This window comes from Bidens hawaiensis, unplaced genomic scaffold (genome assembly GCF_021521415.1).
Source record: "Bidens hawaiensis isolate Kalapana, Puna unplaced genomic scaffold, B.hawaiensis_p1.1 tig00021495_1, whole genome shotgun sequence".
NCBI lineage: Eukaryota > Viridiplantae > Streptophyta > Magnoliopsida > Asterales > Asteraceae > Bidens > Bidens hawaiensis.
Window position 1 is genome coordinate 234,413 of NW_027493332.1, and position 72,089 is coordinate 306,501.

Sequence of the window (72,089 nt, forward strand, 5' to 3'; positions counted from 1 at the left end):
CCATTTAGTAATCAGCGCTTGATTATTAACCTCTAAACGAGCGATACCTAAACCCCCTTCTTTTATAGGTTTGGTGACTACCTCCCAAGCCACTCATGACATCTTCCTCACTTCATCCGAACCACCCCATAAGAACCTTCTCGTCAAAGCTTCTGAATCATTGATAACCGCTGACTGTCCGTGGTGGTGTAACTCTGGTTTTCCGGTCTTCGTTGGATGATGCTTATCGTCTCTTTCTTTGCTGCTTGCCTTCGTTTGTATAACTTTAAGTAACTTTGTTTGAAGAGGTTTCGTTATTTAATGAATGGATTCTTTGTTGAGTCAGGCGAAAGACTAATCGGCGCAACACAGCCACCGTCGCCGGATTTAGGGTTTATTAAGGGCGCGGTAGTGGTGGGATTCCATGATGAAGGCGGCGGATTTACACCTCAATCTTCCAATTCTATGCTTTGATGGTAATGCTTTCTTGCACACCATCTGTTTGTAGCTAGCATTGTCTTTCACTACATACTGTGAAATTTTGCAACATATGTTTTAAGTAATATTGTTTTTGTTTAATATGATTCAATTCTATTGTTATAAAAATATTGCTACTGCAATCCACAAATATAGCACGATTTTTCATAATTAACCTCCTTTCGCAAGAGATAATCTATTATGATGCTTCCATCTATTTCTATCCCAGTTCGTTCGATTTTCTCCAACAGCTTATCTTAAATTATTTGTTTCTTTTTTCAATCTATGTTAGGGTTTAAGGGGATATATTTGTGGCAGGTCACAGAAGAATCACTTGAGAAGGAAGCTCAGGCTAACAAAAACTCAAGGTTAGTCAATGTCGGATTCAATTGACCAGTTTCATGATAGTATTCAATTTTAAATCAACGAACAAACTTTTAGAAACAACTAATCTAATCTTTAATACTAAATTTATACCGTAGAGTGGTTGAAGAAGACAAGGAGGAAGACCCTATTAGCTTCTTTAGAGATGATAACAGAAGATTAGTCCCAATATTGATTGTTTATGATTGCAAAATTTCATTTTATTATTTATAATTACTTTAGTTGTGTTAATATAACAAAAGTTGCTTTAGGTTGAGTTAAAAGGTTAATCAAATGTCTAAAATACCTACAAGATAATGTAATATTGGTTTTAAGATAACGACCATCGAGTTTGATTGGAAACAAATCAAACTACAAATCCGGGACACTTCTGGTCAAGAGTGATTCAGAACAACCACAACTGGTAAGTGTTTTAAGAAAATATTTTTCTACTATAAATGGTTTGTTTAATGCTCATTGTAAATGATGCCAAATTCTTTTTAAGTGTGTAGTTTCTAAAATGGGCTCTATCTAATGACTTACATCACTCTTTATGCCGTGGAGAGAATCATCCACCACCGGAGTAAGTGCTACATATAGCCTTTGCATGACTACATCTTTGTGTTCATTCTTTCCTTATTTTGATTATTATGGGCCGGGTACTGTTATGTGATTTAGGATGTGGGTGTTGCAGTACATAGTGATTCGCTAAGAGTGTTTTATACCTAAATAAATGAATGCGGTTCGTCTATATTCCGTTTATTATAGATAATGAGTTCATCATGATTTGTGTGTTACAAGAATTCTGCATTGTCGTGATGAATTGAGGCAACAAATACTGATTTGGTTAGTATTATGTAGTATGTACTAATTTCGGTCTAACCTTTTACGTTATTTTTGTTTCTTCATTTGCATTCAGTTTCGGTTTGCATGTGCTTACAGGATTAGGTTTCATTCATTGTATGTTTATGATTGCATTTGACCAATAAAAATATAATTCTGAACTCTGTTTAATTTGTAGGTTGTACGTTTATATTTATTTGCCTTCGGTGACATCAATGGTTTCAAGGTGAGGCATTTCTAGGTTAGTTCGTTGTGGTTTTGTGGGTCTATTAAATTATGAGATTTCTTTTCTAATCTTGCTGAATTCAATTTGCAGGTTCGATCTATTTCAATGAAGATTTGAGGGCAACTGAACATTTTTTTCTTGACGTCATTCTGAACAAAAGCATCTTCTCTGGACGGCCTTGAAACCGTTATCTCACTCTTCATCAGATCGATGAACAGCAAACAACCATCATCAAGGACCAAATCACGAGATGAAGATCTGAAAACCCATGAATTTTAACCCGTCACGTTTACTAGTTATGTTTATTTTATATTGGGTCAAGACTTATTTTTTGTTTTGTATGTGTTATGAGCCAAACTTGTTTATTAGCCCAGCTTGTCAAATTATGTAAACAAAACGTTTGATTAGGTTTAGTTTTTACAGTCGCGTCTCTTGGAAGAACGGTTATAGAAGTGGTTGTAACCGTATCTACAGGTATTTAAAGTGTCGATGTAAATCAGTTTGAACAGCAGATCATTCTTATGATCATTCATTAGTATTACGTCAGTTTATTGTCAATCCTTTATTCATTCACATTCAATTGTGTTATAGTGTTATTTCTGTGTTTGATTATTGTTTATCATGAAGCCCTACCAAAAACAATTAGTACAGTTCAGATATGGGTCGGACGGTTGTTTTGACAAGAAGATTTTAAAGTTTGATCGGGTATGATCGGAACAATTATGTAGATACTCATTGGACGATCATTCTAACCAATAATTTTTTATGTATGGTAAAGGATTTGTTGTCCTCTCTAATGGTAAAACATATATACAAATATCATCTGTTTATGTGGTGGTTCATAATACTTTGAAATGGTTAGTACTATAACACTACAAAACTTAATTGTGAAAGTATAAACTATACATGTAACAGTGTAACACACAACTAATGAACTTTGAAGAATTGAAGACAATACAGTTACTTCGTATAACGTCTTTATATAGTATAAAAAGAATGATCTTAACTTACTAATGACAAATGATTTTAGCAAGATATACTATTCGAACCATAACTGATAGCGCACAAGCTTGAATCAGATAAATTCGTCATCCATAGTTGTGGACCGCCGGATTCTCCTTCAACGTTATAAGCATACGAAGGCCATCTAACGTTGTTTCCACATTGAAGAAACACTAATCGACCCCGGGCAGATTACGGATAATCTGGGGGTTAAGTAGATGTTTCCCACGAGGGGTTAGATCCGGCAAAGATGGTTCTTCTGATAACCTGCAAAACAGACACCGTGGGCTCGTCACTGAGAAGGGGGGGGGGGGGTACCTCCTTGTGACCACCCTCCGGCGTGAGAATCAGACTAGATTGCTCTTGAATATAAGTGTATATTAAGAGAATGACTAGAGCAGATATCAGGTAATATATCAAGATATGAGATATGAGATAAGATGATACCATTCCAAGGTGTTGGAGTATTTATAGCCGAAGGTAGGTTTCCAAGCAGGTACAGCCGGCTGAATAGTGTTCCTGTTCTGCCAACTGTGGGCTACGCACATGCCATGCTGGTGGTTGGTGGATAGGCAGCGGCTGATAGTGACCAGGCCGGCTGTGTACTATTCCTGTTCCACCAACTGCAGGCCATGCCATGTACGTCCTCCGACAGGTTGGTGAGTAGGCAGCGGCTAATAGTGACATACAGTACAAGAGCGTGCTGCTCGTCATACTGTTGTCAGTGAGCTGTCGTATCCTTGGTCAGATCTTTTGTCCATACCTCGTCAGGTACAGTACAAAAGATCCTCCAGTATCATACGGACTGGCTCATTTGGGCGGGAGTTCTCCCGGCTTTGTGCGGGAGTGTTCCCGGCTTGCTCACTCCTTCTTCAGGTGACATTACTGAATTATTTAAGAGTTAAGTGCCTTGTGCGTGTAGCTTTGCTGCGCAGGTAGCCTTCCCTGATGGCTTGTATCCGCAGCTGCGGGAACAGGCAGAGTACTTCACCATTGGGAGGCTTTTCCTGCGGGAACAGCTTGCGTACTGCGCGTAAGGACGTCACGTCTCTGAGCATGGTGGGTCCTGCGGACCCAGTTGGTTTCTGCGCAGACGTCCCTCTTAAAGGTGAGTCTTGCGGGTCCAACTGGGCTCTGCTGGGACCTACCTCTTCAAGTCCCCCCAGTCCAATGTTCTTCTCATGAATTTAATAAGTGAGGTGAACTTTTGGACTTAAGCAAAGGGTTTTGAAAAGGGTTTAGTTTTAAGGTTTTCCATGGGGATTCTTCCCGCGGAAGTCCTAATGTCACGTGCAGAAATTCCCGACTTTTCTGCTTGATCTTTGGGTATGATGCGGGTAGGTCTGTAACCTCCTCGCAAGTCAGGAGCGTTGAGTACCTCTTGTGTAGATTCTCCATGAGGTTTTGGTAGTTTTGAACATAGTGATCAATTATGTTAAACAACCAATTCCATCTTGGAGCTTCAAACAATCTAGTTCTCGACGTTCCCGCTATGCGGGGATGTCATTCCCGTTTCCGCAAGCATGGCCTAGAAGATCCTTCTTGGTTTCAATTCCCTGCGGAGTGCTAGGTATGTGAAGGGTTTTGCCTTGACACTGTACCCGCACTCGTCTTATAGTTACTTTACTTCCAAGGTATTCCTGGCTTCAATTCCCTGCGGGTGCTTAGTATGTGAAGGGTTTTGCCTTGACACTGTACTCGCACCCGTCTTATGGTTACTTGGTTGCCGAGGTATTCTTGGCTTTAATTCCCTGCAGGTGCTAAGCATGTGAAGGGTTTTGCCTTAACACTGTACTCGCACCTGTCTTATAGTTACTTGGTTGCCAAGGTAAGGGGTATATTCCCGCTTACTTTTGAATCTTTTTGAATCTTTTTGAAATTCGAAGAGTTGGTGAAAGGATAAGAACAGTCCAAACTGTTGAAACGTCGTCCGACGGTTTCTTCTGACAGTGTCAGGACGTGCAGGAAGTTATGGCGACGTGACAGTACATGGTCATTCCAGACGCTTTTTCAGGCGCGTGGGCGCGATTTTTTGGGCGCGTGGGTGCGGATTTTACGGCGCGCGTCCCATCAACAGCTGTTGCCAGCTTGCTTTTTCCACGTGTCATAGTTTCATTGCACCAGCTCTTTTCTCTCTCCTCCGCATTAAATTCATCGCATTCATTGCGATGAGTATATAAAGGGGGAGAGGGTCCTTTGTAATCCACACCTTCACTTCTATCTTCTCCTTCTAAGCGATTTCCGGCGAATATTCTTTCTGAAATCGTTGCCTTTCATCCTTCCATAATGTCTTCTTCCCATGATGTTCAGGCTACTGCCGAGGAGTCTGACGTGTACGCCGAGAATCCGTCGTCCACGTCGGACAAGGATGACAAGAGTACTGCTGGCGAGTGCCAGTGTGCTCTTCCGGCCGACCTCTATCAGTACGTCGTCCGGAAGTTCATGCTCGAGCCGTTCGAGCCTGAGTTTCCGGAACCACACCAGACGGTGTACGATGCCCCCAAGGGCAAAATAGGGGTGTATGCTGCATTTTTCGTTTATGGGAATCTCATGTTCCCATTGACGAAGTTTGTATACCGTGTCTTGGAGAGGCACGGTGTGCATCTGACGGAGGTACACCCGATGGCGATCGCCAAGATCCGCCACTTTGAGTGGGTGTGCCTCATTCTGGGCGTGGAGCCCCACGTTGATCGGTTGATGACCTTCTACTCCTGGAGGTGCATCCAAGGGTGGTACACCTTGGTCAATCGGATCAAGGGTTTGAAGATCTGCGCTACCGAGCGCAGTCTTCGGTCGTGGAAGCGGGAGTTTTTTTATATCTCCGCTCGCGTCATCCTCCTTGCGATGACATTTAAGAATGGGAGAGCACTACCCGCCCTTCACGCCCTCAACTACCAGGAGGCGGAATGGTTCGCCAAGATCTCCCGGATCCAGACTCCGGTGTACCGCTTTGCGGAGTCCGGTATGGTGATGCTCGGGATGAGCCGGGTGTGGAAGGAGGCGTCACAGATTCCCATCGTCCTCGAATACGGTTTGAACATTGTCCCTTACGGTATGCTCTGTCTTCTTTGTTGATATAGGTTTTTCTTCTAACTGTTTCTTTTTTTTTTTTTATTTCAGAGGGGAATGACTTGGAGTCGCTCCTGCATCCGCGGGAGGCTGATGGTCCCGCTCGGATGGGTACTCGTGCTCTTGATGAGAACGAGTTGCCCATCCTGGAGCAAACGAGGGATCGGTTTGTGGAGGTCTACCCGCCAGGCCACCCGATTCTGAGCGCCACGCGGCCAGGTAAGTGTAACACCCCGACCAAAGGCGGATTATACATCGGGGAGCCACATATTGTTTCATTACTCGTGACACTATTGGGTGTCAATATTTAATAAATACATTCATTCGCGCACGCGCAGAGTAAACACAAGATAACATAAATCATCATAAATCAATATATTATAAATCATAATATTCGAACAGCAGAAACTTGTCTTGATACATTTTAATCTAGGTCCAAAATAAAGAAAACTTCCTATGTGTCCACAAGCTCCAAAACAGCTACTGCAAACCTGAACATGTGTTAAAATAAACGTCAAACACTTGCGTGTTGGTGAGAAATCAAGTTTAATACAATACATAGATAACAATAAATCTGCGCGCAACACGTGTATGTCTGGTGTTTAACAAGGGTGCAATCAGATTGTGATCAAGCCTAGATAGATCATAGCTCATAGTTCATAGTTCAATCCGTGCTCCCAATTGAGCACAAAAACGAGGAAACATCTGTGCAAGTGTAAACAAAGAAAACCGTAAACGATAGGTCTCCCGTGTTCATCTAATGGATCCATGAAAACTTCGGAATAGGCCGAACAAAGCGGTTAATGATACACACATACAAATAAACAGCCAAGTAAACGTCCTCAACACATGGGATACTGCGCGACTAAAGTTCATAAACAAGTTTAAGACTCAAGTTTGTACGAACACATGAACATCCCAAAACATTAAAAATAAAAAGGGATTAGGTACGAGATTACTCACTTTGATAAACGATGCGGTGTAAGATAAAGCAAGAACCAACTTTAAACAAGCACAAGTTAACCTATAATTAAAGATTATTGTTTTAACGATCTGTTTTACGTCTTGATATAAGTTAGCATAATTAAATTATTATATATAATATATATATTACCGGAAAAGCAGGACAGAACAGGGAGGAAGACGGAGGCAGAGAGGGAGGCGGCAGAGAGCAAGGAAAACAGGAGAGATTAAGTGTTTGTGTGTGTAGTGTTAGGAAAAATAATACTATTATTTATAGAGAAACCCTAGGAGACATGAATCCAGAAAAAGGGGAAAAGATTCCAAGACAAACAGAACAAGACAAAACAAAAGATAGCAAAAGATATCCAAAAGCAAGTAAAAGATATCAAAAGATATGGCAGCAGGGAAAAAGAGAAAAAGGCTGACAGGGAACAGTAAAAAGGCATGGGCGGTTCAGAAAAAGGTACTGGTCAAGCATGGCAAAAGCAGATCTCAAAAGATTATGTCAGTCATTTTTTCTGCCAACCAATGGGGTTGGTGCGCATGCTGCGCCGAAAGTAACTTTTCAGACAAAGCAGATTAGGTCAACAGCACAAAAGATAAGACAACACAAAAGCAAACGGCTAGATTAAACAGAAGAAAACTCAAAGGGTTTAGCGCGAGAAGGCTCGAGCGCGAAGGCAGACACAGAAGGTCAAGAGAGCGCGAGCGCGAAGGCAGACAGAACCAACCTTAACGCGTCGCGGAAAGAACTACATTTCTAAGCGCGCCGCGGGAAGAATCACATTTCTTAGCGCGCCGCGGGAGGAACTAAAATTCCTAGCGCGCCGCGGGAAGAACTATAATTCTTCGCGCGTCGAGGGATGAACTACGATTCTTAGCGCGCTGCGAGAAGAACTACAAATCCTTAGCGCGTCGCGGGAAGAACTACCGTTCTTAGCGCGCTGCGAGAAGAATTACAATTTTTAGCGCGCTGCGAGAAGAGTTCGTCTCGCGTATCGCTGTAACAGGTGGTCTTCACGCAGGATTCCTTGTAAGGGGTCTGGCGCGTGGAGCTGCGCAGACAACCTTAGGCGGGAAGGAACAAAGGACAAGCAAAGAGTTAGAAGAAAAAGAGGGAAACAAGGCGTAAGGGCGGGACGGCGACAAGAGGGAAAAGAAGGCGGAAAGAGAGAAGGAGAGGGACGGGACGGCGGAAAGAAAGAGAGAGAAAGAGGCGGGAAGGAAAATATATTATTATTATTAAAAGTAAAATATAAGTATAAATATTAAATCATAAAAGAAAGAGATCGGGTCAGAGAAACGGGTACCTGGGTCGGGTCGGATCGGGGCAGATGTCACAGTCTCCCCTACTTTAAGAAATTTCGTCCCGAAATTTATCTCGAAGTAGGTTGCGCAGAGAACAGGTGCGGGTACTTGATCTTCATCTGATCTTCCCTTTCCCATGTAAACTCGGCTCCGCGCTTGGACTCCCAGCGAACTTTCACGATAGGGATGCGACTGCGCTTGGTTTGCTTAACCTCGCGATCCAAAATCTCAACAGGCTTCTCAACGAAATGCATAGTTTCATCAACTTGAACTTCATCAAGTGGAATGTGAAGGTTCTCGTCAGCTAAACACTTCTTGAGATTGGATACATGGAACGTTGGATGCACATTACTGAGCGCGGGCGGTAGGTCAAGTCTGTAGGCAACTTTTCCCACACGCGCAAGAATCTTGAATGGCCCAACATAACGAGGAGCAAGCTTACCTTTCTTCCCAAAGCGGACAACACCTTTCCAGGGCGACACTTTGAGGAGAACAAGATCACCAACTTGAAATTCGAGAGGCTTCCGCCTACGATCTGCGTAACTCTTCTGTCGGCTTCTGGCAGTCAGCAGATGATCACGGATCTTGGCGATTTTATCGGTTGTCTCTTGAACAAGTTCGGGTCCTGTGATTTGAGCTTCACCCACTTCGCTCCAACAAATCGGGGAGCGGCATTTACGACCGTAAAGTGCTTCAAATGGGGCCATACCGATACTGGAATGATAGCTGTTATTATAAGAGAACTCGATCAAAGGCAGGTGCGAATCCCAATTACCTCCAAAATCAAGAACACAAGATCGGAGCATATCCTCAAGAGTTTGAATAGTTCGCTCAGACTGACCGTCAGTCTGAGGATGATATGCCGTACTCATGTCCAAGCGAGTTCCTAGCGCAGATTGGAGAGATTTCCAAAAGCGAGATATAAAACGGCCATCGCGATCGGATATGATGCTCAAAGGAGTACCATGGCGGCAGACAATTTCCTTGACATAAAGCTGCGCGAGTTGCTCAACACGGTAGTTTTCACGAATGGGCAGAAAGTGAGCAGACTTAGTCAAACGATCCACTATTACCCAAATGCTATCATGTTTGCTTGCTGTCAAAGGTAACTTGGTAATAAAGTCCATCGCTACACATTCCCATTTCCACGTAGGAATTTCTGGTTGTTCGAGCAAACCAGATGGGCGTTGGTGTTCAGCTTTTACCTTAGAACAAGTCAGGCATCTAGCTACGAACACAGCAATATCCTTCTTCATACCGGGCCACCAATAAGTTATGCGCAAATCCTTGTACATCTTATCAGCGCCGGGATGAATAGAATACCGAGATTTATGCGCTTCACTCAGGATATCGGCGCGAAGATTCTCATCAAAGGGAACCCAGATGCGATTAAGATAACAGAGAATTCCACTCAGATTGGGCACAAAATGCGCTTCCGCGCCACACGCTAACTCGGCGCGAAGGTTACCATTACTGATGGATGCGCGCTGCGCATCACGAATACGCGATTCAAGGTTGCTTTGGATCGGCGCAAAGTGAAGATGCGTGCGCGGCAAGATACAGTTAAGCTGGCAGGGTTTTCGGCTGAGCGCATCGGCTACCACATTAGCCTTACCAGGATGATACCGGATCTCACAATCGTAATCGCTGATGAGTTCGTTCCATCGGCGTTGCCTCATGTTAAGTTCCTTCTGATCAAAGATATGCTGAAGGCTTTTATGGTCTGTGTAGAGGATACACTTAGTGCCATAAAGGTAGTGTCTCCAGATCTTCAAGGCAAATACGACTGCACCAAGTTCGAGGTCGTGAGTTGTATAATTCTTTTCATGAACCTTAAGTTGCCTTGATGCGTAAGCGATAACCTTGCCTCGTTGCATAAGAACACAACCGAGACCTTGGTTGGAGGCATCGCAGTACACGACAAAATCTTCATTACCCTCAGGTAACGCAAGGACAGGAGCTTCACACAACAAACGCTTGAGCGTTAGAAAGGCTTCTTCTTGCTTCGAGCCCCAAATATACGGTTTACCTTTGTGCGTTAGAGCTGTTAAAGGCAAAGCGATTTTCGAGAAGTTCGAAATGAAGCGCCGGTAATAACCAGCTAAGCCCAGAAAGGAACGGATCTCGGAAGGAGAGGATGGCGTAATCCAGTTCTTGATTGCCTCAATTTTGGATGGGTCGACATGGATACCCATCTTGTTGACAACATGGCCAAGAAACTGTACTTCATCGGACCAGAATTCACACTTGGAAAGCTTGGCAAAGAGCTGCTCGGCTCTAAGCTTTTGCAACACCAATCGGAGATGTTGCTCATGCTCGGCCTTGGTCTTAGAATACACCAGAACATCATCGATAAACACGATCACGAATTTATCCAGGAAGGGCCTACACACCCGATTCATTAGATCCATGAAAACGGCGGGTGCGTTGGTTAAACCGAAGGACATGACCAAGAATTCAAAATGGCCATAACGAGTTCGAAAAGCAGTCTTCGGAACATCTTCATCGCGGATGCGCAACTGGTGATAGCCAGAGCGGAGATCGATCTTCGAGAAACAAGAGGCACCTTGGAGTTGATCAAAGAGGTCGTCAATACGCGGTAAGGGATACCGGTTTTTAATGGTGAGTTTGTTCAACTCGCGGTAATCAATACACATGCGAAACGATCCATCTTTCTTTTTAACGAACAACACCGGAGCACCCCAGGGCGAAGAGCTAGGGCGAATGAATCCTTTAGCAGTCAACTCTTGAAGTTGGCTTGCCAATTCTTGCATCTCAGCGGGTGCAAGACGATAAGGAGATTTAGCTACGGGGGAAGCACCAGGGACAAGATCAATACGGAACTCGACTTCACGAGCGGGAGGGATACCAGGAAGATCATCAGGAAAAACTTCAGGAAAATCACGCACAACAGGGATATCGCGAAGCTTCTTCTCTTCAGCAGGTTTAACCACATGGGCTAGAAATGCAATACACCTTTTCCTCATGAGTCTTTGGGCTTCGGCGCAGGACATAAGTTTAAGACCGCGGGAGGGTTTTTCGCCGTAGATATGAAGATCACCATTTTCTCGAGGTATGCGAATCATCTTCTTGGCGCAAATAACTTCGGCGCGATTATGCGTAAGCCAGTCCATACCAATAATAACATCAAAGCTTCCAAGAGGCATGGGGATGAGGTCGATCAGAAAATCGTTTTCGTTAAGGTTAAGCGTGCAATCTTTAATCACTGAGTTAATTAAAACAGTTTCGCCATTAGCCAATTCAACTGAAAAATTTTCTTTTAAATCGTTGCGCGGTCGCGCAAGCTTCTGCTCAAACGCGCGAGAAATAAAACTTCGATCGGCGCCAGTATCAAAAAGTACAGAAGCATAAAATCCGTTAAGCAAAAATGTACCATTAACTACGTCATTATTCGCTTGCGCTTGGTGCGCGGTTATGTTAAAAGCTCGTCCGCGTGTCACTTGGTTCGAAATCTGGTTCACCGGATTCGCTTGTGTAATCTGAACTTGTAGCCTTGGGCACGCGTTCCGGAAATGACTGGGATCACCGCAGTTATAGCACGACCTGGGTCGTGGATTTTGGTAGGTTGGTTGTGGGTTCTGCGGGTAGACTGGTGGTGTTGGCGCAATTGAATTGGCGGGAAGGATTCTACAGAACTCAGCAGAGTGACCAACGCGGCCACATCGGTTACATTGACGACACGGGGTTTGGGTTGGGTGGTGAAGTCTACAGGTTGGGCAAAAGGGTTGATTTCCTGTATAAGGTTTCTTAGGTGGCAGGGCAGGGAGTGCTGGATTGGTTAAGGCATAGTTGTGGACTATAGGAGGTGTTGGGTAGGTGGACAGTGGGTTAGGCGCATAAACTGGAGGTTGATAAATGGGTTGCTGGACAATGGGCGGGTTGGTAAGCGCATAGGCCTTGCGCCTGCGCTTGAGGTTGTTACGGTTTGAGGGTTCAGGTTTGGTTTCTATTGGTTCAGGGGCAGTCTTGGTGAGTTTGGTCTTCTCAGCTCCCCGCAGGAACAGGGTTCCTGCTCTGACATGGTTGTCGCTGAGCACAGCGGCCAACTCAATGGCGTCAGAGAGGGTTACTGGGTTTCTGGCCCATACAGAATCTTGAATTTCCATGGGGAGACCCCCAAGGAATTTCTCGATTGCTCGGCGTGAAGGGGTAACAAGGTGAGGGACCAGTAAGCTTAGCTCGTGGAAGCGCATCGCGTACTCGCGCGCTTCTCCACTGTATTGCTTCAGGTTCCAAAATTCTTCCTCCAGGCGCTTTACTTCGTTGGGAGGGCAGAATTCTCGCGTCAAGAGATCCTTAAATTCCTCCCAGAGTATGCTGGAAGCAGCTTCTGCGCCACGCGCATGGGCTACTCCATTCCACCATGTAAGCGCTCTGGATTCCAGGACACTGGAGGCATATAGGGTTCGTCTGTCATGAGGGCATTGGGTATGGAGGAAAGTGTTTTCAATCTTTTCGAGCCATTGGAGCATCACGGTGGCTCCTTCAAGACCTGTGAACTTTGGAGGGTTACCCGCGTTAAAGGACTTAATGTTATAACTGGAGGTATTGTTTTGGCTCAAGGCTTGGGCTATCGCGGCGGCCATTTCCTGGGAACGTTGCTGTCTACGCATGCGCGAGGCTTCTCTTCTCTGAAATCGGCGAGATAGCGGAGGCATTCTATAAAAGTTTTAATTTTAGTTAATATCTTGGTTTTATCGCAAAGTATAACTTTATAAAGCTTGGTTTCACGGAGTCAGTTACTGTCCAAAGTTAAAGTAAAATAAATGACCCTAAATGCAGACTTAATAAAGGTAACAAATTCCGAATCAAGAATCGACAATTCATGTATCACCATGACTTTCCGAATTCCCAATTTAAAATATACGAGCAAACAAGTATTGGAGATTGACGATTCATGTATCACCATGACTTTTCAATCTTCAATATAAAATATACAAGAAAATGAGTATTGGAGGTTGACAATTCATGTATCACCATGACTTTTCAAGTCTCCAACCTCAGAACATAATCGTAAATGGAAATTGAAAATCAACAATTCATGTATCACCATGACTTTTCGGATTTTCAAACCCAACAAACGAATATGTAAGAAAAATCAATAAAAATCGAAATTCAACAAAAATCGAAATATCGCGGAATAAAACATAAAATCATATACTGCGCAAGCGCGAGCATATTCATAAATAACGAGTAATTAACAATAAGCGCGCAAACATGAGATTTCTCTCATGCGCGAGAAGGGACTCTTAGGTATTCTAGGCCGTTACGTCTAACCACCTATCCTAAAGTCAACGAGCTCTGATACCAATCTGTAACACCCCGACCAAAGGCGGATTATACATCGGGGCGCCACATATTGTTTCATTACTCGTGACACTATTGGGTGTCAATATTTAATAAATACATTCATTCGCGCACGCGCAGAGTAAACACAAGATAACATAAATCATCATAAATCAATATATTATAAATCATAATATTCGAACAGCAGAAACTTGTCTTGATACATTTTAATCTAGGTCCAAAATAAAGAAAACTTCCTATGTGTCCACAAGCTCCAAAACAGCTACTGCAAACCTGAACATGTGTTAAAATAAACGTCAAACACTTGCGTGTTGGTGAGAAATCAAGTTTAATACAATACATAGATAACAATAAATCTGCGCGCAACACGTGTATGTCTGGTGTTTAACAAGGGTGCAATCAGATTGTGATCAAGCCTAGATAGATCATAGCTCATAGTTCATAGTTCAATCCGTGCTCCCAATTGAGCACAAAAACGAGGAAACATCTGTGCAAGTGTAAACAAAGAAAACCGTAAACGATAGGTCTCCCGTGTTCATCTAATGGATCCATGAAAACTTCGGAATAGGCCGAACAAAGCGGTTAATGATACACACATACAAATAAACAGCCAAGTAAACGTCCTCAACACATGGGATACTGCGCGACTAAAGTTCATAAACAAGTTTAAGACTCAAGTTTGTACGAACACATGAACATCCCAAAACATTAAAAATAAAAAGGGATTAGGTACGAGATTACTCACTTTGATAAACGATGCGGTGTAAGATAAAGCAAGAACCAACTTTAAACAAGCACAAGTTAACCTATAATTAAAGATTATTGTTTTAACGATCTGTTTTAAGTCTTGATATAAGTTAGCATAATTAAATTATTATATATAATATATATATTACCGGAAAAGCAGGACAGAACAGGGAGGAAGACGGAGGCAGAGAGGGAGGCGGCAGAGAGCAAGGAAAACAGGAGAGATTACGTGTTTGTGTGTGTAGTGTTAGGAAAAATAATACTATTATTTATAGAGAAACCCTAGGAGACATGAATCCAGAAAAAGGGGAAAAGATTCCAAGACAAACAGAACAAGACAAAACAAAAGATAGCAAAAGATATCCAAAAGCAAGTAAAAGATATCAAAAGATATGGCAGTAGGGAAAAAGAGAAAAAGGCTGACAGGGAACAGTAAAAAGGCATGGGAGGTTCAGAAAAAGGTACTGGTCAAGCATGGCAAAAGCAGATCTCAAAAGATTATGTCAGTCACTTTTTCTGCCAACCAATGGGGTTGGTGCGCATGCTGCGCCGAAAGTAACTTTTCAGACAAAGCAGATTAGGTCAACAGCACAAAAGATAAGACAACACAAAAGCAAACGGCTAGATTAAACAGAAGAAAACTCAAAGGGTTTAGCGCGAGAAGGCTCGAGCGCGAAGGCAGACACAGAAGGTCAAGAGAGCGCGAGCGCGAAGGCAGACAGAACCAACCTTAACGCGTCACGGAAAGAACTACATTTCTAAGCGCGCCGCGGGAAGAATCACATTTCTTAGCGCGCCGCGGGAGGAACTAAAATTCCTAGCGCGCCGCGGGAAGAACTATAATTCTTCGCGCGTCGAGGGATGAACTACGATTCTTAGCGCGCTGCGAGAAGAACTACAAATCCTTAGCGCGTCGCGGGAAGAACTACCGTTCTTAGCGCGCTGCGAGAAGAATTACAATTCTTAGCGCGCTGCGAGAAGAGTTCGTCTCGCGTATCGCTGTAACAGGTGGTCTTCACGCAGGATTCCTTGTAAGGGGTCTGGCGCGTGGAGCTGCGCAGACAACCTTAGGCGGGAAGGAACAAAGGACAAGCAAAGAGTTAGAAGAAAAAGAGGGAAACAAGGCGTAAGGGCGGGACGGCGACAAGAGGGAAAAGAAGGCGGAAAGAGAGAAGGAAGAGGGACGGGACGGCGGAAAGAAAGAGAGAGAAAGAGGCGGGAAGGAAAATATATATTATTATTAAAAGTAAAGTATAAGTATAAATATTAAATCATAAAAGAAAGAGATCGGATCGGAGAAACGGGTACCTGGGTCGGGTCGGATCGGGGCAGATGTCACAGTAAGGAGTTATTTAACCCTCGACCTCTCAATGCTGAAACCTCTGCTGGAATTCCTCTAATTCTGTCATCTTCTGATGAGGAATCCGCAGACGGTCCTTTCTTCACGCGGAAGAAGAAGGCTGCTGGCGGAAAGGGCAAGGCGAAGGTTGCCTCCACCGCCGATCAGGGGAATCGGTCAAACTCGGAGACCGAGAGCGAGGGGGCGGCGGGGAACCCAGGTGGTGTTGAGACCACTGCTCCGGAGGCTGAGACGACTGTCACCTCCGAGCCGCCCAGGACGACGACGGTGACCGGTATGAAGAGGCCGGCTCCATCGGGTTCGTCCCCGCCTGTTCGCACCTTTAGGCTCAAGAAAACCCGTAAGTATAATCTTCCTTTACTTTTACTGCATAGCTTTCCACCATTATACTTATATTTTCTTTGTGCAAGCGTGGATGCTACCGCATTCCAGGGTGGAGCGGGAGGTAGCAGTTCTGGACCCATGAAGGTAGGTTTGGTCAACCTACCTGAGGCGATGACCCAGGCGACTGCGCCTGCTTTAGTTGGTTCAGTTGCTCACCCGGTTGAGCCAACTGTTCCAACTGTGACGACGTCCCCGCCGGCTGTCAGTGTCATATTTACTGATTCATTCACTGAGCCGGCGGTGAGTGTTTCTGTGGATTCTTCCGCAGCCGCGGCCGCGGTTGTGAGTTCACCTCCGGTGAGTTCACCTCCGCTGGTTTCTACCGCGGCGGCCTCCGCTATGCCTCCTCCGGCGCCGGCGACTACGGCCGGTCCTTCAGGTATGTCCGGGGTTGGGGCGTCAAGCCAATCTCTGCCTCCTTCCCATCTGCCTGACCTCTTGGATGGATATCCGTTAGGTTCGGGTGATGGGTTTGGCGGCTACAGGCCTGTCGTCGACCCTATAGGTGCGTAGGGTTATTTTGGCCTTTATTTTATATATATATATATTTTTTTTATCATCTTTTCCTAACTGCTTTTTGCTTTTGCAGTGTCGGATTCCAATGAAGTGTATGTTCCACGATGGAACATCCGCCGAGGAACAACCCTTCGGACGCCTGTAGAATGCGTCGAATGGGCGCGCCACGCCGCTCCCGCCGGTGCGCTGGGGGAAGCCATGTCCAGCTACCAGGAGGGTAGGCTGTCGAATGAACTGCGGATTCTCCTTACCCGGATTCAGCTGCGCGTCGAGTTACTTTGTCGTGAAAACGACAAGTTAAAGACGGCGCGTAGCCTGGAAGTGGCTCAGGCGCGGGCCATCCGGGAGGAGAACAAGAGGCTTACCGCAGTGGCTGCGGAAAAGGAGAAGGCCTTCCAGGCCCTTGAAGTTGAAGTTCAGGACCGTCTTGAGGCCCGTTCCAAGGCTGCCCAAGCTGTTAACGAACAGCTTCGGCTGGCTAAGGAAACTGCACGGAACGCAACTGAGAGGGCCACCAAGGCTGAAGCTGTTGCTGAGCCTCTACGCATTGAGAATGAGGAGCTTAAAGCCAAGCTAGAGAGGCTCCAGCAGGCTCATGATGCCTTGGCTATGGAAGACGCCAAGAAGCTCCAAGAGATCTTGGACCAGAGGGGCGTGCTTGACCATACTGAGCGGAAGCTAAAGGGCGTTGAAGAGGCTGCTGCTAAGGAAGTGTTGCTCGCCAACCTTAACAAAAGTGAAGCCGAACGCGCCCGTAACCAAGCTCAAGCTGCCCTCCAGGAGGCTCTGTTTGCCAAGGAATGGCTTCTTCTAGAAGCGTTGTCTCAGGTATGCGTAATTTCATAATATCTTTACGCTTTTCTTTGTACATAGAAAAGGTTTTGATACTTGTATTTTTTCTTGTAGGTTGTGCATCGAGTCTTCACGGACACATCATACGACGATGCCATGAGCGCAGCCCTCAACGCTTCTCATGAGGATGGGGAAAAGGCTGGCTTCCTGCTTGGTCTAGGGTTCGTTGAGAAGGGCATCCCGCCTTCCAACTTCCCTTTATATGATGTGGATACTGAAGCTGTATATGACCAAGCAGTGAACCAGTATGCCGCCTTCCCGCATCCGGTGGTGGAGAAGGTGAACGAAGTTGCTGCTGCTGATGATGGGCTAACCATTCTTAAGACCTTCCTTGAACCGCCACAGCCAACTGATGGTGCGGGTACAAGTGGGTTTGGAGGGAGTGGTCCTGAAGCTTGAACCTTTAGATCCCTTCCCACTGTTAGGATAGGTTTACATTGTATAGATTTATATTCTTGTAGGCGGGTAGTTACCCGGCCATTCTTGTAATACTTGAATTATTATGGAATACAAATCTTTGTGCGGGTAGGACCGCTACTTTCAGTGGATGACTTGCTTTATAAACGTTATATGACGTGCTCATGCATACTATAGTTTAATTTGGCACTTGTTTTGCCGCATAAACAATGTATGATTCGCTTGTGCATACTGTAGTTTACCTTAGCAATTTCTTAAGTATTTTGAATAAGTTAACCTATCAACGTGGCAGATAATAGGTTAAAGTTTTGCTTCCTCTTTCGTGATTGTGCGGGTAAGACCGTCACTTGCACTTAGTAGGATGGCTAAACTTTACCTATATCTGACCTGCGTTGAGGTTTTCCTCATTTTTTCCTTAGAAATTTTCTAAGTGTTTAGAATAAGTTAACCTTTGAACGTGGTAGATAATAGGTTGAAGTTTTGCTTTCTCCTTCGTGATTGTGTGGGTAAGACCGTCACTTGCACTTAATAGGATGGCTAAACTTTACCTATATCTCACCTGCGTGGAGGTTTTCTTCATCTTTTCGTTAGAAATTTTCTAAGTGTTTTATAAGTTAACCGTTCGACGCGCGGTTGTCAATAGGTTAGTTCGGTTTCCTCTATCATGATTTGTGCGGTTAGGACCGGCACTTTCATTTAGTGGGATCACCAAACTTTACCTATAACTGACCTGCGTGAAGGTTGTCTTCATCTGTTTTTTGTGCTTACGCGGGTTTTGCCGCCGCCCACACGCAACGATTTCTTTACACATTTATGCGGTGAAAACCGGCATCAGTGTTTTGAATAAATTGACCGTTCGACGCGCGGTTATCAATAGGTTAGTTCGGTTTCCTCTATCATGATTTGTGCGGCTAAGACCGGCACTTTCATTTAGTGGGATGACCGAACTTTACCTATGACTGACCTGCATGAAGGTTTGCCGTTTTTTGTGTTTATGCGGGTTTTGCCGCCTTCCACACGCAACGACTTCTTTCCCCACTTATGTATGCGGTGAAGACCGGCATATCAGTGTGGAAAGTTCATAAGTATAAATGTAAGACCATCAGCGTCAATGTGATAAGGAGAATCATTTCCATTAGAAGTGGCTCTGGGCCTTTTCTTTTACAAGTTTGGAATTGATCTACATGCAGATTGTGTAATTGAGCTCCCTTCCATGTTCTTGGGAGTGTCATCGAGCCTTTCGAGCCGATATGCACTTGGTTCGGAATCTCGTTGTTTATGCAGTATGTAGTCTCCAACATTGAAGCTGCAGTTTTATTCGTGTTTTCCCCAACTGGGGTTCTACACGCATCAGCCTGCTCAGCGTTCGTTACGCCACGAGGTGCGTGAGCGTCCCATCTCTGACAAATGCTTCGACGATGTCCTTCACGTCTGTGCATTCTTCAGTGTTGTGGCCTTTTGTCCTGTGAAAGTCACAGTATTTGTTCCGATCAGCATTGTGACGATGTCGGATTATTGGAGCCTTTGGCCATGGGAGCTTCTCAGTGGCGAATATCTCGGTGACGCTTTTGGTGAGTGGCGTCCATCTGGAGTTCTGGTTCGACTGTACGTTATCCCTTTCGCCTAACCGATGTTGCAAGCCGGATGAGGTGTCAAAGTTTACCCTTGACTGCCAAATGCCTAGCTTCCGCTTTTTGTTTAGTCGGGCGGTAAGGACGTTATCTTCTCTTGTTTTCTGGTTGTAGAGGTTTGTGCTTTGGGGGAGATCTCTACCCAGTTGCTTCTCCGTTTCCGCAAAGCGTTTAGATGCTGTCATGATGGCATCCCATGTGGACGGCATGCCATCTTTACCCGTTAAGGTGCGGATGAGCTCTGGGTCTTTCGCGCCCTGGATGAAAGCAGCGCGAACAAGATCTTCGCTAATAGTGCCCAGACTTAGCTTCTTTGAATTGAAGCGCGTGATGAAGTCGGGTAAGGACTCATCTTCCTCTCGGATGCAGTTGAGAATTGTCCATTGCTCTTCGGTATACTTTCTTTGTTGGCTGAAGTGTTGGCTGAACTTCTGCTGAAAGTCTGCCCAATCGTAGATGTGGTGGACCGGTAGACGATCGAACCACGCTCTAGCTGGCCCAACAAGCGTCATTTGGAACATGTAACACCACGTAGGTTCCGTCCAATTACTGACGGTTGCCCCCGCTATGAATCTGTTCAAATGATCGTCTGGATCAGATATACCATCGTAAGTGCCGATGTTGGACATCTGTTTGGCACTTTTCGGGGCGATTGCTTCCGCAATGTCCCTTGCAAATTTGGACGTTCCCGCTTTTGCAGCAGTTGGTCTAAATGTTTTTGAGAAGTCACGTGGGTTTCCACCCGCGTTTTTTGGTTTGAAGGTTTCTCCAAAATGCCTTCTCGGTTGGGAGTCCGTTTCCTTACGCTTCCCTTTCGCCCTATGACGAGGGTTTGCGTCACTATCGGATTCCTCCGAATCATCGTCCAAGTACTCTCCGAATTCATCAGCCTGTTGGATTGAACGTAAGCGTTCATCCAACTCAGCTTGGAATTCTTTTTGACGTGCTTCCGCCCACGCTTTAACTTCATCGAGTGTTTGGCGGGGGAGCCTCGTTCGTTGTCTCTCTAACTGGGTATCGGTGAATCCCAGTGAGAGATTATTTACTGCACTTGCCCCAGCTCGGGTAACTGGGGTAGTGTTCGTAAAATTTACTGCACTTGCCCCGGTTTGGGTAACCGGGGTAGTGTTCGTAAAAACTGTGTAGTCGCCGGTATTCCCCCCAGTAGCTGGGGTTGTGGTTACCGGGGCTTCTTGGTCACTCGTTGGTTTTGGGACCGGAGTACCTTTAACCATCTTTCCAGAAGTTTTGAGAAAACTGAAAAAGAATTAAGTTCTAGCTTTTATGCACGGATGGCGCCAATGAAGAAACACTAATCGACCCCGGGCAGATTACGGATAATCTGGGGGTTAAGTAGATGTTTCCCACGAGGGGTTAGATCCGGCAAAGATGGTTCTTCTGATAACCTGCAAAACAGACACCGTGGGCTCGTCACTGAGAAGGGGGGGGGTACCTCCTTGTGACCACCCTCCGGCGTGAGAATCAGACTAGATTGCTCTTGAATATAAGTGTATATTAAGAGAATGACTAGAGCAGATATCAGGTAATATATCAAGATATGAGATATGAGATAAGATGATACCATTCCAAGGTGTTGGAGTATTTATAGCCGAAGGTAGGTTTCCAAGCAGGTACAGCCGGCTGAATAGTGTTCCTGTTCTGCCAACTGTGGGCTACGCACATGCCATGCTGGTGGTTGGTGGATAGGCAGCGGCTGATGGTGACCAGGCCGGCTGTGTACTATTCATGTTCCACCAACTGCAGGCCATGCCATGCACGCCCTCCGACAGGTTGGTGAGTAGGCAGCGGCTAATAGTGACATACAGTACAAGAGCGTGCTGCTCGTCATACTGTTGTCAGTGAGCTGTCGTATCCTTGGTCAGATCTTTTGTCCATACCTCGTCAGGTACAGTACAAAAGATCCTCCAGTATCATACGGACTGGCTCATTTGGGCGGGAGTTCTCCCGGCTTTGTGCGGGAGTGTTCCCGGCTTGCTCACTCCTTCTTCAGGTGACATTACTGAATTATTTAAGAGTTAAGTGCCTTGTGCGTGTAGCTTTGCTGCGCAGGTAGCCTTCCCTGATGGCTTGTATCCGCAGCTGCGGGAACAGGCAGAGTACTTCACCATTGGGAGGCTTTTCCTGCGGGAACAGCTTGCGTACTGATCGTAAGGACGTCACGTCTCTGAGCATGGTGGGTCCTGCGGACCCAGTTGGTTTCTGCGCAGACGTCCCTCTTAAAGGTGAGTCTTGCGGGTCCAACTGGGCTCTGCTGGGACCTACCTCTTCACACATGTGTGTGAAACTCCTGTTTTAATTATCTTTTGAGTTCTCTCAAGAACCAGAAGACTGGAGAATGTGGAATAACTATTTCCCACAAACACGTCGGCCCTTAAGCAAACTTCATAGTCTATAGCTGCCTGAATTAGATACGGATGCTTCTTGTAAGTCTTGGTTAACCCTAATCGCTTCTTGTCAACCGGATACAAACCTTCTTTCCAACCATTTAAGATTGAATCGTGTACTAGAAGTTCATTAGCCACGGCTAGATAAAGAATCGTTGGTGGTTTTAGGGTCGGAATGCTTGCTACTCTAGTTATAATCTCCTCTTTACTACTACAAATGCTTGATACATTTGATCTTTGTTCTAGTTTTTTACAATGTATCATCCAATCTTTTTCAATCCTCATATGGATCGCTACATATGGCGTTCGATACAAAGAATCACGCTTTATTTCACTTCCAAACTCTCTAATCTTCGACACGACTTCATTTGCATCTTTCGATATTTCATCTACTAAAACCAAGCATTCAAACACCTTCACATAATCACTAACAGGCCAATGATCATGCCATAGAAAAGGGTTCTTCCCCATTATCCTAATCGTCTCATACACATCATAATCGTGTTTGCTAAACTCTTTCAACTGATCAAGATCTCTCTCAACCGTCCATCTCCTACCACTACCCTTTTGAACCTCGAGTAAGTTACTTCGATTCCCAATATCAGAATACTGACTCACACGCACAAACCCATCACAAAGCGAATTAAACCTCTCAAAGTTAAAGACCTTATCAAACGAAATAGGCTTCAGCCGATCGATTTCCTTGTAAAACAAAGACTCGCTTAAGCTAGGCATTAGAATTGACCTATTCAGCATTCTTGCACTTAAACAAGCTCTTGCAAAAGCAATCTTTTGATTGTTTAATCCCCAAACAATTTGAGGCACTTCCAAGAACTTCATTCTTGCATTTCCCGGTTTGAATTCATCGTTTTGAAACACACGAATGGAAATCGAGTTGGGGAGTAGAAGTGTTTTGATGATCAATGCCATTACAAGCAAGAACAAACACTTTGTAACCAATGAATTCATTTAATGAATCTCGACCGAATTCGATAATGTTATAATGAATTTGATGATAACTTATTGTATATAAGGTTTGAATAATTTGGGAAAGAAAAAGATAAAAGGAAGATGATGATGATGATGATCAAAGCTGTTGCATGGGAAAAAAGAACAAAAAGAATGAAGACAAAGAAACAACAAGAATAAAGATAAAAAAACATCACAATCTTGACAACCTGGTCTGGTTTGTTCCATAGATGATAGATTTCTTCAATTTCTTGAACCATGCTTCCATAAAATAAACAATTTTGTTTGTAAATTGATTTTAAATATTTAAAATTAAAGGATAAACTATAAAGAGATCATTTCAATGACAATATTCATAAATGCAAACAAGTCATAGTTGATAAGAAATTTGTTGGGAGAAGTAAAAGAAAAGATATTATTTTTTATTTAATAATTTTAATGCATTAACTAATCTCAAGATACTCAAAATAATACCAAAATATACATCATACCAATAGTGAATATATCATACCAATGGTGAATATGTAGGCATATGTGTGAGAGACTGTGAGGATATTTGATGTGCTACATAGAGATTTTTTTACGTAACTCAGTCACAACTTGATAATTAGTAGCTTTCGATCGAGAGAGCATTGAATGCGGGTGGTAAATGTGCTTAGGGTTAGATAAAACATTGCACGGGATGTTTTGTTACCTTTTTACTATTTATGTAGCAAAACCATACAAGATCACCATCCATTTCCAGTTCCTTAGCAAACAAGATCATTTTATTTGTTGGTAAGATCTTGTATGTAATGTGCCACAAGTAAGGTGATAGATATCATATTAAATACTCTAGCGCGTTTCACATGAAATCAACATTCATCTGGTCATAATGTCGTTATGCAAAGTATCCATAGTCCAGCCTTATGATTCTAGACGTATTGTGTTATCTTTGGTTCAAAAGCTTACATGATGACATTCTAAAATTCTTAAGCTAGTACAAGTTGGATTTTGTTTGGACACGCCTTTAATTCCTACATTTAACGATAGATTAAAACGTTTAATTGCATATTAATTACGGATCAAGTCATATTTATTTTCTTACCTATGTAACAAAACCTATGGTTTGGTTCCTAATAAGTATACATATTCATTTTTAGTTAGACTGGCGACTACCAAATAGTGTATCGAATAGTGTATGCAGTGGAAGATGGAGCCTCAACCAACCCTGGCCAGTAAGTTAAATAATAAATTATTAACATTTGTTTCTTTTTATTGTTTCTATTTTACTTTATAGAAAAATTGAATTTTAATAATTCTAACTTAATGTAGTTGCTGATAATAATCTTAACTTAGAAAATAGCTGTCATCGGTCCCAACTTTCACACTGTTTGTTTTCATTGGACCTCCGTTAAAAATACTTAACGCCGCTAAGTTTTTTCCAACTTTCAAATTGATATTTTAGGGTTTTCATTCGGAATGAGAATACGAGTTAATTTATGTAAAACTTATCTCAAAACGGTGGGCCAAACGACTAAAGGATGCTTCAATTCCGGTGTGTAACTTTTAATTAATAAATATCAAGTTGTTTGAAGCATTGTTTCGAGGTAATTTTACATCAATCGATTCATATCCTCATTCCGGTCAAAAACTCTATAACATCAATTTGAAATTTGGAAAAAACTTAATGTGGTTAAGTGTTTTTTTTAACAGAGGTCCAGTAAAAACAAATTATGTGAAAATTAAAACCGATGACGACTATTTTTGAAGTTCGAATTATTAACAAACAACTGCATTAAGTTGAAATTATTAAAATACAATTCACCTACATTATATTATGTTTTATTAGTCATAAAGCCTTACCCTACATTAGGGATGAGCAAAAATCGGTACGGTACCGATTGGTACCGGTACCGGTACCGGTACCGGTACCGAAATCGGTATCGATTTGGTACCGGCGGTACCGAATCGGTACCAAGGTTTTGAGTTTTTGGGACCGGTACCGGTAGGGTACCGGTATTTCCCGAATTTTACCTTAAATACCGGTATCGTACCGGTACCGAACCGAACATTTCGATACCGGTACCAAAAATTTACGATTTTCGAAATCAAGATTTTCGGTACTAGTTCCGGTACGGTACCGAGCTCATCCTAACCTACATACTACACATAGGATTTAATAATCAATTAAGGTGGTGCATAAGATACAAAGTATATATATTGATGTCTCAACAGTTTGGATCACTTAAAATTTGGTGGTTGCATCTTTCCAATTTTGTATGGCCCGAAATGACAACACTAGAGATGCTTGTTATTGTTAATGATGATAAGGTTTTAAATTTTTTTAGAACGCCAATTTTATTATATTCATGCTACCACACTGTATTTGCATATTTTATTTTGCTTTATCCTTTTCGGGTATTATATTTTTAAATTTTTCTTTCTTTTTCTTTCCATAATTATCACCTCTTGATTTATTAATTTTTATCACCGAAGTGATTAACAACTTTAGTATTCTTACAGTATATACAAAAGTTTAAGAAAACGTGATATAAGCAATTAATATTTACTATAAAGAATTACACGATAGCGGATAGTCTGTGTGGTATGTTCGTATTGTAGATTTTGTCTCTATGTTAAAGGAATTAAACACTTGATTTCAACATTCACTCTTGAACCCTTTTTGTCCTTGAGACCGAAAATAACTAGAAATTTTGTTACTTTTATTTTGTTAAACAACAAACTTACACTTACTGGAAAACTGAAAATAATAATTAAGCACCTGTCTCCGACTTTCGTCTTGTCTTCTTTGATAAAACACCATCGTCGCTGCCTCTGTAACCCGGGTCTGGCGACTGCTTAAGTTTTGTAGTCAAGTGGGTGCATGAGCCATTCTCTAAACAAAACTATTGAAAAACCAAGCCCTTGATCGAACACAAAACACATGATGTGTGGTGACGGGATGGAGGCGACTGAGCAGGGACATGATGTGGAACTTGTATACACTTTTTTTTTATTAGTATTAAGGGTTAAATAACCAACTTATAAAGCGTAACCATTAGCTTGGTCTAGCGGCAAAGGTGAATGACCTTCAACCAAGTGGTTGTTGGTTCTAGAGGTGGGTAAATAAATTGGTTAACCGAACCGACCCGAAAATCAAGCCGAAACCGAACCGATTTGAAACCGATTATATAGAAACTAGTTTGAAACCGATTGAAACCGTAGGTTCGGAACCGGTTTGTAATTTTCTCCACCAAAACCGGTTAACCGAAGTGAAACCGGCCAAAACCGGGCAAAAACCGGTCAAAACCTGAACCGAAACCGATCGTAATATTGTAACAAACCGGTTAACCCGAACCGAAATCGATTATAAACCGGTTTTGGCTTTTGTTGACCAAACCGAAAATGCTCAAAATAAATAAATAAATAAAACCTAACAAAACATTTAATAGCTTATAAACTGAAGGATTAAAAATGTTAATCTTTGAATAACCGGTGAGCATCAAAGTATAATTTTTATTCATAAAGACCAAAATCGTAACACGAACTAGGACATAACAACATCTTTGTCATGCATGCGGTTCTCTTGAATGTGAGCCCGAACTGAACTTTGGCTTGTTTAAGATTTTTCTTAAAATAGCTCGAGCCAAGCCAAACGAAGCCGATCTCGATCTTTAAATTTAATTTATGAGCCAAGCTCGAATAGTGCAAGACTCAGACTCGACTCAACCGATCTCGATCTTTAAATTTAATTTATGAGCCAAGCTCGAATAGTGCAAGACTCAGACTCGACTCAACTTGTTTGTACATCTATTTATAAAAATTATTATTATTTTAATATACGAGAAAATAATCAAAATATATTGTATAGTGAAAGTAGCCTACGTAAAGTTTAGGTTGTACTAGGGTAGGTACAATAACAAAAGTAGTTAACCCACCCACGCTATCAGTTTTTTTTTATTAAATAGGAAATTTTAGAAGGATGAAATGATGGTAATGGTTTTTCTAATTATAATACATAAAATTAAAATAAATAAAAGTAAACATACATTAGTCTTTTAATTAATAATGCAAATTATTACATATATTAATTTTCAAAAATCTTTACAGACACATTTTCACTATTCATTTGTTTTAGTGGTGTACATGGTTGTATATTTGTACATTTGAATATCTTTTAATTTTTAATATCTTTCCCTACACTTTAATATGTTTTTGTTTTGTTTTCTTTCCTTTGACTTTAATATGTTTTATTTTCTTTCCATAGTTTTAAGTGATTGCACACAAGATTAATTTATTTGTACAACTTCTAATTTTCCTTTTTTTTACGGTTAGTATTAACATGTTACAACTATTCGGTTTAACGATCTCACCGCAACGCACGGGTTCTATAAGCTCTTTTTTTATGCGTCAGTTAGCTAGACGTTTCGACTTTACATTTTCAAGGGTTGACTCCGCCGCAACGTGTGGGTTCGTAAAACTAGTTATTTTTTAATAATTAATTATATTATTTTATAAATGATACTAATTATTATTCCTTTAAAAATAAAAGTATTATAAAAAAAAATGATATCAATCAACGGTCAAATCTGACAGATATTGTTCACACTTATCATTTAAAACAGCGGATGCTCATACGACACTTGTCATTTCAAATAGCAGAACTCAATTTTATATAAAAAAAAATCCATATGAAAAAACTATAGTTGAACCAAATTTTTATATTTAATATTAATATGTACTTATTAATATTAATTAATAATACTAATTATTCGTCTTTTTATTAATAAAAATTAATTAATTATCAATAATTAAAAAATAAAAGTAAAATAAATAAAAGTAAAAACAGGTTAAGTCTTTTTAATAATACAACTTATTTTTTAATAATTAGTTATATTATTTTATAAATAATACTAACTATTATTCTTTTTAAAAAATAATATAAAAGTTAAAAAGGAAAATGAAAAGCATTAGGAGTTGTTGATCAAATGTCAAATCAGACAAATATTGTTCATACTTGTCATTTCAAATGACAGATGTCTGTCAAAAAAACATTATGATATATACGGGCAGGTTACTTTGGGTATCGTGAACTGCCAGTCGAAATGGCGGATCAGAAAAAGTGACATCCGCCATTTGAAATAGCGGAACACACAAAAAATGTACCGCATCCGCAATTTCAAATTTCAGAACACCAGCTAATTGCCCAACTCACCCAACAGAAACTGACAGACCCTATATACAATCATTTCGCCCTTCTAAAATTTCCTGTTTTGAAAAAAAAAATCCCACGCTATATACAATATACTTTCGCGCATATAAAAGTAATAATATTTTTATTACTTTACGTAACCATAAAAAGTACATAAATCAAGGCATAAATTGACTTAACTTTGTGGTACCAAATCACATGGCTCGAAATTGCAGCGGCTTCAAAGGGGTTTAAGCCACTAATATTGCACGCGCTAACTTTGTCAACTTTGACGGGCTTATTATTCTTCACCAACTTTCTCAATTTAATATTATTAATTATCATTTTCAAATACAAAAGTTGTTTCAACTTTTTGTTATAATATAAGTGTTACCCCTCAAATTGCCATATTTAATATATTCATATAATAATATTCATGAGAAATTTAGATCAAAACATGTAAGGCCCCGTTACCGGTAACCCTACTTTCATGTTGGATTTACTCATAAACACAGTTCTAAATATCAGAGTTAATTAAAACATTTACGCGGAATATAAAACTTTCATAAAACATTACAATATTCCATAACTTGTCTCAAAACATCCTTTGTTTTTCACATTAAAACATTAAAATTAAAACATCATAAGTCTTCAGATGCCAGGCTCTTGTTCAGTGCCACGTGTCTCCTCAAGCGAGCTGCCTCATCCTACTCACCTGCGTGCATACTAAAAGTCAGCTACGCTGAGTGAGTTCTAGATAATCACATACTCATACCATTCACATAACATTATATTCTTTCATTCATACTTTCATACTTTCTTACTTTCTTACTTTCATACTTTCTTACTTTCTTACTTTCTTTTGTATTAACTTACTTTCATATCTTACGTTATAAAGAGCATTACGCCCTACATTCCTCGAGTATTATTAGGGCTCGGTACCCTCCTTCCTCGAGTATTATTAGGGCTCGGTACCCTCCTTCCTCGAGTATTATTAGGGCTCGGTTTCCCTCTTTCCACGAGTATTATTAGGGCTCGGTTTCCCTCTTTCCTCGAATATTAATAGGGTTCGGTTCCCTAGTTCTCGAATATTAGTAGGGTTCGATTCCCTCTTCGTTACCATACAACCATACATCATACCTCGAGTATTATTAGGGCTCGGTACCCTTTTCGTAACCATACAACCATCATCTCCTTCTTTTATTAACTTTATCACATTCATACACATAAGCATACATATCATACTTACCTTAACTTAGCGTTACAACCTGACAGTACGTGCAATATCCGAAGATCGTTCACGTACCGTCAAGCCATCATTCATACATTTCACATTATTCACATAAGGCATACACTTATCTCTTAGGATAAGCGTATTAACAAACATATTGAGTATGCACACAGCCCCGAAAACATAACACATAAATGGGGCTAGAAACTCACCTGAACACGGTTACGTTCACCGTTAATCGTAATCCCTTTCTTCAGTTGTGCACGGCTGACTGTATAACAAGTATACGTATTAATTAACTATCACTTCTCATAATGTATTTCTATCTTTATATGACCCACAACGAACGGGGGTCCGGGGGCAGCGCCCCTGGCAGCGGGGTCTAGGGGCGGCAGCCCCTAGCAGGGTCCAAGGGGCAGGGTCCAAGGCTGGGGTCGAGCTGCCAGGTCAGCTTGGAAAAATTTTATTTCCATTAACTGTCTTAACACATTTTTCATTAGATTTTTAATTTATTTTCTAATCGAACTTGGCTTTAGGCGAAGTTAAACCTCAGGCGAACTTAGCTTTAGGCGAAGTTAAACCTCAGGCGAACTTGGCTTTAGGCGAAGTTAAACCTCAGGCGAACTTGGCTTTAGGCGAAGTTAAACCTCAGGCGAACTTATCATCAGGCGAACTTAGCTTGCAGGCGAAGTTCATCAGGCGAACTTAGCTTGCAGGCGAAGTTCATCGCTTGAAGGCGAAGTTGCCCAGATGAAGGCGAAGTTGCCCAGATGTCCGCTGTTTCGGTTTCTGATCAACATTTCGGGCGATTTTAACACCTTTGTTAAGGTTCAATACCACCCACTATACTTCCCGACCATTTTCGGTCGTTTATACACTAAAAGCTCGGATCTTTAAACTTCCAAGATCAAGAATCATACCTTTTGAGCTTGTTTGGATCTCGTTTATCTTGGTATCACCACTAATCTTTCTCTCTTACCCGGACCTCGCTCGATCCTTCCTTCTTTCTCGGCCCGGCCGGCGGCGGTTTTGGGTGTGCTTGGTGTGTGTGTATGTGTGTGTTTAGGAGGGTGGGGGAAAATGAAGATATTTTGGGATTTTGGGGGTATTTATATCCCCGAAATCCCATTCTCATTTAACCCATCTCAATTAATCCAAGTCCAAGACCCGCTCCTTCCCCGACATTAATCAATTACGCGAAATCACTAAACATAACTTTCTTTATTCAACATTATAAATTTTAGGATGTTACAAAACAGGTTGTCAAGATGGTGATGGGTTGTTGTTCTTTGTTAAATTGCTTTCAAACTTTAAAGATTATTAATACTTTTGTTCTTCTTTGTTTTTATTCCTTTGATTCTTCTTCTTCCAAATTCACATAATTGTTCTTGATTGTTGGCTGATCGGATACGGGTTCATCGATTTGGATCGAAAATTGACTTCGGGTGAGTGATTATGTTATTTGATCATGATTATTATTATTGTTGAATTTGGTTAGTAGTCATTTTTTGGAAATGAGTTTTTGAGTCTATGATGGACTTGTTAAAGTTGAAACATGTGAATTCTTTGGTGTCCATATGTGTGTTCTTGTTTGTGATGGTTTTGATCATGAAAACTCTTGTACCGTCTAGCTCGAGTCTTGTTAGTCGGTTTAGAGACGACGAATTTGAGTTGTTGAAACATGGGAATAAAAGAATGAAGTTCTTAGAGGTGCCTCAAATTGTTTGGGGATTAAACAATCAAAAGATTGCCTTTGCAAGAGCTTGTTTGAGTGCAAGAATGTTGAATAGGTCACTTCTAATGCCTAGCTTAAGCGCGTCTTTGTTTTACAAGGAAATCGATCGATTGGAGCCTATTTCGTTTGATAAGGTCTTTAACTTTGAGAGGTTTAATTCGCTTTGTGATGGGTTTGTGTGTGTGAGTCAGTATTCTGATATTGGGAATCGAAGCAATGTATTCGAGGTTCAAAAGGGTAGTGGTAGGAGATGGACGGTTGAGAGAGATCTTGATCAGTTGAAAGAGTTTAGCAAACACGATTATGATGTGTATGAGACGATTAGGATAATGGGGAAGAACCCTTTTCTATGGCATGATCATTGGCCTGTTAGTGATTATGCGAAGGTGTTTGAATGCTTGGTTTTAGTAGATGAAATATCGAAAGATGCAAACGAAGTCGTGTCGAAGATTAGAGAGTTTGGAAGTGAAATAAAGCGTGATTCTTTGTATCAAGCACCTTATGTAGCAATCCATATGAGGATTGAAAAAGATTGGATGATACATTGTAAAAATAGAGAACATAGATCAAATTTATCGAACATTTGTAGTAGTAAAGAGGAGATTACTACTAGGGTAGCCAACATCCTGGCCCTAAAACCACCAACGATTCTTTATCTAGCCGTGGCTAGCGAACTTCTTGAGGATGATACGATCTTAAATGGTTGGAATGAAGGCATGCACCCTGTTGATAAGAAACGATTAGGGTTAACTGAGTTTTACAAGAATCATTCGTATCTAATTCAAGCAGCAATAGACTATGAAGTTTGCTTAAGGGCGGACGTGTTTGTGGGAAATAGTTATTCCATGTTTTCTAGTCTTTTGGTTCTCGAGAGAACTCAAAAGATAATGAAAACAAGAGTTTCACATACGTGTGGAAACGACGTTAGATGGCCTTCGTATGCTTATAACATTGAAGGAGAATCTGGCAGACCACAATTATGGGTTACAAATTTTTCTGATTCTAGCTTAAAAGCTATTAGTTATGGTTCAAGTAGTGTTTCATGCTGAGTAGTTTAAAGAGGTTGGATCATATTTGGATTAAACTAGTTAGTATTGCCTGACAATTCTTTTGTTGATATATTAAATTTTGAACACATAGATTTTTATTTTTTTTAATATTTTTTTAAGGTTTATGCTCTCTTTGTATCTTGTATAATAATAATAATAATAATAATAATAATAATTATTATTATTATTATTATTATTATTATAATAATATTAATTATTATTATAATAATATTATTATTATGGTATCAGAGCCATGGTGAATAATTAGTGTCTTTGGGGAATCAACACTTTAAGTTTGTTCATGAATATTATTAAAAATAAAGATACAATAAAAAATAGTATTGAGGAAGAATATGATATTCCTCACAATCTTGATTTATTAAATCAATGGACAATTCCAAAAATTAATTATAACCAAATTTATAAATATGGTTATATGGAAAAATTAAGTTTTAAACAAGTAGTTAGAACTACTGAATCAACAATATCTCTTAATAAAGAGGATATGATAATGAAACTCTTAAATAACAGAGAAATAATCAGATATAAGAATAATGAATATAAATTCATTCATATTGGTTTAGTGCAAATTGCCTTTAAACCATTAACATTAGAAGGTCTTCCAGAAAGCTTTATAGCTGTTCTAAGAGATGGAAGAAATTTAGATTGGAAACAATCCTTAATAGGTATTGTTCAATCTAGTCTGGCACATGGTCCAGTCTATTTTAATGTTTATCCAAATTTACAATTATCTTTAACTGATGTGAATATCACAGATGCTTTAACATTAAATGTTAAAACTAATGGTTACAATTATGCTCCAGGATCAGAAGTTATATGTGTTTGTTATAGAATTTATTACAAACCATTATATACTTTGAATCCTAGATGCAAAATGGTTGATAAACCATTAAATGAAACAATAGTTATAGAAACTAATTTTGGTAAGTCAAATATTACCACTAGAAGAAAAATTAGATGGGAAGAAATAAATTTTCCTGATAATTGGGTATTAAAAGAAAATACCCCATCTCAATCTTATATTGATAACAATCCTTTAGAAATTTTACAAACAACTGAAGGAAATGTTCAAATACAATTTGAAAAAGTTACACCTAGAATAACTAGGTCTTTATCTTCATCAAATTTTCATATATCTCCTTTAGGATATACTGTTAGAAGTCCTTCTAGAGCTTCAACTTCTCAAATAAGAGAAAAATATCCTGAAAATAACAATAGAATTAATGAATTAAGAATTAATTCTGATAATATAGTTAGAGGAATTAATAGACCTCAACAAGACCCGGAATTAACCGAGTCAGAAATGGATTTCTCTATATCATGAATAATATAGAAAAAATTGATTTTAGACCAGGCTCCCTGGTAAGAGATAAAATAAATTCTGAATTCCAAGATCCTAAATGGGAGGAATTTAGAAAATGGTATTTAAAAAATTTTGAAATAAAACAATTACTATATTTTCGAGATGAATTTTATAAAGAATTAGAAGAACAAAATTGTATTATTTATTTTGTTCCATGGTTCTTTAATAAGTATGTGAATAGTATAATTTCTACTATTTACAGAGAATATGATTTAGGAGAAAAGAAAATAAAATCTATTTTCCCTCCTCAAACAGGTTTTAAAATTGAAAAAGAAAAGGTAACAATGTATTACCAAGCTTTTCAAAAATTACTGGAAGGTGATACTTTACCAGTAACAATTTTCCACCTAAATAAATTATTTAAACATATAAATTATACAAATTTATGTTTAATTATATTAGGAGAACAATTAGGTTCTATCCAAGAAAAAATTGAGGAAATAACCTCTTTAGTAAAAAATAAAAAAGTTTTTGAAACAGGAGAAGTTATAGCAGTTCCAGCTATTCAACCCCCTCCTGAAATAAGAGATTTTAAATTAAAATCTAATTCTGAAATATCTAAATTATTAGATACTAAATTGGAATTTATTTCAGAAAAAATGAAAGGTTTAAATATAAATACTCTTTCAAAAGAATTTTCTAAATCCACAAATAAAGAAAATTATAAAGAACAAATAAACTTAGAAATTGCTAAGTTACAGAATAAATATGCTAATAAACCTAGCATGAATAAATATTATTATGATAGACCAACTCCTCAAGATGTCTTAATAGAAGAACAGGAGTACATAGTAAATAATTCTTATAGTGGGAAGAACATCTATGAATGGAACATAGATGGTCAAACTGACACCCAAATAGCTAATACTATACATCGAATGATGATGTATTCTACGATATGTAAAGCAAATGGAAATACAGATAAATCTATTGCTAAAATGATAGTAGCAGGATTTACTGGTCAATTAAAAGGATGGTGGGATAATTATTTAACCCTCCAAGACAGAGAACAAATTTACTCTTCTGTAAAAGAAGAAAATGATATCAGTCAAGAAAATAGTGTGTATACTCTTGCTATCAATATAATGGAACATTTTACAGGCAGATGGTCTGATAATTCTGAAAATATTAGAACTCTTTTGCAAGATCTAAAATGTAAAACCCTTACATCATTTAGATGGTATAAAGATACATTTTTATGCAGGGTAATGGAATTACCAGAGAGTAATAGTACTCATTGGAAGTCTAAATTTATAGACGGTTTACCTCATTTCTTTTCAGAAAGAGTTAAACAGAAATTGAGAAAAGATAATATTAATATTAATTATGATGAATACACCTATGGTAGTTTAATAGGTATATGTAAAAATGAAGGATTAGCTTTATGTAATGAAATAAAGCTAAATCAGCAAATTAAAAGACAGTCTTTAATGGAAAAAAGACAGTTAGGCCAATTTTGTGATCAATTTGGCATGGAGAGAATTACTCCCCAAAATAATAAAAGAAAAGAATCTTCTTCTCAAAAACCAAAAAAATATTTTAAAAGGAAAAGGAAAAGAGAAGAAAGAAAAATAGAAAGAGATAAGAAAAGGGAAATTAAACCCTTTGAAAAATTTTATAAAAAATCTTTTATAATTTGTAGAAAATGTGGCCGTCCAGGTCATAAAGCAGCAACTTGCTGGGTAAAGAAAAAATTGAATGAAATAAAAGATGATAATCTTAGAGAAACTTTAGAAAAGATTATCATAAATTCTAATAGTACTTCTGATGAATCAGAAGCAGAATCTTCATATGAAGATATAAACATTTTAGATAATGAAAGCTTTATTTCATCTTCTTCAGATGATAATAGAGATTGTCATGAAGATTGTTGTAACAATGAGATAAATAATGATTCAATTTATGATATTATATCTCAATTCCAAAATATGGAATTAAATGTTATAACAAATGAATTTTTAGATTTATTAAAAAATATTCAAGATGAAAAAATTAAGAAAGAAATGATTTTAGACTTAATAAGAAATGATAAAGGTGAATCATCTTCATCCAATAAAAATTTTCAACCTTATACTTTTGCTGAGGTTAAGAATCAATTGAATAAAAGAAATCAACTAAATAAACAGGTTGGTATTGAAGAATTAAAAATTGAGATTAATAATCTTAAAATAGAAATTAATAATCTTAGAAATAACAATAATAATTTAGAAGAAAGAATTATTAATTTAGAAAAAAGAAGATTGGAAATTAATGATGTAAATTTTCCAAAACTTCAATTAGAAAATTATTTAAAACAAATAGAAGAAATAACTTCTCAGAAATGGCATATTAAAGTCAAATTAATGATTGATAAACAATTTTCCAAAGAATTTACTGCTCTTTTAGATAGTGGAGCAGATTTAAATTGTATTCAATAAGGATTAATCCCTTCAAGATATTTTCATAAAACCACCCAGAAATTAGGGTCTGCTGGTGGAAAACCATTACAGATAAGTTATAAGCTTCCCAATGCTTATATCTGTAATAATAATAAATGTATTCCTAATAGTTTTATTCTTGTTAAAGATTTAACAAGTCAAGTAATACTTGGATCACCATTTTTTAGGAAAATATTTCCTTTAACAAAAGTGGATGAAAAAATTATAAAAGGAACATTTCAAGGTGAAGAAATATCCTTTGAATTTGTTTCTGAACCAATCACTAGAATCATAAATAATATGATTGATGATTTAATTAAAGCAAAAATAAACCAAATAGAATTTTTAAAACAAGAAATAAATGAATTAACTATTTCAGAAAATTTAAAAAATCCTAAAATAAAGGATAAAATAAAATTGATTCAAAATAAGTTTTCTTTACAAATATGTAATGATCACCCAAATGCTTTTTGGGATAGAAAGAAACATATTGTTTCACTTCCTTATGAGGAAGATTTTAATGAAAGACAAATTCCTACCAAGGCTAGACCTTGCCAAATGAATTCTGAATATTTAGAATTATGTAAAAAGGAAATAGAATCCTTAATAAATAAAGGATTAATTAGAAAATCTAAGTCTCCTTGGTCATGTACAGCGTTTTATGTTAATAAACATGCTGAACAGGAAAGAGGAGTTCCTAGATTGGTTATAAATTATAAACCACTTAATAAAGTGTTAAAATGGATTAGATATCCAATACCTAATAAAAAGGATTTATTGGATAGACTGCATGATGCAGTTATATTTTCTAAATTTGATCTAAAATCTGGATACTGGCAGGTTCAAATTAATGAATCTGACAGATATAAGACAGCATTTACAGTTCCATTTGGACATTTTGAATGGAATGTAATGCCTTTTGGGTTAAAAAATGCACCCAGTGAATTTCAAAATATAATGAATGATATATTCATTCCTTATTCAAATTTTATCATTGTATATATCGATGATATATTAATATTTTCAAAAAATATAGAAATGCATTTTCAGCATTTAGAAATCTTTAAAAATATTATTATAAAGAATGGTTTAGTAATTTCTAGACCTAAAATGATGCTTTTTCAAACTAATGTTAGATTCCTTGGTCATAATATTGACAAAGGAGTTATAATTCCAATACATAGATGTATTGAATTTGCTTCTAAATTTCCTGATGAAATTTTAGATAAAACTCAATTACAAAGGTTTCTTGGGAGTTTAAATTATATTTCTCCTTATTATGAAAATCTAGCAAAGGATACAGCTATCTTGTATGATAGGTTAAAAAAGAATCCTAAGTATTGGTCAGACGATCATACTAAGGCAATACAAAAAATTAAACAAAAGGTTCAAAATCTTCCATGTTTGAATCTTGCTAACCCAAATTGGGAAAAAATAGTTGAAACTGATGCTAGTGACATTGGTTATGGAGGAATTCTTAAACAAGTTTCTCCAAACAATAAACAAGAATATTTGGTTAGATTCCATTCTGGAAAATGGAATAATAGTCAAAAAAATTACGCAACTATTGCAAAAGAAGTTTTAGCAATAGTAAAATGTGTTTTAAAATTTCAAGATGATTTATATAATCAAAAATTTATAATAAAAACTGATTGTCAGGCAGCTAAATTTATGTTTGACAAAGATTTTAAACATAATGTTTCTAAACAAATGTTTGCAAGGTGGCAAGCTCATTTAGCCCCTTTTGATTTTGAAATAATCTATAAAAAAGGATCTGATAATAGTTTACCAGATTTCTTGACGAGAGAATTTCTCGATTCTATTTTGCAGAATTAATGGGAATTAAAGGACCATTGAAAATTGCAATGGGAAATATTCGAAGACAAATTGATTTTGAATATAGGATGAGGATGAGACATGCTTTAAGAATAGCAGAATATAATATGGACTATTCTTTACATCCTCAAGAAAAAAATTTTCTTATAGCAAATGAATGGAATCAATACTATATTTTTAAGAATCGAATAAAGATTCTTCAAGAAAAAGAGATAATAATCTCTTGTGCTTAATTTTATTTGCAGGAATGGATCCTCCATGGCGAGGAGGAAAGAAGAGCCAATCCTCCAATAGAGGAAGAGGCAGAAATTCTCATAATAATTCTGAAATAATTATTGGTCAATTTGGCCAAAAGAGGCTAATAGCTTCCAATATTGCTAATATAGCAAATTCATCCAGTAATACTGGAAAAAATCGATTTAATGATCCTGAATACCAGGAATTCCTAGCTTTCAAAGCAGCTAAGGAAAAAGGAAGCAATACTTCCTATTCAGTTGTTACTCAATCAGAAGAATCTGATGAAGGTTCTTATGATCAAAATCCTTATAAGGAGGTAATTTTACTCCTTGATAATAAACAGCTTAAATGGAAAGATAATCCATGGACCTTAATGGAAAGGTTTTTCGATACTGGATCATATCCAGCTGGAATTTATAAATCAAGATTCGTTTATGAATCAATTTTAAGAGCAACCGAATCTGCTCAAATTTTCCATCATAATTCTGGAAATGCTAAGGTTTTTACCTATAGCAAAATAATTATTAAAAGGATAATATCCTTAGAAGATTGGGGAAATTCTCCATTAAAAGAAAAAGAGATGAGTCATCCAGAATCTGGTGCCCTCATCAAATTTAATTATTGGGATTATATTGAAGCTTTCAATAAAGCTTTTCTATATCAAAATCCAATGAAGAAACATTCTTGGTTCTTCAAGATATGTCCTCAGGTTTATAACCAGGATATACCTAATTGGTTTTTAAAATGGTGGATTTCCTATGGAACATCTGTAAAAATTTTACCAGAATCCTTTAAAGGATACTATAATAAATGGGTTGAATTATCTCCCAGAATAATCGAAGCTACTCATAATAATGAGTTAATTGAAGGAATGCCTTCTCTATTTTTCTTTATGGAATTTGGAATTCCATGGATATGGAGATGGTCTTCAGAAGTTGGTCATACCACTCAAAATATTACATGTTTAAGAAGAATTTTCTATACAAAATTTTGGAAAAAATTGACTTCAAAAAATAAAGAAGGAGTCATAGAAGGTCAAGAGACCATTGATCAAATTGAATCAACTCTGGACCTGTATCAAAAACAAATTCAGGTTCAATCTCAAAGAGAATCTCCTAGCCCATTCCAACAGATTGCTAGGAAGATATCAATTAAAGAAGGAAAGGATCTTTCCAGAAAAGATTTACTGGAAAAATACTTTGCAGCCATGGAAGAAGATTTAATGAAAAATTTCCAACCAGGGCAATCTTCATCGCAATACTCTTCAAATCCCTCTTCTAATCAAGAAGAAGAAGAGGATACAATGTTAGCAGGTTATTCTCAAAATCCAGAAGACGATGTCATGGATGAGGTCACAATAAAGGCCAAGACAAAATTGGAAATGTTAAAAAAGAAAATAATTGAATCAATTGACGATGAGGACGAAATTATGGGTCCTAGATCACATGCGTCTGAATAAAGGAGAATCAATAATTCAAAAAGTTGGGTAAAGGTACAATAATTAAAGCCAGCTGCCCAGACAAATGGAATCTCTTTTGGACACAATTGTCCAGATAATTGATGTATAATTATTACTTTTACTGTTGTTCTTTTGTTTGTTTTATAGAACTCCCATTATAAAAGGAGTAGTAGGTTTTTGTAAAGAGGCAGAGATCAGAAAACCACTGATCAAAAACCCTCTCTCTCACTTGTAAAATATTCGATAATAAAAATCTTTGAAGTTTTTAAGTCCTTCATACTCCAGGTACAATTTATTATTTCTTTATTATTATAATATTAGCCTAATGAAAGGCTAAACTCCTAAAGTGTTGATTCACACCATGACCTAGTTGTAATCCATGTCTCAAAAAAAAAAAAAAAAAAAAAAAAAAAAAAAAAAAAAGTCTGAAATTTTTGAAATATGTATGAGTGACTCTGGGCTGGTTCCATACTAAACAGGCATGTGAATATGTGTAGTGGTCGAATTATGGTAGCCCGTTTTAGCCGTTTTGATGATTGAAGGCGTTTTTAGGGCGTGGCCTGTACTGACCATATACTATTCAATGATGACAGTTAAGTATGGGTAAAACATCCATATGGCCTATTCATATATATTTTAGAAAATCAAGACAAATAAAAATTTTTAATTTAAAATGGATTATTAATAAGAGATCGAAAGATACCCGGTCTCTGATCCTGTATTTATGGTATAATAATTATTATTATTATAGTTGTTCTTTATGTATATCATCAAAATATAACCTCAAAAACATAAAGGATATAATCATTTAATATTCAAGCATATTGTGTATATGTATTATATCATGTTGTTTATGGTTTGTGCGTCATTGTAGATACTGATTTAGTAGGTATTTATATTAAGTGTAGTGAACATAACTTCTTTATAAAACAAACGTAGTTTTTAATCTTTTTTTTTTATAAAATAAGTAGATCCTTAAAAAAGGTAGTGAGCATGTTCGTGCAAATAAAGTTACTTATTTCACACGTAAACTACGTGTTAGCAAACTTGTTATTGTTTTGTCATAACAGTTATTTTAAAGTGAGTCTTAAATTTTTTGAACCCGTTAACCGTCAATATAACGTATCAAAAACGTAAATTAATTCCGAGTCACTATGACCATAATACAGTAGAAACTCTATAAAATAATACACTTTGGACCACCAAAATTTATTAATTAAAAGAGTTATTAATTAATCGATAAATTAATAATTATTAATTTATATATTAATTAATATTTTATTAATTTATAGTAGAATGTTCTGACTCACCCAAAAGAAAATGTAGTTGCACAGTTGTTGACTGATGAAGAAATTATTGAAAGCGTTATTGGAATTAATAAAGATGATATCGATGAAGAAGATGATGAAAATTCTACAATGGAGTCCCCTTCTCGAAACGAAGCTTTTAAAGCGGCAATCACTTTGAACAATTTCTTGTTGAGCTATAAGAAAACAACACCGGAAGTTCTTACCATGCTAAGGAAAATTAGAGACGAGATTCAAGGGGAAATTGATTTCAACATAAAATAAAAGACAATTGAGTCATTTTTCAAGAAATCTTCATAAATCATTCATGTAATATGCTATATATAAGGAATTATTAATTTATATTTTATACGGGGTCTAAAAAAATTATCAAAAATGTATTATCTTATAATTTTAGCGAATTATTAATTTAGCACTCTATCCCCGAGTCGGGACCGGCAAAAAATATTATCTTAGAGAGTTTATTAAATAATCGAGTATTAATTTATCGAGTTTCTACTGTATTTGTTATTATCGTCAGTCCATAAGATAGATTGAATACCCAAAAATTTATTTATTTATATGGACGTAAATAAATCAAGAAATGAAATAACAACAAAAATCTATATCTATATCTATACTATATATAATATAGAAGTGAATGACCTCTTAAATTTTAAGAGGTACCACTCTTGTTGCATATTGTACAAGTAACAATGCATAAAATTTTAAGAATATAAGGGTAAAATAGTCTTTGTTCATTCAAAAATATTTTACAATAATGGTTCTTCAACTTCAATCAAATTTTGTTAATTTATTAAATAGTTACATATTTTCCCGCTTATTTTAAACCAACTACCCAACGACTTTTTAATGGCCATAACTTTTTCACACGTTAATATTATTTCTAAAAATTTACACCATAAAATGGAGCATTTTATTCTCTTTAATTTGAGTACAGTATTGCTATAGTTTATTAATTTTTAAAAAAACTAACATGTTACGTGATTACCAGTTATTACCGGCAACGGGTTAGGTAGGTTCAGCTAATGGTGTCGGAACGGGTTAGGGTTGGAACAGTTTTGTACGAAAAAGGGTTAATTTAGTTCATGTCGGGATGGGTTTAGATCGAAAGGGTTCATGTAAAAATGGGCTTCAAGTTAAAACGTTTTCGGGTCGGAACAGGGCCGTCAAAACGGATTGGGTTAAAAAGTAGTTTATTTGAAATTACTAAGCATTTCATCTTAGCTTCTTGATTTTCGTCACAAGTTACGTGCGTTCAAGCTTCAGTTATGCGGATGACATTGTTTATACATATGGGTTGCTCGAGTATAGGGGTTATGTGACGCGTTTGCTGGCATCGGTTACACGTCCAATGCCATGTTTAATGCATACCATCGTCGGGATACGCACGTATAATTGTGAGGTTACAAACGTACTAACACCGGTTGCTTTTACGAGGACACCGTTGCATCGCGCGGACATCTGGCTAGTATTATTACAAAACATAAAATATCAAGTGTGGGCATTTACGTGAACTAACGGAATAAAAAGTATAAAACAATTCACCATGTTTTTCGGTCGTTAGACACACAGACAAGTCAAGAATATAATATTTAATTCTTACATAAAATAGTACAATTCTATTTATCAATTTACCTAAACACCCTTCCATCTAAATATGTCCGATGAGATCCCGAGGACAGAACCGTCAGTCTACAGGGCTGCGAGCAAGGCAATTACTTTGTTATAAAAGTTGTCATCAATACATCATTGGTCCCCATAGTTCAACCAGGAAATCAATTATTGTAATACTAGTTTTTATCCATTTATTACGGACTTAGAAAAAAGTTTAGGCGCGTTGGAGGACCCGTCAGGTCTAACGGGTAAAATTTTTTTTGACCGTGGTTAACAAAGTTGATGGTTTTGGTTCCGCCAAGGTGGACCCCGGAAGAGTTTATGGCGGGTGGTGATGACGGTTCGGGGAGCAAAGATGAGATGGTTAAAGTCAGTGATGGATCTAGACATCAATCTCAGGGGTAATGATCATTTTTTTTTACCGTATATCATACAACATAAACGAGACAAAATAACGAGAATAAATAAATTTATACACACAGGGTGCAGATTTCGCCTATTTAGTTATTGAAAGTTTGAAATTGAGCCACTACATCATCTTCTTTTACTTTATCAAGCGTTTCTCTTTCAATCGCACAAAATAAAACATTGTTCAAAATACTCATCACCCATCGCATTTCGCAAATCCGTCTTGATAAGCTTCATTTTAGAAAAAAAACATCTTTCAATGGTTGCGGTTGCAACCGGTAAAACCAATGCTAACTTTAATATTCCATAAACCAAAGGAAAAGTGGCATGCTTTCCTGCTTCCATCATTAGACGAGCATGAAGGTTAATCTTGAATTATTAATAAAGTGAAGGTTTGTTATGTTTTATTTTAGTTAATTGAATTATGATAGGTTTAGGAAATGTTTGCCTTGGAGTTTTATAACTAGGGGTCTATGTTATTGCCTTTTTTTTTTGTGTCAAGGAGTTTATTCTCCATGTAAGTTCATGAAGTTTGTTTGATTATATGAAAAGAGTCAAAAGTTGTCACCCCAATATCTTGTGTTCGTTTGTTTGATGTGATTGTTTGTTTCGTCCACCAACAGAACAAGGTCACCATTCCACTCAATTTTTCAAATTTATCATCTTCTTTTAAAGTGTGATAAAATGTCATGAGATCACACCCTCTTTTTTCATTACTAAAACCACTTGGATACATCTCAGAAAAAGCCATCTTGTTAGATATGTCAAAGTTAGAAAACGAATCATATTGATTTAAACCAGACATATTTTCTAACAAACTAGTTGAGACTTCACCGAATCTATTTCCAAGTTTTTGAATTTGTATATCCAAAACCGTATTAAAAGCATCAACCTCAAAATGATATCGATTAGTAATGACATTATTTTGGTTATTTTGATTACCATAACTTAAAGTCATATCTAACATCTTAATCTTGTTTTTTTTTTCACACAGAGACGTCACTCTTGCCAACATCTTGTCAAACACGTTTTGTCGTAGATTATTCAATGCTCGGTTTATCCAACGGTTGTTTGATGTTTGATACTCCGCCTAAACCAACGAGTAACGAGCTAATTTTTTGAAAAAGGTTAATGGGTTTAATTGATTTGGGCTTAAAACTTTAGTTGGGTTTTAATTTGTTTGAACTTTTAAATTGGTTAAGCTTTAAATAAACAAGGATAACGCTATATTTTTTTCAGGGGTAGCGATATATACAAAAACCGATAAAAAGTATTTTTTTTACACTGCCAACGAAAAGTTAAGGGTAGCAGAAGCTACCCCTAGCAATAAGCTAGCTCCGCCCCTGGTTGAAGTGTCGAAACCCGAGCGGGTTCAACATGCTGCGTTGGTGGATTGTATGCGAATGCAGTGGGCCCTGTCGGTTTGTAACTGGGAAGGGGGCCCACCTAGCATAGTTTGACTTTGACCATGGGGTTTGAAAGTGTACTAGTTGAGATTTACAAAAATACACCACATGATACATGTAATAGGTAATAGGTGCAGTTGGACTTGTTATAAAGAATTTGAGTTTAAAAAATATTTAATATAGTATTGGTGTTAGGCCCATTTCAAACCCAAATTCAATTTAGATCTTATAGATGTATGCTATCTGTTAGATTTTCATGGTGAAAAGTAGGGCTGGTATTTTAACGGGTTAAAATAAGTATCAAATATGTATGTAATTCGTACTTTAACGGGTTAAAATATGTATGTAATTCGTATTTTAACGGGTTTAACAAGTCAAAAATGATGTCCTTAAGTCTTAACAAAAGTATCAAACATAAAACGATAGTGCTGGCTAAAAACCTTTTTTTGTTCACGAGTAGCTGATACATAAAACGATTATACTCTTTAATTTATTACCCCTAACGTAAAATAGGAGAGTTGGATTTTAATAATCCCAACTTAATGCAGTTGACCGATAATAATCTCAACTTAAAAAATAGCTGTCACACCAACTTTCATACAATTTGTTTTCATTGGACGTCTGTTAAAAAAAACTTAACGACATTAAGTTTTTTCCAAATTTCAAATTAATGTTTTAGGGCTTTCGATCAGAATGAGGATACCGATCGATTGATGTAAAACTTACCTCGAAACGGTGCTCCAAACAACTTGATTTTTGTTAATTAAAAGTTTACACACCGTAATTGAAGCATCATTTAGTCGTTTGGACCGGTATCTGCTACCTATTATCGGCCAACGGCATTTAGTTGAGATTATTAAAATCGATTTCGCCTTTATTGTTCGTTCATTTGTTTTAACTAATCAAACCAAATTTCTTGTTCACTTTTGTTTGTTCATTTGTTAAACGAAACTCCCCACCGAACCGTGAAGTCAATCCTGCCCATTTCCATGGGTTTTAAAGTAGACGTGAATCAACATAATAACAATCGATGACGATTGAGGTACGTGATTCTCTTTGTTTAACTTGATTAATAATAGTAATTATTATTAACTGCATTTTGAATCCCATGGATTTAATTAAGGGCAAATTACAACTTCTTATGCTTATATATACGCGAACTGCTTGAGTGGATTGAAATGAAATTAGCAGATGATATTCATATTATATTAAGGCGCTTTAAAAGCGAGCTTGAGCCTAGCTGAGCTGCCGCGTTTAATTTCGAGCTCGGACCCGCCCTCGCTCGACTCTTTTTTAGGTTTGTTTAGGCGCACGCCTGAAGGGCTTTTGACAACGTAGATTTTATATCGGTTCGAGCTCTTTTCCTAAAGCGAGTTGTTTTTTCAAGCTCGCGCTGGGCTCTTTTTCTATTTATTAATTAATTTTTATATATTTTGAGAAAAAAACTTAAACGAAGTTCAATCTCATTTAGCACACTAAACAAGCCAAAGCTCTGCTCGAGCTGGTTGTGATGTGTAAACATAATACACAAGGCTTGTTATGGCTCAAAAAGCCTAAATGAGCTTCGCATACCCGGCTCGATAGCTAAACGAGCTGTATTTGAGGCTAGAGCTCGTACAAGCTCGGCTTGTTTCAAGCTTTTTACAATAGTAGGTTGCGAGTAGCTCGGGTCGTTTGCACTCAATCTAGCTTTAATTTTGTAGTGTAGAAGATAAAGATATAGTCTTGGCTACTGCTGTATGTAGAACTTGAATAGGCTCGGTCGTTCTGTGACTGTATTAAGAAGAAGAATTTATGAATAGAAGTTGAGCATATTAAGTTTGCACCATAGATTCTAACAGTTGAAATAATTCAACAAATAGTTCACTTTTATTCAAAACCAGAAACCGAACTGAATTTGTAACCTGCGCATTAGAAGGCTAATATATGTATTTGTCATTTTGGCTGTTGAAACCTGTTATGATCCGAACCAAATCGACCATTTTTAGAACAAACGGTTTTAACCCGTTTCGATTTTTGTCAACCTGCTCTGACCCGAACCATATTGGCCATTTCTTTAAAAAAATATGTTTTGACCCGTATCCATTTTTTGTCAAAACTTGTTCTGATCTGAACCAAATGACCGTTTTTTAAAACGACATGTTTTGATCAAAACCTTTTCTGATTCCTTACCTCGTTTTGCTATGCAGACTCTAAAGAATAGTTGCAGAAAGTTGAAGTGTTTATGTGACAGTATTTTTATTTATTATTGTTAATTTAAACAGGGCTATGTATTGGTAAAACAATGAAGATACAAAGTAGGAAGCTTTTGATCAATATTCACGCGCAGAATCAAAATCTTCAACTTCTTCGAAGATTCTCACTTTGGTCGATGAAAAAAGACCCGGATCTTGAAGCCGCCTTAACAAGAAACCGCAGATGGATTGTAAACAATCAGATTAAAAACATAATCTTGAGGTGTCCTGATCACGAAACATCTGTTAACTTCCTGCAAAAAAAGTTCAAAACTCTTGATCTACAAGGAAAAGCCTTAAACTGGCTCAAAAAATACCCGTGCTGCTTCGAAACGTACCTCAAACACGATGAATATTATTGCAGATTAACCAAAAGGATGATGTTCTTAGTACAAGAAGAAGAAAGCGTTAAAGATATGCAGGAACCGGTTGTTGTTCAAAGATTAGCGAAGGTGTTAATGATGGTTTCGAATCATAAATTCAACGTCTCGAAACTAAACGAATTCAAGAACAGTTTAGGGTTACCGGATGATTATTTAATAAGAATTATACCAAAATATCTTGATACGTTTCGTGTGGTTAATTATGGCGGGAGAAAGAATTCGATGGAGATCGAGCTCGTTAAGTGGGACCCGGAGTTAGCGGTTTCCGCAATCGAAAGGAAGTGTCGAGAACCGGGTTCGAACCCGTCGTTCCCGTGCTCGTTACCGTCCACTTGGGTTAAATCGTGGGAGAAGTTTCGTGAATTCGATTCGTTACCGTACATTTCACTTTATTCGGATCCGGGTCGGTTACTAAACGGGTCGAAGGAATCGGAAAAGCGAACGATTGGGTTAGTACACGAGTTTTTGTCGCTTACGTTATGGAAGAAAGCGTCTATTATGAAATTAGGACATTTCAAGCGGGAATTTCAACTACCCGAGAAACTAAACGTTTTGTTGTTAAAGCATCCAGGGATATTTTACGTTTCGAATAAGTATCAGATTTATACGGTTTTACTGCGAGAAGGGTATAACGGGTCGGGCTTGGTTGAAAAAGATCCGCTTGTTGTTGTGAAGGAGAAATTTGGGGAGTTGATGCAGGAGGGACTGCATGAGTATAATAGAAGGCGTCACGCGTTGAATTTAGAAAAGAAACGAAAAAAAGGCGCTGTAGCGATGAAAGAAGAGAAAGATAATCCGGTTTATGAATTGTCGGATGACGGTGATGATGATGATAATCTAGGTGGGATATTTGATCCGGAGGAGAGGAAACGGTTTTATAAAGTTTTGTTCGAAGAGAAGGCACGATAAGGTTGTTTACAGAGGTATGCTTTTTTGATATTAATGCTGTAATGTTCTTTAACGAAATGAACCGATGCTTGAAATGATTCAACAATGGCAATGGTGAAGCTGGTTTGTTTGCGCAGCAGTGTAAATATACCCGTTTTCAACTGAAAATTTGAGCCCGCCCCCCATCATTTATGATTTTTTTTAATACATTTTGAGTCCCCCCCCCCGGACGTATTCATCCAAGCTTCGCCACTGAACAATGCAATCAAAGATAGTTTATCTCATAACACACATATCTTAAACATATAAACAAAGTCAAAAGTCAAAACTATTCACCAGTGATTTTAAACCTTCAGTCGAGCATGTCCATTGTGGATGCGAAGTACCCTTACGCGCATGCACGCTCTGTGATCGTGGTTGTAATATATGTCATTTAGATCATGCACTTTGGACTTCGTGTAACGCTGGTGTGCATGATGATGATGTTAGTAGCTTTTGATGGGCAACAACTAGGGGTGCAAATGAGTTGAGCTGCTATAGAGCTACTCGAGCTTGGATCGATTAAAAGCTTGAAACGAGCCAAGCTTTTTTTTAGCTCGAGCCAAACTTGAGCCTCAAGTAAATCTTGTTTAGTTATCGAGCCCGAGCTCGAGCCTTGTATGGGAAGCTCGTTTAGGCTTGTCGAGCCATAACGAGCCTTGTGTGTTTTTAAGTTTTACACTTTTTCATACTTATACGCATTAATTTCACACTCTACATCCGAGCTAGAGTCAAGCTTTTGCTCGTTTAAGGTACTACACGAGCTCTAGCCGAGCTTAGGCTCGTTTATGGTTTTCTCAAAATATATAAAAATAATTAAAAATAAAAAACATATATAAATTAGTTAATAAATAATAGACAAGCCACGCTCGAGCTTTGGAAAAAGAGCTTGAAATGAGCAGAGCTTAAGCTCGAGCTCTCGTAAGTCAAAAAAAGCCGAGCTCAACTCAGCTCATTTACACCCCTAGCAACAACTAAGATGGTTCCGTAAGTGTTGAATGTTGCTACTGATGATATTCTTAGCTGCAGGAACATCCTGCAGCTAGTGCAGTTCCTGTTAGCGACTTTGTTATTGTTGCTAGCCCAGAACCGAATTGCTGCTTTATGAGTGACTTAATGAATCAATCCTAAATGCATAATTCTTCAAAGCTGATGTGATGTTTGGTTTGTAAATAAGATTACCAAAGACACCCTGAAGGCTGAAACTTTGGTTGATACAACTATCTATGTGTGTCGGTGTGTTTAAGATATGGAAGTATACTTGACTTCTTGGTTGAATAAGAAAGGATTGTTATTTAAGGTGGGCATTGACAAAGCAAAGCATACAATTTGGTTAATTGTATTTTTAGTTTTAAAAAAAAAACATACATGCAAACAATCTTTACATTCTTAAAATGATGTTTTAGTGTGTTCTAAAGTCCAAACTTCTAATAACATCTAGCAATTATAAACAAAATTATTGTCAAGTGGTATTGATTAATATGAATTGTGTTTCATTACAAGAGATAAGCCCTCTATATATAGAGATGGAGAGGGGGCTACAACTAAAATGCAAATTACATGCAATGACCTTCTTTACATGCAAGGACCTATACATAAATATAAGTTACATGCAAGGGCCTGGAAATAAACAACTAATTATCATTAACACTCCTCCTCAAGTTGAAGCATATATGTTAATCATGCATGCCTAACTTGCTACAAATAAAATCGATTTGAGCTTTCTGGAGAGGTTTGGTGAGAAAATCTGCAAGCTGAAAATAAGTCTTCACGTGAATCGGCTGAATGGATGGTGGATCTTTTTTAGTTCCAACTATTCGATCTCTTATTAGATGACAATCAACCTCAATATGTTTTGTTCTTTCATGAAATACTTGATTCTTGGCTATATGTATAGCTGATTGACTATCATAGTATAATCGCATCAAGTCATTTGAAATAACCCCGAGCTCTCTGAGAAGTCGACGAACCCATATCATCTCTGATGTTATATCTGCCATGGCTCTATACTCTGATTCAGCACTAGATCTGGATACCGTATGTTGCTTCTTACTTTTCCAAGATATAAGATTTCCTCCAACAAATACACAATAGCTAGTGGTAGATCGTCATGAGATCAGACAACTTGCCCAATCAGCATCAGAAAATCCAGATATCTGACCATCTCCATCCTCTGTAAAATCACCCAAACGACAGTGACCTTGATCAGAATACAAGATTCCCAAACCTGGTGTGGTTTGGAGGTACCTCAAGACACAAAGAGCAGCAACCTAGTGTCCGGTGTATGGAGTGGCCATGAACTGACTTAGGACACTGACAACAAAGGAAATATCTAGTCGTGTGACAGTTAAATATTTAAGTTTCCCAATCAATCGTCTGTATCGCTCAAGATCCTTCATTGGACTTCCATCCTTTGAAAGGAGTTTCTTTGTAGGAAGCATTGGGGTATCAACTGGCTTGCAACCCAGCAAGCCACATTCAGTCAACATATCAAGGACATACTTCCGTTGAGAGAGAAGTATTCCTTGTGAAGAGAGAGATACCTCTATGCCAAGGAAGTACCTCAACCGACCTAAGTCGCTAACCTGAAATTGAGATTGAAAGAAATGTTTGATTTCGGTGATCCCGGTCTCATCATCACCTGTGATTATGATGTCATCCACGTAAACAACAATAATTCTTTTCCCTTTTTGGTGTCTAAAGAAGACAGAGTGATCGTATGCACTACGAGTCATCCCAAACTGTACTATAACACTATAGAATAGACCAAACCATGCCCTGGGAGACTGTTTAAGACCATATAGAGAATGACGTAGTCTGCAAACTTTTGAGGCCTCCTCCTCGATAATGAACCCTGGTGGCTGCTCCATATACAGCTCCTCCTCAAGAACACCATTAAGGAAGGCGTTATTGGCATCAAGCCGGTGGAGCGGTCAATGATTTATGGCAGCAAGGGCAATGCAAATACGGACAGATGACATTCTAGCAATCGACGAGAAGGTGTAATCATAGTCAGTGCCATATGCCTGAGAATAACCTTTGGCAACCAATCGCGCTTTTAAGTGATGTAAAGAGCCATCCGAGTGCAGTTTGACTGTGAACAACCAACGACAATGGAACAAGAAATTTAGGAACGAAAAGGATAGAAGACATGTTTAGGTTTTTTGAGTTACTGATAGATCCTATGCCATGAACGGGGTATGAAGATCCATTGGCAAGACGAACCGGTGTATGGGAAACATGATGCGGGCTAGATAAAATACCTCGATTCCATTCATGTGATGTGTGGCTCCAGAGTCGATTACCCACGAAGAGTCGAGGCTTGAAAACTTATCTGGATGTGCCGAGTTGGTTTGAGGCCCCAACGAATGAGAGGCAAGCAACCTTTGTAGCAAATTGTACTCATATTCAGTAAATGTATAGGTGTATTTCTCTTCCATTATAAAAGATGAAATTGGAACAAACACAAGTGATGGTGAACTTGACAATACCTCAGGTGTAATACGGACAACAAGGAGTGGCCGGAAATCGACTCTGGCGGTGGCAGACGACGGCAGATGGCTGTCGGAAGGTAGTGGCAGAGCAGGAAATCAATCAGAATGACTGTCCGATAGTTCCGAAAGAAATCCGGCAATCAGAGGTGGTCAGATGGGCTCTCACGCACCGGGGCGTGGAAGACCAATGACGGAGGACGGTGGCGCGTGGTGGCGCGTCAGCGGAGGTTTGGCGGCGATTTTTTTAGGGTTAGCAATTCGAGGGCCGACGAGTTTAATGATAGTGGAGGTGAGATGAAAAGGCGAGCCAAAAAAGGATTTTGTGAACAACAGCTGGTTGTGAGGAACCGGACACGAAGGTGCTTTGGAGCAAAGACTGGACAAAGCTTCTCTTTTGTAACAGATCTGGAACTGGACAGCTGATTGTAAATAGATTTGAAACATATATGGAATGAGAGTCGGGACAAGTAAACAGGATGGAAAACTATGAGCGGGATTCAGGTTTGTATCGAGAGCCTTGGCTTTGATACCATGTAGACTGGTATTGCTTAAAATGAATTGTGTTTCATTAAAAGAGATAAGCCCTCTGTATATAGAGATGGAGAAGGGGCTACAAGTAAAATACTAATTACATAGAACCTACTTTACATGCAAGGACCTATACAAATATAGGCAACAAGCAAGGGCCTAGATATAAATATCTAATTATCATTAATGTAACATTCATTTTTCTTTAAACCCGAACCTGACCCGTTTTTTTCTTCTTCACTATATATATATATATATATATATATATATATATGATTAGTTTCGAGTTAAGGACTTGAAGGAACTTTTAAAAACTAAATATTTTTTTAACTTTTTTTATATAACATTATTTGAGACTTGTTTTATCATATTTAAAAAAAATGTTTGATTACATATATAAATCACAAGTTACACATGTGTAAAATTTATGTGATAAAAAATTTACATATGTGTAAAAAAACATAGATATGTGTAAAAAACTGATTTTCATAATTGTAATCGTAAATATAGATACCAAAAGTGATAAAACTACACTCAAGTAACATTAGCATACAAAAAGTTTTATAAAAAACGTTAGTTATTAAGAGCTCCTTCAAGTTCTTAAATAATTTAAGAATTCTAAAATGATCATGCGAGAAGTGATATATATATATATATATATATATATAGAGAGAGAGAGAGAGAGAGAAGAATGATCATGCGAGAAGTGATATTATAGCGAGAAGTGCGAGAAATAAATATGAACCATTGATTGTTTTTACTCAATGGTCTACAATGAAAATGGCAACTTCGTAATTAAAATCATATATTTATGACATATATTTAACTGAAAAGGGTAGATATGTCTATTGTGGTATAGGCCTCGTTAAACAGACTTTAATGTGTTAAGCGGTAACTTTTAATTACTAATCAATGCTTATTAGATGGTTAATGTGATATTATTTTTTTTCATTATAATTATCTATATTATGGATTTGATCATTTTTCATATAGTTATATACAATATATTTAGTTAAGTCTATATTTTATTTGTTTTGCCTCCAGTATATTGTATAAGCAAACTGATTCCTACACAACATTAGTTTTTAGTTATGACTACACAAAATTTGAAAGTGTGCCTACACTACGTTAGTTTTGTCTACACCGCATTAGATATGTCTAAACTACATTAGTTATAACTACACAATATTTGAAAGTGTGTCTACACTACATTACTTTTGCCTACACTATATTAGATATGTCTACATTACATTAGTTATGACTAAACAACATTTAAAAATGTTCCAACACTAAATTAGATTTGTATGCCCTACATTAGTGATGACTACGCAACATTTGAATGTGTTCCCTACACGATATTACGTAGCTACGTTACTAAGATAATCCTACACTACATTAGTTGATTAAAAGAAAAAAAAACATTGTGTAGGCCATTAAAAAAAATTATATAGATATATGTTGGTTGTGTAGTGAAATATATTATATTAAAATATATTTTTAATTTCCCTGAAACTGTGATATTCAATTTGAGATCGTACTGTCTACTTAATAATGATAAGTGATTTAAATAATAAAAAAGAAAGAAAGTCTATACAATTTATATGAAATATAACAATTTAAATCAATATTTGTAACTTCCCTATGAAAAATGGCTTACCCATATATAACGAAAACATCTTTTTTACTATTATACCCATGTCATTAAATAAATAATAAAATAAAAGACAATTTGTGATTGGTCAAATTCATTTTTCGCACTTCTCGCACTAAGAAACACTTCTGAAATGATCTAATTATCTATATATATAGAGAGAGAGAGAGAGATTGAGTGAGAGAGAGAGAGATTGTTGTCTAAATAAATTCGGTTGAGTTACTGCTCGTAATACTTGTTTACAATTAGTTTAAAAAGAAAGCATCATTGTTAAAAGTTTAATTTTAAATTTAAAACTTTATAAATAATATGTTAACTCTTTAAAGATCAAGGGTTGATATTGTAAATTTATGATTTTATATAAAATTAAAGTTGAAGGGTTATTTTTGCCATTCATTGAAACTTAAGTATATCTCTCGTCATCTTCCTCACTTTTTTTCCGGCGAAATTTTCCGTATTATCCGGCGACTTCTCAACACCAAATTAATGACCAAAACTAACCAATTTGTTTACCAATTTCTTTTTGTTTTCGTGATGGCACATGCTCATCTAATAGTTGAACAAAGACTTTTGTAATTTATTTGAGCCACTGTGTGGTTTTAAACCAAAGTTATTTTTAAATATTCCATATGAAACTATTTTTTTACTATTAAGGTTTTTTTCTAGACTAAATATCAGTACAGTATAAATAAACTAAATCCATTTAACTAAATTACATTTATTCTTTTAAATAACTGAATGGCTTATTTAGTTAAGAAATTCATTTATAACAATGTCTATTATAAATCATTTTGCACTAAAAAAATACTTAATATAATTATATTTATTTATAAGGGATGATAAGCGTAAAGGTTGTTTTCAAGACCAACATGTTAAATCATGTTCGAAATTAGTTAAAAGGGAAATTTAAAGTCTAAATCGAAAGGATAATTATAGGGTTTCGCAACATTACTCTCGCAACAAGGACTCTCTTTCGGTTTTTCTTTGCCTTTCATCATTTAAGCGCCCACGTAGACGACTTTACAGCCTTATAAGTTTTCACGTGGATCATCTAGAACATTATTCATGTGAGTTTGCATACCACTTTTTCCATCTTTTATATTTTAGGGGTAGCATGTATACCTTATTCACTTTTCTTACATTTTATTGCCTCATCTATTCAAAACACAATTCAATATATGTTTATGTGTGTTTATTGCATGCTCTATGGTTATGTTTTATGTGCTTAAATGTTTGCTTTATGTTTGGTGGTTGATATCTCATTCTCATCTAGTATGATCATACATTTAACCAAGTACATTATTCTGTATCTATAGCAATGGGCCCACATCTATTTAGTTACTTACATTTTTATAAGAATTGTAATGCTCACCATATACACATGAATTGTGATTTACTTATCTATGTGTAAAGCAAAACTTATTTACTCTCACCAACATTCGTGTTAACAAACTCTATTTTTATACATGTTACATGTCAAGTATTTGAAGTATTCAAGATCGAAGATAGTTAGTTGACCTTAGGATATTCGTGTTGACAAACTTCAATAATTCAACTTGGCCTAATACGCCCCGTATAGCTATATACGCGGCGTATATAGTACGACATGACAACCTAGGAGTTGTATTAAGCTTAATACGCCGCATATAGATTTATACGTAGCGTATTAGGGGGTGTTCGGGACCAATATTCTAGATATAAAAATAAAATCATATATATTGGTGTTCCCATATTGCCCTTGCCATGTGTCCAAGTGTGTTGATTACTTTTTAATGAAAAAAAAGTGCCACTTGTTAACATAATAACATTGATTTGAGTACAAATAAAGTAAAAGGCATGGGCCCATTACCAAAATATCGGTAAAAATATTAGTTCCACTTATACCTCTTTGTCTGTTATCTAAATGCCAATGTGTCATCTAATAATTCTCATCATATTATTGCCTATTGTCCGTCGTGTATACCCGTACACAATAAGACACGAACACGAAACATGTATACCTTACACAACACGAAAACGTATCATGTGTATGTATCCCAAACTCGAACATGAACATGTTAATACCAGGTGTACACGATAAGACACGAACTTGCAGGAGAATCTATAACAAACCATAAAAAGAAATAAAATAATCAAAGGAAGAAATGAAGAAGGAAAAGAGAAGAAATAAAACAAAGAAAGAATGGAGAATGTAAAGGAAGTGAAATTCCATTCCACATTGGTGGAGGAAAGAAAATGGAAGGCTTCCACCATGGTATAAATAGGATTCCTAATTCTTGTCCTACATCACTAGATTACAAAACTTGTAAGCTCTTTATAAGGAAGAGAGCTCACATGATAATATTCTTATGTGCCAAATCACACCCAGTAGTCCTAGCGAAGGGTGCGAAGTACCCGATGCGCACGGGCTCGGGCGAAGTGCGATGGGCGCAATGTGGCGCTTTGATAGTGCACTTTGCACTTTGCACGCTAGCATCGCCGCGCTACGCGAAGTTGTAATAGTTATCTAGAAAGTCTTTTGTCCTTCTCGCGACGCGAAGTTGCGATGTGAAAGTTACACAACGATGACACGTTACCTAACACGTTTCGTGCCACGTGGCATAGCTAGGGCTGACTCGCCAACCCTACATCAACTTCGCGCGACGCGAAAATTTCTTCACGCGACGCGAAGATGCTTAATTTCAAGTATAAATAGGGATGAATTCCAAACCTTCACAACTCATCCCAAAATTTTACTCTCTCTCATATTTCTTATATAAGGTTGATATTATACCCGAGTAGTTTTAACGGTACCTCTCCGATCGAAAGGAACTTATACACGAATCCAAAAGCTCTACTTTAACAAGGTAAGACATTGTGCCATCGTGTAAAGTTTCATGTCTCGTGATTATCGTTATGATTATGGGTTTATACTAATATAGATATACTACATTGTGCTTAGACTAGGTGCTTAACATCAGAAGGCTTGTTAAATATAAACTTGCAAGGTGAAACATTCGAGTTTTTGCATAACTCACATTTGCGTGAGACAATTGATTTTTCAACCCTGTCATGATGCTTTTCCAAAACCATCAAACTCATGACGAATAGTTTAAATATTTTCAAAGGATTCTAATTACATTACAGTGATTAAGTCTTTGTAGACTTACGGGGTGGTTACTACTGGTATTGTGGGGTTTTGTATACAAAGCTTGCCTACTGGGCTATTACACTTTACTTATTGGACAAGTGTTAGCTAATAAGTAATATGACCACAGTCATAGATACGGTCAAGTGACAAGTACCTTTCGGTACTTTGTAAGCAGGCAGATGTAAAAACATCTTAATGCTGTAATTGTAAAATGTGTCATTTATAAATGAATGTACTCACCAGTATTTCCTGCTGATCAAATATTTTTAAACATGTTTCAAGTGACTTGTTAGAGACAAAGGAATGATGCATGCGGACTTCCGGCTTAAATAAGTGGCTTGTCACCAGAATAAAGAAACGTGTTTTGTAAATTAGGGTTTATCCCTATAAAACATATGTTTGTATAAAAATGGGTTTTTATCCCGGTTTATGAAATAAGAATTATGGTGTTTTTATAACTCTCATCATTTTTCCTAACTACGGTTCTGATGAAATATTTCGCTGCAAATTATTTTAATAAACACCGATACCACCACTCAACGTTCACGGCTCCCCTCCAGGGATATAGAGGTAGGGGGCTGTGACAGAATATGAGAAGAAATCAGCAGTTAGGTGGCCGATGGCGCCGCTACAATTGCGAGGGGCGTACTACCGGAGAATCAGAGATGTGGAGAGGGAGACCGGAGAATCGAAGGGTTGCGGCTATCTGAGAAGTGGAGGGAAACCACTGAACTATTGGAGATCCGGAGAGGGAGAATCGGAGGTGTGTCGTCTACTTGATGTAGGATTGGAATTGTGTGCATCGTGTTCAATTGTTTGGTAAATTAGGATTAATTATTTAGGGTATATAACATATTATATTATTACATATTTTATTTATAAAAAAATGTAATCAGGTAGTAACGGGTACTTAACAGGTAAATGGGTATTTTACCTGTTTAGACACGAAAATTTACAAGTAGATTCGTGTCTACCTGTTTAGTACACAAAACTTGTTAAGACCATACCCGATTCCTGTTAAAGTCGTGTATTCGTGCATCGTATATTCGTGCATCGTGTCTAAATTGCCAGCCCTAATTATCCATAAGAATGTTGAAGAATAAATATAAATCTACATAAAAAAAGTTATATATATAAATTCACTTGAAAATAATTTACATGTAAAACACACATTTATTTTTTTGTATTCATTTTGTATCATACAATATTCTAGTGTATCAACTCTAAATTACCCAATGTCTTATATCAATAGTAAGTACGTTTTTAGGCATGCATTAATAATATCTTATGGTTAACATGTTGTTGAAGATTAAGTATCATCGTATTATGTTAGGTTGATAGCATAGAAGTTGGTTTGATCATATTAGTTTAGTGATTGATGTTAGAAAAATACGACGACCTTTGTAATACGGTCGAGTTCGAATGCATTGTGTTTCCCGAAAAGAAAAAGAGGTTTTTGTAATAAGACCATGTATGCTCGACGTTTCCCACCCTCAAACTCTAACCCCAAACGCCCAGGAACACCGCCTCCGAGGTGTTTGGGTTGAGTTTTGGCCATCAACGCTTCCTACAAAACGCTATACGCTTTAATCCCCTAACCAATCTATTTTTTTCTCACAAACTCCAGCTAATCAAATATTTAAGTTATTTATATTTAATTTAATTTAATTTATAATAATTGAGTAATAGTTGCAATGGATTTTTACCACCAAACCATTTTTTACAAAACTCTCAATTGCTGACTAGGACGCCACGTGTCGCAAAACGCTCCTATATGAGGAGTTTTTATTACGCATGGTCTAAGAAGGCTAGCTAGCTGTAAATGAATAGTCCTAGTATACTTCAAAAATCCACAACACCGACTTCTCTCTTTGTCCCCAAAAAGTTCCATAATAAACATAGTAGGCTATCAACGTTGTATTATAGCGTCATTATCGATCGTTATATAGAAAGGTGAACGTAAATGCTAAATATTTCTACTCTCTTTGTATGATATGATGAAGTTACCAAAACATTAAGAGGGAAAAAACTTGATCCTTTTTAGTAGCATTAAGACAGAGATAGTGTCTTTACTCGTTTTATGTTCATTAAAAACGAATAAGACTTAAACCCTTTTAAGGCAACCCTTATTCGAGCACCAAACTCGTTATGCGTTCCTCTTCTTTTGGGGGATTTCGCCGATATTGAGTCGACTATAAACTATTAATCTTGCCTGGAATCGTCGTTGTGTATAGGAAAGAGGGCTTCTACCTATGCTTGGTTGGGAAAAGGGTGAATGGTCCCAAAAGGGACGGGAAAAAGCCACTAGAAAGGTCATCCACCAAGTATCAAAGGCGCTGGGTAGTCCACTTTATCCGTGACTCTGAGTACAAGATTTCCGGGATCAAGAAACTAGCAAACAAATATGCTCGGCTGGATGCTTTTCTCGTATACCCGGAAAATCCATTTCGGTACAACTCCGCTTGCTGCAAAGCCTTTCTTTCTCGTCCAAACACTCCAGATCTGCACTTCCCTTTACTCCGTATGGTCTTCTTTAATAGGTTCAAGTTTAATGATTGGACGTGCTATTTTTTCTAGTAAGTCCAAAATGTTACATGACACCACTTCGATAAAGACAATTGGTGAGTTTGACAACGTCATGGGTAGAAGACGACACATATATAATGAATTAACTTCATGCTTTATGTAAAATTTATGTAATAACAAACTTCCATATGTGTAAAAGAAAATTATGTATGTGTAAAACTAATTTGTATAATTGTAATCATATATATAAATATAAAAAGTGATAAAACTACACTCAAATAATATTAGCATACAAATTTTTTTATAATAAACGTTAGTTATTATGAGTTCCTTAGAGTTCTTAAATAATTTTAGAGTTCTATAATGATACTCATCCTATATATATATAGGATGTCACACCCCAACCTAAGGCGGAAATGCCGGGGCGTGATCCGATTGTTCACAGCTTGAAGATACTATCATATATAAAATGTGACAATATTGTAGGTTCCCTGGACGGATCGCACGAGATATCGCGGTCTACTCAGGTGCGGAATCCCTGCGTAGATCGTTACGAGTATAGAACACAAACACACGAATACACGAAACACGTTATATATTATAACCGAACTCACGTGATGTAAATATCACTGTTACAAAACACACGTTCAACTACACGAACAACCTAGACGAAACAACTCGTTCACCCACGATTAACCCAAACCAGCCGTAACCTATCAATATAAATACACGACAACTTCGCCTGATATGTTCAGGCGAAGTTGTCCATAACTTCGCTTGTTCAACAAGTTCGCCTAAGCGAACTTGTTGACAACTTCGCTTATACAAAAACATAAATAACATTACAGACTCGATTACAGACACTAGACTATGAACTACTGACATTTATGCACCAACAGACTCCCCCTTGGCAGTAGCTTCATATCTTGATCTTTAAGCTCTTGTCTTGTAATCCTGTATCTTCACCCATGCACTCCTTCTCTAACACATACCGTGACTACTCGCTGATATTTCCTTGCTTCATCCTTCCAAGCAGGAATATAGAATATCTTCTTTTCATTCAACACTTGCAGATCAGCTTTCGATAAGTTAACAAGATGCATCGGATCATACACCCTCAGCACTTCTTGTTCGTCTTCGTCTTCCATCACGGCTTCAGCAGTCTGGCAATCAACGTACCACCATTTTAGATTCTTCAACACATCTTGAGGCATAGTCTTCATTGGAACCTCCTTGATGCATCGGATCGGTTTGTACTTCATCACCATCCATGGCTTGCCATCTGCTCTCATTCCCCTTTCTGTATCCTCCACGAGCTTTCCCTTCTGTGGCTTTAATAATTCAAACTTCTTCTCTTTTATGCTTTCTTTCCACACGATCTTCCCAATCACTCTTGCCATGTTGTCGTCACTTCTATTTATCAGGCCCAACCTGGCCAAATCCTTCACCTCACATTCCGGCAACGTATTGAGAGATCTCAGGGTTCTTTTGAAGTATTGAATACCATCATAACGCTTCACCACAAACAACTTTATCTGTTCATCATATATCCAACAGATAATTCCCTTCTTCGACTCAGCATAGCCTTTGATGTTATAACTCTTCTTGAACATGGCTGGAACAGCAGGCTTCTTGGTCTTAATAAAACAATGAGCACAGCCTTCCTTCCACCTAGGCTGCTCCTCCCACTCAGTCTCATCCATCTCAGTACCCATGTCGGCTTTCTCAACATCTGGGATCTCGTGTTCAACGTATTCTTCTACTATCTCCCCCTCTTCTATCCCATCTTCAATCACAATCTGTGCGCCAATCTTCTCAATCTCCTCACACGGCAGCACATCATCATCAAACACATCATCATCTAGCATATCATCATCTAACTCTCTCAACGCATCAATCACATCATCTTCATCATCAACCATCACCACCTCATCACCACCAACTGCACCTGCAGACTCCCCCTGAGCTGTGGAAGTCCCAAGAGCTTGAGTAGTTCTTGGCAACTCACCACCTGCACCTTTCGGTGCATTGGAATCATCGTCTCTGTCGTTTCTCTTCTTAGTCCTTAACTCGTCGCCTCTACAGCCTGTCTCCCCCTGAGATGCCAAGAACGCCTTCATAGCATCTATAATCCTCCCATGCTCAACCAGGAGGGACGACTGTAGTTGATTTTCTGCTACAAGGCGTTGAATAGCCTGGGTCTGGATAAAGTTGATCCTTGATTGCTCTGCCACGACCCGCTCAAGTGCAGCTATTCTCTCCGAGTCTGAGATGGTTGCATCGAAATCAAATCTCATAGTAGATGTATCTGGAGTATACTCAGCAGGAATTTCGAATGCAACTGGGACTTCAGAAGCAGTTGTGGACGTAACCGCAGGTGGTATCGTGACCGACAACCCTGCAGTTGCGACGACCGTCGACTCTACAAACCGTGCCACCACCTCTGAAGTAGTAAGCGTTGGAGGTGGTAACGACACAATCTCCGGAGTCATCGTCTGTAGTGTAGTGGATGGGATGCCGACGGCTGATGTAGCCACCACAGGAACATCTGCAGCGCTTGTAACCTGTACAGAAGTAGGAACGATTGACATACCTGACAGTGCGGATGGAGCAAAACGTATAACACGTGAAGTCTCTCCAGCTCCCATACCAGCACCTGTCCTTTCACGTCTCGAACGTCTGATCAACTTGTGTATGTCCTCCTCTTCTTCCTCTGACTCACTATCATCCACCGTCCTCTTTCTCTTCCCCAACGTCCTCTCTCTAGTCACCAACATCCTCCTCGCCTCATTCATAACATCGTCAAGATCGGAGTCAGCCACCGTCGTAGCTGCTCTAGTTACACTCACTTCCCTCACCTGTACAGCAGAGACCTGTACTTCTTCATGTGAATCAAAACGATCCATGTCGAAGAATCCTTGACCGCCAAATGCAGCATCAAGGTCAACATCCTCCGCAACCGATACAACAGGCACAGTAGGTACATCACGAGTTGCTCCTGCCTGTTGTGGTTGAGGGTCTCTGAACTCATCCCCCCGAGCTGGCACATACCCCCCGTTTATCAAGTACCCGAAGAGTGGAGTATGCCTTGGACGACGTTCAGGCTTGCTCTTCGCACTCGAAGTACGGCATTGAGTAAAGATACGTTTGCTCACACTTTCCACGTATCTTATCGGGCGTCGTTGAGGCAAATTCGGAGCCACATGGTTCAAGATCATCTGGATGAATCTTGGATACATTATGAACCGCTCACGAGCCATCGCCCTCCTCTGTCTGTCGATCTCGTAAAAGACCATCTGACTGAAGCTATAACGTTTGTTATAGGTCAGTGCAGCCATTGCGGACTGCATGGTCGCACCCATACCATCAGTGCCCGCCTTCCTCCCAGACATGCATACTATCATAACGTGCATGAGGAAGCGCCACTGATCAAGTAGGAACCCCTTCCGTCTCTGGGTATCGCCCAATGGACCAGAATAGCCCATTCGTAGAAACGCTCCATCACGAAACGGAGCCACAAACTCCGTAGGGTCATCCCTAGTCTCTTCACCAAAACGTAACGCCACCCGAATTTGTTCAGACGAGAACTGAACTTCTTGATTATTGACTGTTGCTCTCATAACCGGGGGCTCAACACGACAATCATACTCCACCGTCTGCCAGAAATCCTCGATATTGGGTAAGGATATCGGCAGAGTCGTCGTGATTGCGTGAAATATCCTCGAGCGTATGAGGAAAGAAATGATCTCACGGTAGTCTTCAACACCGCTCATTTCCGGGTCTAAGGTGATGAACATGTTGTGACCCGGAAAGAATTGCCTCTGGTTATCACCGTCATCTCCTCCAGCACCTCCAGCACCGGCAACAGCAGCCATCTCTGCAACAAACGAACCAAGTTAGATAAACATTAAGACATAACACAAGTTCGCTTGTTACCATGAGCGAAGTTGTGATAAAAACTGTACAGGCGAAGTTAAAGTTGGGGCGAAGTTGGGAACAACTTCGCTTCATCTTTAAGTTCGTCTAATAATTGTTAAGTTAAAAGGATCCAGGCGAAGTTAAAGTTGGGGCGAAGTTGGGAACAACTTCGCTTCATCTTTAAGTTCGCCTCACCACAACATCGCCTCAGGCGAATTTAAGTTTCAGGCTAAGTTGAGCATCAGGCGTAGTTACGGATAACTTCGCCTCAGGCGAATTTAAGCTCCAGGCGAAGTTACGGATAACTTCGCCTAAACCTTAACTTCGCCTGAATCTGAAACGGCGACAGTAAGGTTAATCAAAATCCGGAAAACCGGTGTTTCGGTTAACTTTGACGATTGAGGAGGCTCAAACACATGATATTAATGATAACTAAACGACCAGTTTGTACATGAACACGTAAAACAAGTTTTGAACTCGGGTTTAAAGATCGGTTGTTCGAGGTTATTAACCGGTTGTCGAAACAACCTTAGATTAACATCAATGAACATATAACATGTGATAAAAGAACCCAAACAACCTTTAGATCGGTTTGAAATCGAAGAACAAGATAACAAGTTTTGTATCTGTGTAAGTTCGCTGTGAAGACGAGAATAAGTTCGCTGATATTTAGAATAATGAACGAATTGACTGTTGAAAATCCATATATATGGGCGGAGTTATTCAGGCGAAGTTACGGATAACTTCGCCTAAGCAAAGTTATCCACAACTTCGCCTGTTCAACAACATCGCCTATATATTTACAAAATTTAACCTTATAAGTTTAACAGTTTTCCAATTAAGTTATAAAACTTTCCTTTAAGAACTAAATGACACGATCAAGTCCAAGTAACCCGTTATAAACAAATACAACTACAGAAAAAGAAAACTTTAAACAATTTAAGTATAAGGGATCAAATTTCAGTCTCGATAGGGACTGCTACGTTTTAGAAAAGATCCGAATAGGAATCATACTAAGTATGTGACTGTCACATAGATCCGTGTTTAGCTGTATTATGACATAAAGAGACAGGGTGTAAGCAGGTAATAGACTTAAGATGGTTTTCATCGTTTCTGTGATGCGAGTTAAGTTCAATTAAGCCTCAAAATTTAAGTGGGCAACAACTCAGAGATTATGATGCCTCCTATCTATTCTCAAAGCGTATTTGGCTTTCCCAAGTCACCTCGAATTGACTTCGACCCTTAGTGTCTGATTAAGTTTGTAATTAATCTTCATCTCCTTCCCGTTCTCTTTCTTACTCCATGATTAAGAAGTCTTGATATGTTGAACTCTAAAATGTTTCAATAACTCATAATAATTAATTTTTTTTTTATGATAAACATTTACATAGACTTCAGAGTATTAACCAACTGCAAGTCCCGAATCTGGATCACTGCAGTTTCTTGAAACGCTATCTTCACGGGAATCAGAACACATATGGGCTCGTGTATGACTGGGTAATCGCTTTTTTGCCTATCATTCGGAAAGATATATATGAAGACATGCAAAACTCTTAAGGAGTTTCCACGTAAAATCAAGTATATTTAGTTTGTATCACGTCTACTTTTACGCACCATTAAAAGTTACCATGACATACAATGACTGTCCTAAAGCCTTTTAAGCCTAATAACTTCACTAGTTAAGCACACAGAATCAGTATATCTAACATTTTCCATGGTTGGATCAATTTTCTGTTAAACATAGCTAACGAACTTCTTACGAAGTAGTAGACTTGAAAAATAATTTCATTTCCCTTTAAAAATTTTAACATTAATCGCCCCGATCAAGTCAAGTTGTCAGGTTAACGGCTATCCCGAAGATCCAATGGATCAGCTGGACCGACCACATACTAGTATGTGTCCTTCTAACTAATTATGATCGACTAATTTTAAGCGAAGAGATGAAAACTCATCATAAACCGCCCCGGTCACTTTCAGTCATCTGGTTAATGGCTATCCTCATATTCTACAAGTAGAATTTGAGGACCAAACATATCCTAAGACATGTCCTTCAAACTGTGGTAACCGACATACTTTTAAGCGATAGTGACGTTTTTTTTTTTTTAATATAACTTGAAAAGCATGGTTACTCGGGATTGATCATCCCATTCAACTCAATAAGGTTTTGAAATCTCGTTTTGTCAAACGCTTTAGTGTAAAGATCAGCGAAATTATCAAGCGTATCCACCTTTTCAAGTACAATCAGTTTCTTCTCAGCACAATCCCGTATAAAATGATGACGTATGTCAATATGTTTAGTTTTACTATGTTTCACGGGATTGTTAGTTACTGAGATAGCAGCTGTGTTATCAATGCAAATAGGAGTAAGTAAGAAATTCAGACCATAGTCGCGCAACTGTTGTTGAATCCAAAGAACCTGGGAGCAGCAGTTGGATGCTGCCATGTATTCTGCTTCACAGGTTGAAATTGCGACCGAAGTCTGTTTCTTGCATTGCCACGACACCAATCTGCCACCAAGAAACTGACATCCTCCAGTTGTTGACTTCCGACTCTGATTGCACCCTCCATAATCAGAATCTGTGTAGGCGACTAGCTCCAAGTCTCCTCCTCTCGGGTACCACAACCCCAGCTTCGGTTTGCCATTGAGATACCGCAAGATCCTCTTCACACCTTTCATGTGAGATTCCTTTGGGTTTGCCTGAAAACGAGCACAAAGACAAACAGCAAACATTATATCAGGCCTAGAAGCAGTTAAGTACATTAAAGAACCTATAATAGCCCGATACTGAGTTGGGTCCACATCTGCATCACCGTCTGATTCAGCACCCAATTTGTGATTGACGCAGATAGGAGTGTCGAATGGAGTGCTGTCCTCCATCTTGAATCGTTTGAGCACATCATGGACATACTTGGTCTGGTGAATGAACATCCCATCCTTCTTTTGATCAACCTGCAATCCTAAAAAGAAAGTTAGTTCACCCATGGCACTCATTTCAAACATTTTCTTCATGACGTCCTCAAACTCCTGACACATGGAGACTTTAGATGCAGCAAAGATAATGTCATCCACGTAGACTTGCACCAGCAGGAAGTCGCTTCCTTCTCTCTTAACGAACAACGTGCTATCAATCTTCCCTCTTTCAAACCCATTTTCAAGCAAGTAATCTGATAAAGTTGAATACCAGGCACGAGGTGCCTGATGTAGTCCATACAATGCCTTGCTCAACTTGTACACGTGATCAGGAAAGTCTGGGTCAGGAAAACCCGGAGGTTGCTCAACATACACTACCTCATCAACTTTCCCATTCAGAAACGCACTCTTCACATCCAACTGAAATACCTTCATCTTTTTATAAGCAGCGAAAGCCAAAAACAATCTAATGGCTTCCAACCTTGCGACAGGAGCGAACACTTCATTATAATCAATCCCCTCTTGTTGATTAAATCCTTTCACAACTAGCCTCGCCTTGTTTCTTATGATAATCCCTTTCTCATCTCTCTTGCACTTAAACACCCATTTTGTGCCTATCGCATGCACATTCTTCGGTTTTTCAACCAAATCCCAAACTTCCATTTTCTTGAACTGAGCCAACTCTTCTTGCATGGCTTCGACCCACGAGCTGTCCTTTAAAGCCATTTGATAATTTTTCGGTTCAATCTGGCTGATAAAGCAGGTGTACAAGCATTCGTTGATTATTCCTGTCTCCTTAATGCTTGTGTAAACACAGGTGTGCTCATCCAAGCTACGTCTTGTTTGTACACCGGAGGACACATCACCAATCACATTCTCCAAAGGGTGATCTTTATGAATTCTCGTGGTCGGAACAGAACCGACATGCAAATTGTCTTCCAAGTTAGAAGAGAGCTCGTCAATGGTTGTTTCATGCTGAGAGTGAAAAGGATTGATAAATTCTTCTTCAGTTGAGGCAGCAGGGGTATCGATAGTATTTGATGAGGAAGGTTGACATTTATCAATCAGCTGTCTTTGCAATAGATTTTCTTCCTCATCAAGGATCATCTTCGTAGCAACTCTTTCTTCTTCTTCTTCAGAGATATCTAAATCCGGTATGTTAAAAGACTTAAAAAGTTTAACATAGTCGAAAAACTCCGCAGGTCTGTTGCTTGGTTTTGGCGGTTGGTAACTTGTGATATCTGTGTTACACACCACCTCAATCTTGCTTGTCGATGTATTGAAGACACGTCTGTTGGGAGTCCCAACAACATAACCGACTAAGATTCCTTCATCGGCTACTTCACCAAATTTAGAATTTGTCTTCAAAATCGAACAAGGGGACCCGAATGGTTCAAGACCACTCAAGTTGGGCTTTCTCCCATGCATAAGCTCATAACTCGTTTTACCAAGTCTTTTAACAGTTAAGACCCTATTCAGAACATAACAAGCTGTAGCAACAGCTTCAGCCCAAAACACCACAGGAAGCTTCGAATCAGCCAGCATAGTTCTGGCTCCTTCAATTAACGTTCGGTTCTTCCTTTCAGCCACTCCATTCTGTTGCGGTGTATAAGGAGCGCTGTATTGGTGTTCAATCCCTCTCTGAAGACAGAAGATCTCCATCTCAAAATTCTTGAACTCTGTTCCATTGTCACTTCTGATGAACTTAACCCTTTTATCCATAACGTTCTCAACTTTGGTAATCAAATTCTTCACCATCTGAGCCGTTTCATCTTTTGATTTCAGGAAATATACCCACGAGTATCGTGAGTAGTCATCAGTGATCACCAAGCAGTATGAAGTACCTCCTAGACTTTTTGCATACACGGGACCGAAGAGATCCATGTGAAGCAATTCTAGAGTACTGGAAATTGAATTTACTTTCTTGGTGAGATGGGATTTCTTGTGCTGCTTTCCCTTCTTGCATGCTATACATTTATCTTCAAAATTGAAATTTTTCAAGGGAACGCCCAGCACAAGCCCATTCCTGACAATGTTGTTCATCTTCCGAAGATGAATGTGCCCCATTCTCCTATGCCACAATTCGGACTCTGTTTCACTCGCTTTTGTCAAAAGGCATGACTCTGCCGTGGCCATTTCAGTTGATCTCATATCCATAATGTACGTATTCCTATCACGAGGAGCCTTCATCAAAATCCACTCCTCTGGTATTTGAAAACCCGGTTTCAGCACGATCGCCTCGTTCTTTGTAAAATGAACGGTGTACTCCTTATCACAAATCTGCGACACACTCAGCAGATTGTGCTTCAATTCTTCTACAAAGTTGACATTCTCCAACGTCATCTTTCCGTTCGACACCGTTCCCTTTCCAGTAATATTGCCTCCACTTTCTCCGGCAAAACTTACTCTCCCTCCTTGAACAGGTTTCAAATCGTGTAACAAATATTTGTTACCCGTCATGTGCCGGGAACAGCCGCTATCTACAACCCAAAGATTGTTGGCAGCCCTGTTCAACTGTTCCTGCACAATAAAGCAAAAGATTAGAATTTAGGGACCCAAGACCAATTGGTCTTGGATCTATACATCCCAAACTTTGGCTTTCCAAAGTTAGTATCTCGGTAACTCCTGTAAGTCCCATTAGGATATCTCATTGAAGATTGATTGTAAGGCCTTCCAAACCTTTGAGAATTGAAAGAATTATAGCTTGTGGTTTGGTTATTAGAAGTGTAAAACTGAGATTTGTTTCTATGAAAACCTGAATTAGTCACATTTTTGAATTTTAAGTGGTTTTCATTTTTAGCAGCATGATACTTACTATTAGGTCTATTCTCAGCTTTAGTAGGCCTTACACCTCTGAATCGCTGCTTCAGAGGGCAATTTGCAACAAGATGTCCTAACTGATTACATCTAAAACAACACATATGCTCAACCTTTTTATCAACCGGTGTTTTAGATGTCGAGGCTATCTTACCGGCCGTTCGTCTCACATATGGTGGGACGTACGGGTTTAGTGGAGTACTCTTTTTATTCATTTTATCTTTTTCTCCACTCTTGGGTAACACAACCTCCTCTTTTACCTTACCAGACTCGGATGACTTATCCGAATCTGACGAGACAGGACTCTGATCAGAAATTTCAACACTTGAAACAGGCGAACTTGTTTCGCCTCTACTAACATTTGGTTCTTTAACAGTTACCTTAATCGGCACTGTCTGAGCAACCTCAAAATCAACAGATTTCTGAACACTAGGGTTAAAAGTGTAATTGTGATTGTATGGTGGTGGAACCTCATGATAACCGATTCCTCCTCTCTTAGTAGAGGAACCTTGATCACTAACAAGGTGATCAAGAATAGCAGAAGAATTTCTGAACTGCTCCAGTTTTCGGTTCAGTTCCACCACTTTCACCTGGTGGTCAGCAATCTGTTTCTCTCTCTCAGCAATTAGTTTAGTCTTTTCTTCCAAAACCTCATAACTTAAATCAATCACTTCAATTTTTTCAGCAAGTTTAGTTTTTAAACTTTTAACATCTTTTTCACAAGCTTTTATTTTAATTTTATAATTATTTTCTCTTGATTTAGTAATGTGATGATCTTCTTTTAAGGTTTTAAATTCAGCGTCCAACCTAACATACTGATCGGTTATGGTTGCTAGTTGCTCAGACAAGTTCTCACATTTTGAACAAGTAGTTTTAGAGCATACCTCGGAGAGCTTGTCATTAACGTCTGCCATAAGAGCCTTTTCTTCTCCGGCAGCCTTCTCATTTTCTTCTGTTTCGACCTTTGCCAAATTTGCATGCTCGAAAGATTCTTTAGAAAGCAGGTTCCAGTTGTATTCTCCATCTGCTCTAGACATCATGGCACTGTAATCTTTTCTACCCTCACTTTGCTTTGGAGACCTACCCTGATTTCGTTCCACACGCTCATTCCTACATTCTTTTGCGAAGTGACCGTTTTGTTGACAATTGTAGCACCTTACCTTTGACTTGTCGAACCCTGGTCTTCCTCCGACAAACTTTCTACCGGTCTTATTCATAAACCTCTTCACCCTCCTTACAATCATGGCCATCTGCCATTGTAGATTCATTTCTTCCATATCGTCAGCATCAATCTGATCGTAATCTTCATCCAACATAGCTGGATCAACAATCTTCCCTTGAATATAGTTCTCATAGGAAGCAATGAAAGAAGCATAGAGGCCAAACTGCTCTTCAGCAGACTTGACACTCATAGGCATCTTGGAGTAGTTGTTGCTGGGAGCACTTGAAGAGCAACTACTCTTGCTTGCCTGGGGTTGAGAACCACTAGATCCAGCTGCTGCATAGCAAACATCCCCATTTGTGTTAACTGACACATGTCCCTCATGTGATGAGTTGGGGCCTGACTCTCCCTTCGAGTAGTAACCAGCCGATTCAGTCTTTGAGCCTGAGCTAGTGTTGACTTTAGCTCCATACATACTTGGATCTTGAACCTGATCCATAGATGTCTCCTTTCTTACCATGTTAAGCTCAAAGGTCCTGAGCTTGTTGACTGTCGTTTCGAGATCATAAGTGGGAAAGTCCTTGTCTTCCCTCATCAGCACAGTGTACATCTCCCATTTTGGTGGGAGAGCATCCAGAAGCTTCTCAACTATCTCTTCTTCTCTGTAAGAAATGGAATAGTTGCTTAGTTCAGTCATCAGATGATAATATCGAGTGATGATATCATCTAATGATTCATTCTTCAAATACTTGAAGACTGAGAATTGGGTCTTGAGCAGTTTTATTTTTGAAGCCCGGATTCCTACATTTCCTTCAAATCTGCTCTCAAGGGCTTCCCAAAGCTCCCTTGCTGAAGTGTACTTCCTAAAAGTATGAAGGATCTCCTGTGGAAGAGCCATGGTAATAGCAGCATGAGCCTTGCTCTCAGCCTCATACATCTTCTTCTCTTCTTCTTCCATTTTACTATACTTCTTGATTTGGTCACGACCTTCATACTCCATAATTGGTGGAATATAACTATCCTGGATGCATACCCACATCTTCGCATCCTGGTATTTGACGTACTGTATGAACCGATCCTTCCATGCAACGAAATCGGTTCCCTTCAGCAATCTTGGGGCCTTGGTAGCTGACCCTGCTTCAACTTCCATCTTCACCAACTCAGAGATGTTGATCGACGACATCTTTCCCGAAAAGTAATCAACCTAAAAAAAAATTAAGAAAATTTTTTTTTAAGTACCGAAGGCGAAGTTACGGATAACTTCGCTTGAAGTAGGCGAAGTTGTAGAGAATTTCGCTGAAGAACTTCGCTGACGAACTTCGCTGATTAACTTCGCTGAGATAAGCGAACTTAAGAGGTAGGCGAAGTTGTAGAGAACTTCGCTTGAGAAGGCGAACTTGAGAAGGTAGGCGAAGTTGTGGATAACTTCGCTTAACCTTATATCTTCGCCGAAACCCTACGTACAGTGACGGCAACTTCGCCTGATGAACACGGACGTTTTTGAAGATCTGGAATCTGGATTTAACAAGGTTTTTGATGGTGCAAAGGCTTGAATACTGTGGTAGTAGGTAAGATTGACTTAGAAACACGAAAACACGTCCCGCGAATAGTCGAAACGGGACGAAATCTATACCCGCGTGAATATCCCGAACCTCACAATCGAGCAAATGCTCTGATACCAATTGTAGGTTCCCTGGACGGATCGCACGAGATATCGCGGTCTACTCAGGTGCGGAATCCCTGCGTAGATCGTTACGAGTATAGAACACAAACACACGAAACACGTTATATATTATAACCGAACTCACGTGATGTAAATATCACTGTTACAAAACACACGTTCAACTACACGAACAACCTAGACGAAACAACTCGTTCACCCACGATTAACCCAAACCAGCCGTAACCTATCAATATAAATACACGACAACTTCGCCTGATATGTTCAGGCGAAGTTGTCCATAACTTCGCTTGTTCAACAAGTTCGCCTAGGCGAACTTGTTAACAACTTCGCTTATACAAAAACATAAATAACATTACAGACTCGATTACAGACACTAGACTATGAACTACTGACATTAATGCACCAACAAATATCTAATTAATTATTTAATTCAAATAATACACAATATTCAAATACAACAATACAATTCAAATAAATAAATACAATCAATTAAATTTAAGTTTGTTTTTAATATAACCCTAAGGTCTTTCTAAGTGTCCAAACTTCAATCTTCAATCAACCTGCATATGCGTAGAAAATGGAGTTTGATCAACAACACATGTTGAGTGAGATGATCACCAATTTTT

The 72,089-nt window shown here is 38.4% G+C and overlaps 1 protein-coding gene and 2 pseudogenes across 1 annotated transcript; 2 read left to right on the forward strand and 1 right to left on the reverse strand.

Annotated features, from left to right (window-relative positions):
* Nucleotides 1–21,744: 21,744 nt before the first annotated feature.
* LOC143563524 (O-fucosyltransferase 23 pseudogene) lies at nt 21,745–22,800 on the reverse strand (annotated as a pseudogene).
* Nucleotides 22,801–30,502: 7,702 nt separating this feature from the next.
* Nucleotides 30,503–32,027, forward strand: LOC143563527 (O-fucosyltransferase 23 pseudogene; annotated as a pseudogene).
* Nucleotides 32,028–46,365: 14,338 nt separating this feature from the next.
* Nucleotides 46,366–47,624, forward strand: LOC143563528 (protein WHAT'S THIS FACTOR 1 homolog, chloroplastic-like). The gene has a single exon (XM_077051048.1). It carries the CDS (start codon nt 46,383–46,385, stop codon nt 47,622–47,624), a length of 1,242 nt encoding a protein of 413 aa, XP_076907163.1. The 5' UTR covers nt 46,366–46,382.
* The last annotated feature ends 24,465 nt before the right edge of the window (nt 47,625–72,089 follow it).

What these genes read in the sequence shown, in the direction of transcription:
- LOC143563528 (XM_077051048.1), top strand. Translation starts at nt 46,383, where the DNA reads ATGAAGATACAAAGTAGGAAGCTTTTGATCAATATTCACGCGCAGAAT.